Source organism: Eleginops maclovinus, chromosome 1 (assembly GCF_036324505.1).
Source record: "Eleginops maclovinus isolate JMC-PN-2008 ecotype Puerto Natales chromosome 1, JC_Emac_rtc_rv5, whole genome shotgun sequence".
Lineage (NCBI taxonomy): Eukaryota > Metazoa > Chordata > Actinopteri > Perciformes > Eleginopidae > Eleginops > Eleginops maclovinus.
The window spans coordinates 14,278,746-14,348,633 of NC_086349.1; the positions used below are offsets into that span (position 1 = coordinate 14,278,746).

The window sequence follows — 69,888 nt, forward strand, 5'->3', positions numbered from 1 at the left end:
GATCCACAGAGCTGATGTGTAGATTTCAACATCTGGAGTTAGTGTTTGGCTGCAAAAGGATTGAGTGTTTTCAGCAACTCGCTTTATCTCCCTTAGTTTGTCTGTCTATTAGCCTATCTAGTTTCTCAGGGCAGAAAGCAAACCACAGACACTAACACAACACAAAAAACCTTCTTAGAGAGACAGGTCTAGAGTAAATTGAACTTATTAGGGACTGCTTTGAACAACAACCAAACCATATCAAACCAAACACTCTCACACGACCCACAGCATTTTTGCTTAAACCTCCGTGTTCATACACTTCAGACTCGTCCTGACGTGTAGTGTGCATGCAAGAGCATGAGACGCTATAGAAAGGTTTTAGCACGTGTTTAGAAGTGAGCATGTGATTGGATAAATTCTTAACATGTTTTGTGAGAGTATTAAACAAATGTTTTGATATAGTCTTGTTGTTATTTGCTTCCCCATTTCCTTGTATTAATTTTATGATTTTTCATTGTTGAGGCATGTGAACATTTGAGAAATATATATTCAAATGGTCATTTACAGGGGGAAGTATTCCTTTAAAGTCTAAATTAAACTCACAGATCTCCATATGTCGAAAGACTGTGTCCATGCCTTCAGACTGCATGCCTACATGGCGCGGAAAGTTCAGGTTTCACAGTTCCCAGTGTGACATGTGCGTCTCCAGATTAGCAACATGCATGGACGTGACCAGAGATCCTCCGACACTCCAGGTTCACACCAGCAGTGTAGGTGACAGAGAAAGTCCAAAGAGAGTCAGGTCGATGTGTTTCAGCATTTTCCAGAGTTTGTTCGGCTTGCTTTCTCTGAAGTTCCTCTATGGTCAGAGGTCAGGATCATCAGCATAAAGAAAAGAGTTTCCCTAAAAAATGCTTTAAATGACAGAATCAAGAGACCTTAATTTGTGTTGGTGCTTTGGAGACACATTGCTTTAGCTTGAAAGACAAAACTCAATAGAATTTTATCAAAAACCTCAAGCTGTTAGCAGCTGACTAACACAGCTATATGCTTTTTCAAACAGTCACCCACGTCTGAAGTGTGAAGCTTTTCATCGACCTGTGAAGTCTTTGAGTGTCTTATCACTTCAGAGCGGTAAATCTGATGTGTCTGTTAAGTTTTGTTTATGACCTCTGTGGTGTGTGTATGTGCTGCGTCAGTATCTGTGAGTGCTGTCAGTGTGTGGAGCCATGCCACAGGGTTTAACCCCTCTGCATTGATCCCCAGGTTGCTCAGGGCTGCCGCCTAATTCGCCAATTTTCAGCTGTTAGAGATAGAATTGGAATAATAAACAGCTGAACCTCCCACTAATAATCCCGCTGACCCCCCCTGTCCTTCTCTTTCTTACCCACACACTCACTCACACACACACACACACACACACACACACACACACACACACACACACACACACACACACACGCACTTTGTCCCTTCCTCCACTGGTCGACCAGCCTCTTCGGGGCAACTGGGGCCGGGGTAGAGTTTCTCATTCTGCCCCTAATCTCAGTTAAAGCCCCGGCACTCGCTACTCTGCACTAATGAAATGATATTGGCAAACCATGGGAGTCTGGAAGTGATTATCACAACTAACACACCACATTCGAGGATTGTTTATGGATACGTTAAGAGAATGCAAAATCCTGACCTGGTTTGTGTGCAAATCTCAAGTTTTTTTCATGCTTCATTGAGTTTTGAGAGTCTCAGGAGGGGGACACAGGAAATGACATGTAATATGTGTTTTGGAAAACATAAAGTACAACATTTGTCTGTGAACGTAATTTGCTTACAGGCCTTCGTGTTTTAAATGAGATGTTTTGTTTCCCTTAAGTAGTGCTTCATTCTGGGAAGTCCACACAGGCCTGGTAACAATTAGTGTTCTGAGGTCAGACATTAAGTCTCTAACCTGAGGACTCGTCCACTCAGTTAATATCGCTGCTCACAATATCAACATGCCTAAGGCTCTAACCCCAATGGTTAATGTCAATTAATAATGGTGTTTATGGGCATTTAAATAACACAGGTTGCATTTGTTTTAGTTTATGTTTGCTTGACAAATAATTTCCTTCCAGCGATCATTCATTTATAACCTTGTTACCATCATTTCCGATGGTTTTGACGGATGGTTTTTTGCAAATGAGTCACACAGAGAATACTTTAGGAGTGATAATGTCAATAAAAATACATTGTTCTGTTTAAATCAGGCCGCTTAACATCACTGTGGAAGATCCTTCCTTGTTTTTGGTAGTGAAAGTCTGACTTTGTAATTAACACATTTATGGAACTTCCTGGATAACATGAACATCAGCTGGCCAATATGTTGTGAGAAGGAATACCTTGATTTGATTAATTTGCACCAATCAGCCCGATATGATATTGGTTAAGCTACTTAGTTTCCAAAATAAAAAACATATTTTCATTTAAGATGCTACTAACATAAGCAGTATCACCTTTATTCACCTCTTACATAGATCCTGTAGGTTGTGTATATCATGTTTTTTGAGTGGTAACAGAAACAAATGATTGGCTGAAAATATATTAACCAACACATTCTTTATAATTATATTCATATTCTACTTTATCAGACCTCACTGCGTGCATAGGACAGCTGAAGTAATCCTTCACTGTCCTTACACATATGGCTTAGTACTTTTTAAAGCTAAGTGTGAATGTGTACTGGAGGAGGTTTTACTGTATTTTTACAAGGAGCTACACTACGTCTACCTCCTTTTCAGCAAAGGAAACTGTCTATACAGCCATGATATTTTGCTTAGCTAATCACCCTGTGGGGCTCTTCTGCATGCAGATGTTCCTTTAATCTAATTAAATATAAGCCTGATCATCATTTTGTCTTGATGAAACCAGCTGACCTGCTAACATAGTTCAACTTATGGCGAACAACCTGCTCAATGGAGGTGTTGAGTTGACGTGACCCGGAGTATGAGGTCAAACAATAGCGTGCTGACCTGTACCCTCTTTCCATTCAGGAGTCATTTTCAGCCTGCCTTGGCTCTTGGACTGCCTCTAATATCTCTGATTTAACCTCCAGGCATCAGGCACCTATACGCCACCTCCCATGCCTGACAGAAGCCCATGTCCAACATTATCCTCTGAAAGTTAAAGAGCCTGAGCTGTGAACAATGTGCTCAAATGTCTAAAGCAGAATGTACCAGCTATGGAAATGATAACTTTAGTTTGACCATATGGCATGTCGACTTATTGTGTTAAATTCCCCCAATAATATGGTTGTCATATCATTTTTTCAGGGCATAAAACCAACGTCTTGTTGGTCTTTGTTGGCCGTCAGAATTGAATCATAGATCTGGAGAATCGTGACACCCCTATTAGATATAGCATGGTTAGAAAATGGCTCTCTGTCAGAAACTTTTAGAAGCAAAGTCAACTATGTGGTATCTATGACCTCACAACAAGCAATGGAAAATATTGTTCCTATATAAAACATTTCAGAAACACAATGTTTGGGTGTTGTCTTTGCTAAACAGAACACATGTTATGGCCATACTAAAATATCTAAATGTTTATCAGAGTTTGGGGCGGGATCTCCAAGTGACACCTGTCAGATCACTCTGGAACTAATCTTTGCGTGCGTACATGCTCTGTCTCTTTCAAACTCTGTCTTATTTTTCTCTGTTTTTGGCCCGTCTCGTGTCCTGGGGCCCTGAAGTCTTTGTGCTTCAGTAGTGCTGGGCTCAGCAGGCTGCCTGTGTCTCCACACTGCTGCCTCAGCACTAATAAGGCAATAGAGTGATAGAGAGAGCACCAGAGTTGTCTGCTTTCAACATCCCTACTCAACCGTACCCTCACCTAACCCCCCACAGAGACACCATTAGCAAATCTATTCAGAGTCCCATATTAGGGAAAACATTAAGGAGTCTAATTGTGGTTCTGAACTAGGACTCACCGGGTGTGTTAAGTTTTGTAACTACTCTAATGAGTTGCAGCGTCTCCTCCAAAGGGTTTATTGCCCTACATTCCAATTTGAGCCATGTCACTGACCACTGGGGCATCTACTAAAATAGCTCAACCCACATGTCTTCACACTTTCAAAGGCCATGTGTTTAAAGGATAATTATGGTTTATTACAACCTGGATTTTATTTATTTGCTTTTCCCAATCAGTTATATGTTATTACTCACTCAAGTACCCAGGAAACCATGAGACTCTGAAAAGAAAAAGAAAGAGCTGTCAGACAGTCACAGGTTATTAACTGCCAAACATTGTACAGGAAGCTGCACAGTAGCGATGCGTAAACACTGCACCAAGGTAGGCCAAAGTAGAACCAGGAAGATGGCCGGCAAACTAATGGATGTTTATAATGTACCGTTTGGGTATTCAATTTACAGTTTGCTTTTTTAAAAATCTTTCATAGGTTAGTCAAGTTTGACTAACATAGGGTTCATTGAGCTGTCAGATAGCTGTCTATTCTGTTTATGGGCTGAAAAAACATTTGGTGTTCATACAGAGTCCTGGCTCTGCAAACGGGAAACAAACAAACAAAGCGGCTCAGACTGGCCAACACAATATTATCCCAGCCAGGACAGGCTGAAGACCAAGCATGTATAATTAGAAAAGCAGTGAATGAGAGAGAAGGTAAAAATGGGACATGCTAATGTTTGTAAATAACTTTGACCAGTGGGGTTTGCTATTTGGATTTTGACAATTCTGATTCTGCTCATTGAAAACAGCCTTTAGCTGTTAGTGTTGTTATTTAGCCACTCAGGATAGTGCTGCCAACAAGCTCATAAACACCCATGTTTACTACCTTCCGTCCCATGGGGTGTTTCCAACGAAATGTAAAAGCCTGAATATTCCCCACAAAAATATTCTCTGTGTATAGTAAGTGTTTGACCAAAATATGTGGTTTAGGAACCAATTAGAAATGACTAAAATCATTGAAATTACAATTCCTTTGTATTGTTACTTTTCCATCCGGTTATAATTTGGAACTGGCTCTCAATGCCCAACCCCACTGCAGGAGGGGTGTTTTTGTGAGATATCGAGTTCAAATATCAACAATCTTTCTCTAGAATCCCAGACTCTAGACTCTGCAAGTTACTTATTCTTAACAAATGACTAAACTAAGATGCATGTTGTAAGAAACCAGAATGTTAAAGTTAGCACGTCAGGACGTAGCATAGCTACAGTACAGGGGCATTCATTTCATGTCAGCAAGACTCCAGGCTTCTCTGAGAAGAAACACTCTCAATAGTACTGTCACATGATGAGGTGCATGAGATGCTCTGGACCCCAACACATGATCACAATGTCCCTCTCTATTTTCAGCTGGTCCACTTCCTCTATGTGCTCACTATAGGAATATTTGAGGTGGATGGGGTGTGTGTTTATGTGATGTCCTGTAGCTTGTGCGGCAGCGCACCATGGAAGCCTGACTGGAGCGCCGGCTCCGTGTAACAGGAGAAGATGACTTGGCCATATGGCCCTCAGTGTGGCGCTAAAAGCAGCCCGACAGCTGGGTGTGAAGAGTGAGTAAATGAAGCTAAAGCAGCACCTGACCATGACATGCAAGACATTTGGAAACTTCTGACTTTAACATTGGTTCATGAACTCACAACATTTTTAAAACACTATCACCCCAAAATATGAGTAATGCCAGCATTATCTCTGATAGAGTCTCTAGCCAGTGTTACACCTACATTTAGCAATCAATAGTTTTTGTGTCCGAGTTGGCTTTGAAGCCAATGGCTGTAGTGTGAGGACTAGCCCTAACTGCCATGTCTCGGGACATTTTCATTGTGAAAAGAATGTTTTGTAAAACTCATTACTTCGCAGGCAACCTTATAATAAGAATGCAAACAAATGACCAGAACCAAGACTTCCATGAGACTCATTCAAATTTAAAAAAGCTAAATGGTCTCCTTCCTCAGCTATGCTCTTAGTGCTGCCACAAGACCCCAATGTTAAAATGACTTACTTACTATTCATAATAATACATGAGATTAATGTTTATATTACTCATCTGTTTGTTGTATTAAGGCTTATGCAAAGATATGCAATCTGAGGACTTCTTTGAAGGACAAGTGGGTGCCATCTCGGGTTGCCTGCCGCTTGTGCTGCTCTGTCACCTGGGCTCCTCAATTTGACCCATTATGCCCATTTTTCACTGCCAAGATGAAGACCACTGGGGGCTCCCACTTTGAGCTTTACAACAGCTCCTCGGAAAACCTATAGCCGACGTCACAGTCCACGTAGTACATCCTTCTTGGTATGAATTTCATGATTCACTAAGGGACTCAAATATCAGGGTTCTGCTAGAAGACCACCTTGAAGCATGATATGATGTATAGCGGTCCTCAAATTAGGGCCTCCTAAGGACGGGACTTCTGTAGTGCTAGTGACTAAAGAGTAGTCACCAGGGGTTAATCAGTAAATGCCTCCAAACTGTAGGCTGGCTACTCGCTAAACCACATTGTCTTGTTTTTTGTTTGTAAATGTGTTGCATTCAGAAGATGTGGTGTGTGTGGCAGCTGTGGAGTTGTTGAGAGATTAGTTAAAACAAAATGTATCTATCAAGTAAGGTGACATTTTTTTCTCCCTCCGAGTAATTACTTTAGTTGTGTAGTCATTTTTAATTATAAGGTAGTGAATGATCACATTGTTTTAGTAACTTGAACCGTTTTAGCTGGTCAGAGAAAGGAATAGGAGATTGCTGCTTGTTGTGTTTTCACCACAAGCTCACCACTGTTCCTCCAGCTCGTTCTTAATCCTCCTGGGGCAAACCAAATTTACCGTGGTCATTTCCCTCCAACCAAAACTCTCTCTCTCTCTCTCTCTCTCTCTCTCTCTCTCTCTCTCTCTCTCTCTCTCTCTGTCCACTGTCCTCTGTATCCAGGCTTCAGTGTGGTCGCCCTCTCTCTCCTCCAGATCACCATTGGTCAGTCCCCCTCCCTCTCTGCCCTCCCTTCATTCTCTCTCTCTCCCTACTTAAATACTTTTAGCATAAAGAAAGAGAAGGAGGGGAGGGAGAGGGGGATGGGAGATCCATGGGGGAGGGGAGCTGAGTGCTCGCTCTGTTGTCACTGGCTAGAGAGAGAGAGAGAGAGAGAGAGAGAGCGAGAGAGAGAGAGGGAGGGAGGGAAAGCAGAGTTGTGTCTCATATGTGAAAAAAGCATAGCAGTGCACACACAAGTCCGGTCTGCTCCAGGGATTATAGTAGCGCTCTTAGATCTGATGGAGGACATGCAGGCATGAATAGGTAAGGCTGCCTGTCTTCTCAGCGTCTCTGTGTTGATCTGCTGTCATCTGCTCTCCTGCTGTTTCACTCGGCTCCACTCACTGGCTAAAGTTGGAGGAGCCCCAGAGCTCAGTGTGTTGTAGCAGCTCTCTTTTGGCCACTGACCATGAAGCAAACTAAACTTCCCAACTATGCCTTCTCCTTTCAGCCACACAGACAGAGTTTTGTTTGTTTTAAGTGGAAGCTTTGGTTTGCTGCTGTAGTGCAGTTAGTTATTCTGGGCAAAGTGTTAAAAGTTGGCTGTCAGTTATAGCAGGAGGGGTTGTGGTCGGTGGCAACGTTGAACGTGAAGCCTGTTAGTGTCCAGGGACAGCCGTGTGGGCATTGTGTCATTTCTCTTCCATGTGAAATGGTATACGAGTGAATTTAAATGAGTTATTAACTTGTTTGTTTTTATGCATACTAAGAGAGATTCTCTGTGACAAATGTAATAATGTGTAAAAGCAGCAAATGTCACTAATGTTGTATTATACAATTTCCATAAATACATATTTACTTTATATTTGTTATACATTGATTGCATATTTAGAAAAATATTTACACAAATGTTTAGCTTTCAGATGGTAGACAAATTCAAACTCCTATTGTTTTTACACTAGATTATTAAGCAACATAGCAGTAATGTGGGTCAAATATATCCTGTGGTTTCAACACAATTGAGAAAGAGCCAAAATATTGTTGATGTGAAAAAAAAACCATTTTCAGAGTTTTAATCTCATGGGTTTTCTAAGAAAGGAGCGTCATATCAGAATAAAACGATGAAACGGGGGATTAAATGTGCAATCTGTGCATGATTAAAACATGACATTTCAAACGAAACCCAAATAGAGATAGAATTTTATTTTGATGAATTTTTGAAATCAGACAAACGCAGTTAGTTGATTAAAGTTATCAGCATGAATTCCAAGTACAACTCAAACTGATGTAAAAAATGTACAACACTTTTCCTTGGCATTTTGCTTATGCAGTTTGAAAAGTGTTTGGTGTCCTAATAATGCAGTCTTTATTGCCCCAGTGCACAGAGCAATGGTTTGCATGAGTCTTTTTGTGAGGCAGATTTAGAAAGCTCTCTTTAGAGGCTGAAGGCAGCTTCACAATCAGCTTAATGCCTGCCTATAATGAATACCCTTGTGTGTGTCAATTTGGCTGTGTGTGTGTGTGTGTGTGTGTGTGTGTGTGTGTGTGTGTGTGTGTGTGTGTGTGTGTGTGTGTGTGTGTGTGTGTGTGTGTGTGTGTGTGTGTGTGTGTGTGTGTGTGTGTGTGTGTGTGTGTGTGTGTGTGTGTGGTGTGTGTGTGAGAGAACCATGTTTGTGTTACACTGATAGGGTTCTCAGGTTGGTCAGTAATTCTATCATTCTCTGGGTGAATTCTGCTCTGTGTGTTTGTGTGTGTGTTTAGGTTTATGTTGCTGTGCGAGCTTGTGTGAAAGGCTTGGTTGACATGTGAGTGTTTGTCCAGACATTGTGCAGCAGCCTGTAACTCCCTCACTCTCTCCCCCCTCTTTCTCAGGGCTGTTGTGTTGTCAGTGCGAGCTCATGCTAGTGATGGACTACAGCCGGACGGACGCTAACCTTAGCTGGCATTCACAAAACAGCATTCCTCCTAACTGAGACCAGCTCCACAGAATGCTGAGTCCTATTGTCCCCTATAGTGAGTACACTACCTTTTATTTCTCTCTACTTCTCTGCATGTCACAGCCCCAGTTGACTAAGTTGGACTTTGCCTGAATCAATGAGCTCCCGCTGCAAAAGTAAGCAGGACAGGACATTGTGTTCAGTCGTTTTGCAAACAGAAGGGATAAAGCACAGGCACCTGTTTAAAATGTGCAAGCCTCACAGCAGAAACCTGACTTTTTCCTTGGCGTGCACTGTGGAAATGCAAAACCCCGGGCATCGACCCTGCCTGAATGTTTCATCGCCGGGCGGAAGACACCAATGGGGGAAGGAAGAGAAACAGAGGGAGGTTGGAGGGCTGATGGTTAAAGCAGCAGAAACCCCTCGGTTCTGCCAGTGTCATTTTACCAATACAGCTCAGGACTGCACAAGCTGCCCCCTGCCTTCCCCCGTCTTCCCCTGCCCTCTCTTTTCTCCCTTCAATACTGACCTAATAACTGACGTGTCCAGTTTTTGGCCTCCCCCGCCTTTGCACCCACCCACCAGGTTTCATTTGAATCCAGTGATCTGGCTCTCCAAAACAGCATTGTTTCCTGGCCAGCATGGGGCTGCCTCTGTGGCCTCGGCATCAAGAGCCCCTTTTCCCCAGCTCTTTAACTCGCCTCAAAGGAGCATTATCAGCATTATCATCCTGACAGTTACAAGAAAAAGGGGTAGAAAATATCCAGGTAAATTTAGAAAGTATTACTTCATCAATAATGGTATAAACTTTCTTTTTCAAACATCCCAAAAATGGATTGCAAAGTCTGTGAATTGCAAGTGCGTGGGTGTGAGAAATCAAACTCGACAAAACATCCTAATTTAAAGCATCAGAGCCAGATGTTTAACAGTCACCATGACACTTAGTTTCCATTTTTTTTCACCCTCCAAATAACCAATTCAATCACTCATACGTGGAATTCCAAATTGTCGCCTGCCAAATAAGTAGTTGACCTTATGTGTTGTTATGAAACATTCCCTCTCACAAGTGGCTCTTGATGTTAACTTAATGCCTCTTCTCCCAGAACATTGCATTTTTTTCCTTTAGAAATAAGTTAAGGTTCCATCTCAATTAGGCATGACTTGCATAAAAAAACAAACTGATGGACCATTGATATGCAAAAACATGCAACAGCGCTTCCCATCCAGGCCTGTTTCAGCTGTTATTCCATCAGCTCCCTGCACCCTGCTAGTCCGCACTGAGCGAACAACACTCCCTGCTGCTAAAGTAGACCGCCCGTCCAAGAATTTCACAAACTGCTGGTAGAATAGTTAGCATGCCTTCAGAGCCGGCACACTGCTGGTCCTTCATGAAGAATCTTCCAGTACACTACATTCTTGCTTTTTTGTGAGAGTTACTTTTACGGTCGGGATGCACAATGCTGGTTTTCATCTGCTCTGTCCAGAAGCTTCATGGTCCTTCATGTACAGAGTAGCTCTGTTCTTCTGAGCTTCTGCAATCCGGAGATCATTTTAGAACAGCTTACAAGGGTGTGTGTGTGTGTGTGTGTGTGTGTGTGTGTGTGTGTGTGTGTGTGTGTGTGTGTGTGTGTGTGTGTGTGCAGAAAACGTATGAGTGCACACAGCAGTGTTAGGTAGTCACGTTGTTTACTCTCAGACCAGTGACACACAAACACACCCCTGTGCTTGCTGGTGACGCCGCAGTTCACTGTCTTTTACTTACAGACTGTAGTCATGATTCTGCTGAGCCAAAATCTGACAATGAGGCACTTTGCATATGTGCAGGACATGCGAAGACTCTCACCTTCATGTTGGAATCCCCTTTGTAGGAATGCGGAGCATTCCTGCTTCCCGATACTACCTCTGACTCCTGCTGTAGGCATAGTGAGATCCCAGTGTAAAGCTGCTCACTCTCAGGACAGGTACACCCACAAACACACTTAAGTCTTTGTTATCAAGCCTGCTCTTACAAATCCAGTCCAAAGATTTAGCCAGTGTGTGTGTGTGTCTCATTTTTCCCCGGCGTGTCCGGCCCCCGGCCCTTGTCTCCGGCCAGTCCCTAGGACTTCAAGCTGGGACGAGAAGCCACGGCAAGACCTGAGGAGAAACCTGAGAGAGATTCCAGGGGCCATGGATACTCCTGGAGGGATTTGGTGCAAAGAATCTGTAATCTGCACTTCAAACACACTCTTAAATCAGTCCCAGGCCGCCAACCCAGGAGTGCCCTAACTCTTGTTGCTGGGGCCCCTGCTGGTGTAGCGATACCTTTTCTTTTAAAGTAGCGGGCACACACACACACGCGCATACACACACACTGAGCAACTACACACAGGAGTCCAGATCTGGCAGTTTTTATAGCTCTCCTCTGACTGACCCCTCTCCTTTCTCTCCCTGGCTCTGTTTTTACGTTTTGTGCAAGTGTCTTTGTGAATGACCCGCCTAAGACATGGAATAGTTTGTATAGAAAAAAAAGAGTAGCTCTCATCCTGGCCTCTCAGGAGCAGGTTGGAGGGCCGCGCCGGCGTCTAGCTCTATTGTAGGCAGAGTGGTACAAGTGCGGCAGTGGAGGGGCCTGTGACGCCCTTTGGTAAACACACAGCCTGCTAAAGTGTGTGTGAATAAGAGCTGGGATCATTAGTGTGGGGTGTGAATGGGCCTTAATTAGCCCCCAGTGTGTGTGTGTGTGTGTGTGTGTGTGTGTGCGTGTGTGTGTGTGTGTGTGTGTGTGTGTGTGTGTGTGTGTGTGTGTGTGTGTTTGTATTTGCATGCTTTTGTGTCCACAAGAAAAGAAGGTTAGGGACCCAGGGTCCTGTGAGTCCACTGGCCGCCTGCTCTGTCTCTCTGAGGGATCATCAGCTCATTAAGGAGGCCTCCGCTCTCGTTAAGGGCCCAATTAAGGTGCAAGGCGTCGAGGCTCATTTGGATGGCCACACTTCACTGAATTCCTGAGGCAGCACAATTCAGAGCTCGACAATCACACACAACTTCTTTCACACCAGCACAGCTAATTAGTAAATGACCACACTAGAGAAATACTCTCTTCCTTATGCCGTGATGTGCTTGTAGAGCAATGATCATAAAATCTGCTGGGTGGTTGTTGATATATTTGACTCTTTTTTTATTTGCAGGGTAGTGATTTGTCCAGAATTTCCAACTTCAGTGTTTGAGCATCTGCTTGTTCACGTGTGCTAGAGCAGAGAAAAATCAAAACTAAGCAGCTAGGTTATTTAAGATATTATTCGTATTAATATAATAATATTTGTACTAACTGCTGAATCCTTATTTAAATTTATCTTCTCTTTTGCTTTACAGAATAGAATTATCACACATGGCCAGAATAATTGTTCCACTTTATTCAGTTTTGTCTTAAATCTTTTTTGGCGTTGACACACAGTAATATAACACAGAGATGCAAGTTCCATCTCTAACAAAAAGCTATATACATGTATGTATATATGAGGGTGGAATATGATCAAGGCATGATAGTGCTTTGTGCAAAGCGTGGGAGGATGTGGACGCTCCTTACATTTTTCTTCCTTTGGACGTTCGCCTGAATTTGTGAGTGTACTAACAGAATACAACAAATCCCAGAGCTTGTGCTCCATGTGCTGAGAGTTTAAGCTGGGAGCACAGAGGGGCCAGGGGATTTGGACAGAAAGGAGGGAATGAAACATGCTCACTTGCAAAGGGGGGAATAAGGGAGGTGGAGAAGCAGAGAATCAGGGAAAGAAAGAGATTGCAAGGCAAAGATAGAGCTGAGGAGGGGGAGATAGAGCAGAGATTGGGTGAGTGAGACAGATGGAAGGGGTGATTGGTCATCACAGAGCCTTAGGACAGCTGTTCTTTGATATATTAGTGGACACAATGACCTAAAGCCAGCCTCCAGTCACAGAAAATAGGGACCCTGTTTTTCTTGAAGGGGAGGGGGGAGGATAGGGTCTTGCCATTTGTGGACATGCCGTGCGCAGTCACGGGGGGTGGGGGAGTTGTTTCTAAAATTACGAGCATGAAGTGACGCATCCAACAATTATTCTGGAAGCTTTTTACTTTTGGAGAGTGCTAAGGAAAGGGCTGTAAAATGAGCACGCGGTCGGATGGGGGTTCGCTTTTTGCTGCACTATCATTAGCAATTCTTAACACGTCTGTCAATTAATCAATATTTAACAAATACCTATCAAGCAGTTTGGCTACCGCTCCTTTCCATCCACTCTGCAAATACAACTACTTTTTATTTTTTGTCCACTGTTGACTTTTTGGAGATTTGCCACATTGAAGCTTTATTCAGATAAATCACATCTATAATTGTGTTTTATCACAACTATATATTTTCAATGAAGAGCAGTATTATTTTATTAATCTCTTCAAAATACTGAGTACAACATGGCCTTACTGTCCTTCTCTTTATAAAACCACTTTATCTGCACGCTGACAAAAACTGTTCTGACAGCTGGTATGAAACATTCCCAAAGGAGGAAGAAACAAAAAATAAAGTCGAAGTGTCACTCTGATACATGGAGAACAGATCGCTCTATCCACAGAGAGAGGGAGGTATAGAGATATACACAGAGGACATCCCTCAATGCCACTGCAGGAGAGGGGCTCCTTCCTCCTGGGATTGAACTGGCGAGGCGTGTTTTGAAAAGAGCTGCGTCTGCTCGTGTGCTGGGCAGCAGGTGTGAAGCTCCCCAGCAGAGCTCCCGCACTCTCCTGTTATTACATCTTTTTAGGGCCTTGAAAGAGGGAGCCAAAGGGAGATTTTCTGATTGATGGCAGCCCTGTGACACATAGATTACTAATAATAATCATTTCCCTTTAGCAATGCCCAATTATATATGTCCGATGAATTATGATCCCTGTTGTCCGGTCTGCGCATTATCTCTGTCTTAAGGCGTTGTGAGAGGGGCCTCTCGGACTGACCTCCAACTTTTTACAGCTTTTTGACAATAGCCCACACAACAAGCATCTGTAGAGTAATATTGTAAAAGGTAACTTGACATGACGTACAACTCACATAATCCACAATATATGCCAGGAATTCATCAATAGCATGTAGGTACAAACTATAAGAGCTGATAAAATGTGTTATATACCAAAGTGAGACAATTTTCCACTGTCTCCCCCTGCCACGCTGTGAAATGTGGCCGGCCTCTCAGATTGGAGTTTTTACGACAGACCAGGTAGTATGCAGCCTAGAGAGAATGTCCTGTTTGATATTACTGTCATAAATCACAGTGAACCTGAGAACAGAGGACTTAGGGGGCTTCAAGAGTGAGCGACAAATCAAAATAACAAACACTGATGAATAACAGATCTAAGTGTTTCTTTCTGCACAAACAAAACTCAGCTCTTGATTGTTTAAAGCTGTTTTTTTGGATATGTGTGTTTTAAAAGCACAAAAGAGTTTAAAGATTCCTGAAGAACGGCTTAATTTCCTTTACATATTTATGTCCAGCGAGCAGGAGTTTCATCCAATAAGTCATTGATCAGCCTGTGCTTGCTGAATACATAACCACTGATGCAGTCATCGGAGCGTCAAGTTTGTGATTAATCAGCACAAAGATAGTGTCTGCGTAACTCTGCCCTTCTCTCCACTATCTGCCTGTCATTAGCCTTTAGGGGAGGCTCTGTGCTTTGTTTTCTAACTGCATTCATTTGAAACATTTCTGAAGTGCCTGTTTCTCTGAGGTGATCTCAAAACAGCCACAACAGCATTCTCTCCTCAATTTTCAGTTTAGAAATATTGAAGGTATTTTGTTTTTCTGCATGAAGTGACTTTACATCCTAGAAATGTAACAGATTTAACCTCCTTGCGGAACCAACAGATAGACAATACGATTAATTAAGATCAGAAAGCTGAAAAATATCTTCATAGAGCTTATTACGACAACACTTAAACTCTGCAGGAAGTTTTTGACTTTCTCTTCTCTCTTGACATGTGTATTTTTTTTATTAGAAAAATGGTCAGCAAAAAATAAATTTCTGAATGTCGGCATAACTTTTATTAGGTATTAGGTTTTAAGGTTTAATAGGAAATTAAATGGAGGTGTACGATGAAGTGGAGATGTTGGTCGGTTTTTTCTGGTTGGGGGGGGTGGCTCAGCCCTTGAATAGAGCCCTGATTGGATTGATCCACGGCGCTGTTGTTTACAAGCGGCCTCTTCACAATCGGCACAGTTTAATAGCACACTGTCCCAGAAGGGTTGTTGCATCCGTGTCCTTTTTGTTCCTCAGGGCAGAAAAAACAAAATTGCCGGGAAGGGAGAAAGAGAAGGCAACCTCAGGGGAGCTGTGAAGCGGTACTGGAGCCCTACATCTCCAGGCTTCCTGCCAAGATAGCATTTCACCTCAACCAGTAATACTTCTTTTATAGAAACCCACAGAACAGTCCGGAGTACTACAAGCCTTTATAGGCCAACAACAACTACTCCATTCATCGACTTTGTAGATGGCAGATTGAAGCATTTGAGGACAGAAATCACAGATGAACCTAGCACACTCCCCCTGAGCCATAAGTGGTCTCATTCTAATTTTAGTGCCTCTTCAAAGTAAAGCTGATTTCTGCTGAAGAGAGCCGTGCCACTGTCTTCATCACGCACGCATACAATAGGATGCAGCGCACACAGGTCCCTCAATAAATCCCAGGCTAACACAAAAGCTGTCAGTGGACTGCTGCTGAATAGATTAATAAGATTTCCATAATTAGACAGGCCCCTGACAATAGGATCCTTCAGGCTTTGTCTCAGGGCCAACTGGATTGTCCGAGCAACGCACGTCTGCTGGACGGACGTTCACCACAATGGCCGCACAGACAGTAAGGCCGTCAGCAGAAGAACATCTGTCTCTCCTGGGGCCACGAACACACACCCACATAGTGGGAAGTTTCATGTGCATACACACAAGGTTCTTATCAACGTCCTTGCAGCCAAGTAAGGCCATAGGTCAACAGCAAAGCAGACTCCCCACATATTTATGTATCCTTAACTTAAACCCATTTCTGTTCTCCATAAATATAAACAGCACAAATGATAAAAATGTTAAGTTCTAACCCCTTTTTGAAGAGATTACAAAGCAGCTTTACCTAAATTAACAACAGCAAGAAAAGCCTGAAATGATTGAATCAGGACAGGGATCCCATTTGAAACATGCTGCAATCCTCTACTAATATGAGTAAGATAGAGTTGAAGAGAGTGGGGCAGTTGAGAGAAACATCACAACATTGGAGCTGAAAAGTAAGTACACATTAACCAAGTATTTTAACCGTTATTGTAAAGGATAATTCAAATCTAGCATCGTACTGAACAATATATTGTCGTTAATCTGATCGCTATTCTGCCACCCACAGTGCATCCACATTGTCCTGATTTCCAACTCTAATCTTAGCTGTCTTCTTGCCCCTCCAGTGAATTAATCTACATGCTTGCTCTGATTTAACCAGAAGTTTAGATTAGAGCTTGCTCAGTTCATTGTGGAGTGTTACTGCTCTAAAAACCACAATCCTGCCGAGGCCAAGATCTAATTACATGGAGAGGGCTAAACTGCTTCACAACCCTGCTGTGTTCATCAGGGAAGTGTATGGCGACCTATCACTCATCCAACTCTCTGTGCACATACAGAAAGAATTATCGAGTGTTATGCGATTTTTCTTTAGAAAGTAATTACTCTCAGATTTAACAGTGAATTGGATCTCCAGGTATGGGCAGCTGGTCCTTACGTTGGTCAAGGGGGCAGTATGAGAGAAGTCAATTCTGTGTTGGTGCTACTCCGATGATGGAGTGGACAGCAGTTAGCCCGCCTCACTGAGTCCTCTAATGTCCACTCCAGTCCGCTTAGAGAGGACGAAGCGCCTGCTGTCCACTCTTTCCCCTCCCTCCTCCATCCCTCCCTCCCTGCTGCAGGTTTTATGAGCTCCCCTGGGCTCTCATCCATCTCTGTCACACACAGGCCCCATTATTGGGGCTGCTCACTGGTCGGGCTGCAGATGGGAAGGGCCTGCAGGACATATATGGTTTCTGCAGCCGGACAAAGACAGGTCTGCGAGCAAGACCACAGAAATATGTGGTCAGCTGGGTGTGGACAATACAATGTCTTCAGCATGTTCGTAAAAAGTGTGAGAATGTCCCTGTGCATCACGCTACGGTGGGTGTGTGGGTTGACTGAAGCTTAGGAAAGTACTTGAACTGGTTTGGCCATTGGGAACTTAAGGCCGTGGATTTGAATATGAAGGGCATGATAATCCAACGGCCATCTGGTCTGCTGGTCTCATCTGACTGAATAAATAACATTGGACGTAATCTGAAAACACACATGGGGAGGTTTGGAAAGCGGTTAAAGAAAGAGGGCGAATTTAAGGAGTGAGATGGAGAGAGAGTGAGCAGCACAATCGCAGGCTGTGGATATTAAGATTTGATTTAAATGGCAATAAGAAGCCCTGGCTCCACACATGCAGACAGCCATGAATAATGAATCATCAGCATCCACTGAAGGAAAGGCAGAGAGGCCAGTAATGACGGCTTCTGCCAGATTCCTTTTTACCTCCTCGTTTCTGGCTCGTCCTCACCTCAGGGTAAATCGTGACAGTTCAATAATGCAAAGCTATGTGTGGAATGTCAAACTAATGCCTGAGCAAGAGGTAGCGCTAGTCTTCATGAAATACACAGTTCTATAACTATCCTATTGTTAAAAACACACACAAACATATAGATGACTCTTTAGATGTTCAGAAAGTAAACAGAAAAGCATGCAGTGAGAAAAAAATTGGGAAAATGTGATATGCATAACTTTGCAATCCACCACATTTCTTGGGATAAACAGACAGATGTTAAGTTTTCTCAGTTTTACAACAATACAACAATAATTAAATAACATTTTAGAATAGATTTATAAAAGTAAATTATTTCAGAAAAACATTAAACTGAACCCATAATAATAATAACAGCAATAAAATAAGTGCTGTTTTTAACTGATATATACCTTCAATAAACGGGAAAAAATGCTTTCACCATGTGTTTATCGCACAAGTTGACATTGCAATAACGATTAAAGAAAAAGGATATATTATACTTTTGACCAAAGCAGTTTTTAGACTTCCGAACATTGTAAATGCTCAACTTCAAGTCTTATGTTTTACTGAAAAACAAGATCTTTGCATGAAGGGACATGAAGGGAAACAATTCATGGAACAAAACCTCTCTTTGGACGGCCCTCTGTGCTGGGTGCAGAGCAGCTATGATCAATCAGAGCACGGCCGGTGCTGAAGTCAGCCAGAGGAACAGACATTCCACTTTCCCAATGTTCCATGGGAGACTGTGCTGATGAATAGCACACTATGCTGCAATCCCCAACCCAACCCCCCTCTTTCTTTCTTTCGTTCTTTCTCACTCTCTCCACACAACTGTCCACACACACACACACACACACACACACACACACACACACACACACACACACACACACACACACACACACACACACACACACACCCTCTTTCCCTCCCTCCCTCTGTCCAGCCGGCCATTGGGCATTTGGAGCTCTGGTGTACGGTGGGTGGGTGGATTGGTGGGTGGTAGGTGGGGGTGCAGGCATTCAGAGCAACATGCACAGGGAGATAACAATAGCTCCTCTGGGAGACTGCAGATGTTAGCAGTACAAGGAATAGTAGTGGGATCTTATCGCTACTCCAACATAAGCTGGGAAACTACAAAACAACACATCCGTCCCACCGATCCGCTTTCACGCTCTTTCTTTCTGCAGGTTTCGCTTTCCTACTTCACCTCCCCGTCACCTTCCTCTCCCTCTCTGGGAAATGTGAGCCCCTCCTGCTAACATGCATGATGGAAACACTGAAAAAGATTCCTTTCCAAACAGAAAGGCCATTTGTTGTTACTGGTTTCTTGGAAAGAAAGGGGGAAACAGTCATGGATGCGTGTAGTTGACAGCTGGATGTTGACTGTTTTTTTTATTTTGGGGTAATTTATTATTGACATTTGTGTGTGGTATGGTGGGGGAGTAAGGAAAAAGAAAGAACAGAAAGAAAAGGAAATAATTAAAGGACGCTGGATTATGTACTCTACTATACGTGTATTGTAAACTATAGTTTATCAGCATTATAATGTTCACCTATAACGGTTGTGGCAGCCACTATTTGCCAACACTGGAATCTCGGATGCTGTTCGCATTTGAAGTTTGACTTTGAGAGTTATTTAACCTAATCAATAAGAGCACATTCCTGGAAACAGTTTTCTGTTTTACACTAACGGGATGCAATCAATTGTCAATGATGCCACATGGACCCAAATTGATTCATATCATGACCACAAAGCTACACAGCTCAAATTTCTACTCCTGTTTGTTTTTTATTATTACTTCTACACGTCCCCATGATACTATTGATTACTGATATTGTAATAAAATGAACATTTCTAACCTGATGTCCCTGTGTTTCTTTTTCCAGGCCTATTAAAGATGCACTGGAATCCAGAGCATGCCCAGTCCCTCAGCCAGTGGCCTGAGCAGCACCTGGACGTATCCTCCACCACCTCCTCTCCGGCCCACAAGTCGGAGTTATATGCCGGTCGCAGCCGCGGTGGCTATAACCATGCCTGGGCCAATGACGACATATCTGCTCTCACGGCCTCCAACCTGTTGAAGCGCTATGCTGAAAAGTATTCTGGCGTGCTGGACTCACCATATGACCGGCCACCTAATGTTGGCTCATACCCAGAGCCAGTGGCCTTCGGGGGCCTAAACGTCCCAAAGACTGAGCTGGAGCCCTGGCCACTGACACACAGCACTGATGCCTCCTATTCCCTGGTGCCCCCAGGAGGCCATGACAGCCTCTCAGGTTCAAAGGCCCCATCCACAGGCCCTCCAGGGGTTAGTATAGTCTCTGTGAACAGTAACCTCTCAGACTCGGGCTACAGCGGCAGCAGCTCCTGCAGTGGCTCCGGCGAGTATCCCTCAGGCTACAATGGCACGTATCTTTCCTCAGGCTACTGTCCCCAACCCGGTGCAGCACTTCCCCCTGCCTCCCTCCACACTCTACAAACCACCACCACCCTAGTCCCCAGCTACAGCCCTTCCACACCTGTCTATAACTACCCCCCAAGCACGTACCCTCCCCAGACCAGCCTTGCCCAAAGCTACAGCCACCCCTCTGCAACTTACCTTCCCTCAGGCCTAACAGCCCCGACTCCCGTTCCTTCAAGGCCCACAGTGGTAGGAGGCAGCTATAGTTACCACAGCACTAACCATGGGACATCTGAGTCTGGAGGGACATTAAAAAGAAAAGCTTTTGAGATGAGTGTAGAAGAGGATGAGAGTGGGGACGGGTCTCGTTACAGGAAGTATGGCTATGACTCGTTGAAGGCCGGGGGAAACTCACCATACAGTGTGAATGATAAAACAGAGTGTCGTGGAAACGGCTTCAGCAGTTCAGGCAGCACAGACCCTCAAACCTTTAAGCCCAGTAAGCCCTCCTCACAGCCCCTGGTGTCTCCTCAATATGGGGCAGCAGGGGAGTACAGCCCACCAGCAGGCATGACGGGGGAGAACGGTGTGTCAGAGCAAGGCTTCATCCAACAGCAGCAGCACCGCTCCCAGGCCCACAAACGCCCTCCAATGTGTGCTCCTACTGCCGAGACTATAAGGAGTCCAGACCCCCGCATGTTGGACCTTGTCAATGGGGAGTTACTGGACTGCAGCCCGGCACTGGGCTGGGGCGAGCTGGCCGGGCTCACCCATGTCAAAGCTGCTCTTGAGGAGGACCTGCTGTGGCCCGTGTTGAGGCCAAGTCCAATGATGCAGCCACCAAGAACCGTCCTGCTGTTCGGCCCCCGGGGAGGGGGTAAGACGACGCTGACTCGTTCTCTGGCTTCCCAGTTAGGGGCATCGTTCTACCGGTTGAGTGGAGCCATGCTGGCGTCTAAAGGGAAGGCTGAGGCAGAGCACATTCTGGGCTCTCTTCTGCAGTTGGCGGCAGCACGGCAGCCCTCAGTGGTGCTGCTCAGCCAGGTGGAGGCCATGGAGGAGGAGGGGCTGAGGCAGACTCTGCTGAGCACCCTGGAGAAAGCCCAGCAGGGGACAGCAGGTCTGGTGATTCTTGTCTGTGCCACTGGAAGGCCAGACCTGCTGCAGGATGCAGTCCATCGGAGCTTTGCCAAGCGATATCACGTCGGCCTGCCAGATGTGGGTATGCGCAGGCAGGTGCTGCTTCAGGCCCTCGGGCCTCAGGGCTGCAGTCTGAGTGAGCGGGAGCTGAGTGCCGTGCTGCAGCGCACAGAGGGCTTCTCAGTGTGGGAGCTGCTGCAACTCACTCAGCAGGCACTCACCTCGGCATCCTCCCCCACCAGGGCCATGCACGGCCACCCCACATCCTCAAAACCCCCAGCCTTCACAGACTTTGAAAATGCCTTCTGCAAGGTGCGCCCACACACCGCCTCGAAAGAACTGGACACTTGTACAGAGTGGAGCAAGATGTATAACCACTGAGAAAAGCAGCTAGTCTCTGCACTCGGACTGCATTACGACCCTGTCTTGGCTTTGACATGGAAAGCCATGGGAATGTTTTGCTGTTGTTTTGTTTATACAGATTATGCAGCCAAAAGAGCAATGCTACGGGAGAGCCGACAAAGTTGTTTTGATGGCAGAAGCATGCCAGGGTGTGCTGTTTTCATTTCCATATGAATATCCGCAATATTTTAGTTTTCCCAAAGAAAGGAAAGATGAATAGGCCTTCTTGAGTTGAGTAGTGTATTAGTCTTTTGGCCAATGGTAAATTCAGATTATTAACTATTTGGATACTCTCAGAGATCCTGATTAGCCTTGGTCCGGGACAAAATCAATTATTTCTTGCTAGGTGACATGGTCCAAGATTATGGATAATCAGGGTTTGGAAATTCCCCTTTGACTGCTACTCTCAGGATCCTATTTATTGCCAGTCCACTTCCTTGTTATCCTAATGCTGATTTAGTCATTGGATTGTCTCTAACTATTCAGAACAAAGGGCTTAGGATCAGCAACAATTCAGCAAACCACAGTTTCTGACCAAAAATACGTCAAACCAAATGCATAATCAGCAGTTCTGCAATATGTCTCAAAATGGACTGATCTTTAAAATCACAATAGATTATTCCAAACATGCCGCTGTCGTTCCCGGGAGTCAAGTTGTCACTCGTCTTGTTTGGTTATAAAAATACTTCACACGCATCTTATTTAACTCACAAATCGTACTATTCTTACACTTATCAGAGTACAATTCATACATTTTTATTGATCTCACATTCCTCATTGTCTGCAGTTTTCCTGAGAATGTCACTTAACAAAACATGTACCTGTCTGTTTTCCCTTTCACTTACCCCTTTTGTTTTCTTAGTATGTAGTCTTGTTTGAAATGCTCAGGAAGAATTTCTTTACCTCAGAAATATGAAATAAAGAATGTATGTAATCTTAGGGTCTTAGTAGAGAGTGGAGGAGCGAGGAGAAGCCTGACAGTCTTGTAATCCCCACTACAGCTGGGCTTTTACCTCGGGAGAGAAACTTGAATATGCTACAAAGAGTAACATTGAATGTAATTCAGGTATTTCAAAGGATATTTGATGCCATAAATCCATGTATTATTATATATGAATATATAAATATGTTTTCTTTTCTGTTCTTCTTCCCTTTATTTTTATTGTAGTTTATGGTGGAGTGATGATTGTCTATAAGAAATGCTATGTAGAATACAGAAAATCTTTCTTTTTTGTTGTTGGACAAACTGTTTGCAAATCCCTGTGTTATTAAGTGATTACATATTCTGTATATGCATGTGTGCAGTTTATACTTTTACAGCTTTTTAAAATGTAAATACAATGCACACAATCATAAATGTGCACTAAAAGTGAACATCTGAGCACAAAATACCTTCCAAAAAGAAAAGAACCACATGCAAACAAAAGAGAAAACATTGAGCTTTCAGCAAATCCCAAAGTTTGAGAATACACTGTTTATGTGTAGATTTTGTGAACAAACCAAACAAGTAGACAAACCAGAGAAATCTCCTTTTCCACCAGTCCTTTTTTAACAAGCTGGAAAAAGCCCGTCAGTGGACTGCTGGTACAGAGGTCATACGTGTTAGACTGTTGCCATGGTCCTGAGGAGGTATACACAGAATGATGTAATATTTCCCACTGCCCTTTCCTTACACCCTCTCTCCCTCCCTCATCATTATTTTTCTTTTTCTCTCCCCAGTGCAATCTCATTAGATTGGATTGCCCCCTGGCCACGAGCCCCAGTGGCCATGTGGCGATGTATCCTTTCCCCACCCCCCCCTTCTCCCTCCCTTTTCCCTAATACCGATTCCTCTTGAGTCGAAGTGGTCTGATTGATGTCCAGCAACCCTATATCACAGTGCAGTCGTCCCTCTCCAGCTGGTGGCTTCAGTCATGCCTTACAGCCAGATCAATCAGAGTGACCCCCGCTGTGCATACTGATCACTGTCTCAGAAACCAAAAACACATCTACAACTTCCAGAAAACCCCTGCAATTTTTTTACATGTAATCAAAGAAACTAAATAATAAGGATGACTTAAATGTAGCTACAACATTTTGATTTGTTGTTCCCGCTACCCACAACAGTTTGTCCAACAAAACAGGCGTTTATTTTTTACATGTTTTGATCTGTTATGGCGGTAACTTTGTTCTTGGTTATTGTACATTTTCTGTAACCATTTCTACCTCATTTTTGCGGCATATTGTACATGAAAGTATTTATTTCATGTCTTTTTTGATGTCTGTTTTAAAAATGATAATAATGTTCTTGAACTGTAATGGTCTACCTCAGAAAAGACTGTATTTTAAGAGAAGAGTATCACACAATATTAAACAGAATTTGTCAATATTGCACTGCTGTTTTTTCTTTGTCTTTCCCCCCTCTGATTCAGCCTTTGAGGGATTCCCATTGACCAGAGTGCATACATAACATGATGATGCTTAACATCACTATCTGTACTATGTTGACCCCAATGTTGAGGTCAACAAATGTACTTAAACAGATTGCTGAATCGGTAATCTTTGAAACACACAACTCTATATCACAAGGTTTGAGTTTGACTTTACACAGTAGCGGGTAAAGTCAGTGTGCAAGAAAATAAATTGGTGGATTGTGGGTTCATGTAGAGGTGTGCTGTTTTAAAACATAAAAGACGTCTACGTTTTTAATGTTTCTATGTGCATATAAGTTTGCCAGCCTACAGCAACATCAACAGAAGCAGTGCTAGCACCCCCCCGAGGCTACAGGCCCAGTACCAGAGCACAGAGGTCCTTCATCCCTGTCACTGTCTGTAAACAACTGGCCGTCCCAGCGGCCCGCCCTGTGCTATTCCTGGCCTTTTCTGACATCTTTCAAAGACTCAAAACTAACTGAGAGAAGAAGTAAATCTGAGCAACACTGTGCAAGTAAGTGTAAGTATAGACAAGCTCGGAAACAAAAATCCCCAGTTATGAACAATGGTGCCATAGCTGAGTTTGAACATCTGCCACTGAGTCCCAGTAGAACAGCAATTCTGCCGGTGTTGATGACAGAGTAATTAATTGTCTAATAATGATGCATAGCTCTGTTATAAAAACAACCTTGTGCTGCGGCTGCCCTTCATCCTCTGATGAAGGATAATCGTTTGTGCAGCTGTTTCAAAATTATTTCCCATCTTTTTCTATCACAAACGCAATGACGTGATCCACACAACAACCTTGCAAAGGTAGAATGGACTATCTGGAAATGTGGTGTTGGTATATGATTGTATGGTATAGGATTTGCCCACCAATTTCAAACTACAGGAATGACACCTTTGACAAGTTAAAGAAGTAGTAAATGTTTTTTGTGTTTTTTTTGTACTTTTAAACAACAAAATGATGGTTCAGAATGCTCTGCCTCTATAGTGTAATGGTAATGCTGTAAGATGTTTAGTGATAATTGAACAAAGACAGTAGCTTCTGGCTTTTATAACCTTCCACAGTCTGAGTCACTTTCCATCCAGTAAGCTGAAAACCACTTTGTCCTTTTTGTCCTGAGTGATTCCTGTCCTCCAGGAAGTCAATCATTTTCCTTCTCCCTGCTGATTGGAGGTAATTAGGCGAGCCAAGTTTGTAATTGGATAATAAAAGATGTTAATGAGCCGCTGTCCTATTTACTCATTCTGTGGCAGTGAATAGCAGGACACAGCTTTGCTACACATCTCTCTGTGATACAACTCTAATAAAAAACGATACATTTCACAATAATTAAAAGATGTACATGTTAATCATATAGGAATAATCACCTCTATAAACTTGGGGTAATAGGATAGTTAAGGCCTTATAGCACATTTTAAATAATCTGTTGGCCTCAAATGTGTGTAACTGTAAGGAAACTAAAGATCTTGGTCAGTACATTGCACTCATGGATGCATTTGGGACTATTGTGATGTTTACTGTTTATATTTATTTTGGGTCGATTGTTATTGAAGAATACGTTTCCTGCATGAACTCGACTTGAATATTACCTCTTTTTTTAAGGTTTAATGTACATTTTCAGCTTCATCCAGAGGTGCCTTGACAAAAACGAAGAAATTAATTTATGGTAACAACCTTCATAGAAAAAGGTCATTCTCTGAATCTCATTTCACACGGACTCAGTCCTCCTCTCTACCTTTAGTGTGCTTCTGCTCTTCCATTGTCCGCATCTTGATACTGACAAGGTTGACATCAGAGGAGAGCTCTGACACCGGGTGAGTTAAGACTGCCAGCTGTTAGCAATCAAGTCTATTTTGAAGTCAGGGACACATGGACCCCCAGGGCCAAAGCAGCAACTAGCCCAACCCCTCGCCCCCCCCAACCCAGCCTGCAACCTCCGATCTCCCTGGTCCCACAGATAGCCAGCACAGCTGTATTGGTTCCAGATGTTGCAAAGCTGCAGTAAGGGCCGTTTACCTAAGAGGACCCCAAAAAGACGACGGACCTGCACAGAGCGTGGTAATGCCGCGAACACGGAGCTGTTCCAACAATAAGCAAGCACACAGCTTAAAATATTTGAAAACACATAATAAATATCTTTAATTGAAGGTTAAACATAATATTCTCATACTCCTGTCCTTGACAGAGGATGTACTGTATGCTGTGACTGAGAAGACATTACCTCTGCAAACTGCTTTTAGAGAAAGGCGTCAATGTCAGTTAACATTAAACATTGGCTTCTTCCTTGATGGACTTGCTGACGTCACTAATATTTGCCTGAATACTAAAGAGTCTAATCTTTATGGTAACTGGGCCTTGAAAAATGTTAATGTTTGGACATGGTTAATCAATCATCAGTATCTAGCTCTAGGCCAGGCGAAACAAATCTGAAGAGTAAGAATGGACTGGCACTGGAAATCTTTGCAGCTGCATTGTTTCTCTGTCGAACAGGTCGATCAAAACTCTCAGGAAATTGGTTTTGACAGGTGGAATGTCCCGTTAACATGTCTTGGCCTGCCCCCTCTCTCTGCAAAAATGTGATCAAAGAATAAAATAATAGTAAATATGTAAACAGGAGACTAATTGAAACCGTATCTGTTACCACATACATGTGAAAGAATGGCAATAGAATCGGACATTATTAGAAACAAATGAGCGGTTAACATGAAAGTCTTCATGATAAGTTTTCTTTCTGTTGCATGTAGTCTGCAGATGATCATGTGTGATCTTGCTTTGATGGCACCTAATTTGAACAGACCATTGAACACATCGGAAGGGAGGCAGACACGTTTACTGCAGGTCTGTACCGCCCTCATGTGGCCCATCGAAGAACATAGGACCAGAAGAATGAACCAGATGGTGACAGGAACAAATTCAGATTAGATACAATTTAGATGGCGACATATTTTAATCGTAAACTGTACACATACTGTTTATGTGTCATTTAGTCTATTGTGAAATCACAATGTATGGATTAAACAAGTACAAATAATTTATCAATATCAATCACTTACAAAGAGGGTACAGCATTACTCTAGTTGATTTTGACACGTTCCAAATATATAGGCGGAACACATTTTCACAGCCATAAAATATCAACAAATAGAACAATTACAGCTTCAAAATGTCAGACAGTTAAACAGTAGCTGAACTGAAACCAAACATAACGACCCCTGGTGGCTTTACTTGGGAAACCAGTTACAATACGGTAATGTGTGTACCAAATTTGTATACAGTATAAGGAATAAGCACTGACACCTGATACATTATTATCAGTAGGTTTACAAATGTCCTGTTACGTTGTTGTTGTTATTATTATACAATAAATTGTTATTGTTAGTACTATATAAAATAAACATAAATACTGATGTTGATATAAGAATTGACATGGTGAATAATGTTATGCAAATATCTGGAATACATGTGCTCTATATTATACAAGCAATACATATTGTTTTTTTGAAACATAATTGCATATTTTCCCATATATTACTATCCTAAATCTAATTCTTCTTTAATAACAATAAATCTGTAGGTCACTGAGAGGTAAAATCCTAATGACCTGTGTTGTGCTGTGGATTTCTCTACAATGGAAGTCGTTGGGAAGATGTCTGCCTCGAAAGCACTGCCTTCTGCAGATACCGTATCATGTGTCACAGCAGACAGTTACTTACTGGAAGTTACCACATCTGGTGAAATGACTCAACATTACTCCGCCTACGTCTCCTTCTGTGGAAGTTTACCCAGCCCATCATTCTAGTCTTTCGTTTCAATGGAAGGATATACATTTGTTTAATTAATATGCCCTGTTCTGTTTTTCCAGGCATGTGATTGCATGCTTTCAGGGCAGTGTCATCTTGGTAGTAATAACAAGACAAACACTGCACCTACTAATGTAAAACACACGATACGCACATTTAGACACAGCTCTCCTTTTACTTTGCATGAACACGCCTACATGCACACGTCATCATCATATTAAACAGCAGGCGTGATGTTTGAATGGCAGAGATACCTCCGTCATGTGTGAACTTGAACGTGAGGGCAGGAAATAGAGCTCGCCTCTGGTCGTGTGTAACAGGGAAGTAAAACTTATACTTTGTTCGTTGTTAGAAGTTGTTGGTGTGCTCAAATGTTCCGCACTCTAAGTTAATTTATCCTCGGTTAAAACGACAGCAAACTGTGCAGTTTTTAATGGACATACGTGAGCATTAAAGTGAGAGATGGAGGCAGGAAATGTTCAGTAGGGTATTTGATCCAGCGGAATACTTATGAGACGGAGGACGAAGAGGAAACGGACCAGAGCATTTTTCAATGTTTTGAAATAAACATTTAACTGACGGTAAGTTTCCTTGTTGTTTGTTTTATCGTAGGAATATGATTCTGGAAAATGTATGCGGCCTGCAGCTGAGAAGGCCTTGTCAATAGTGAGTGAATGTTGCGTTATAGAGGAGATAGTCTTTGTCATGTTTAGTTTAAAAAAACGTGCAGAATTTTTTTCCGCCTTTTTTCTTTTACAGTTATGCAATCCTTTAAATGGGACTGTCTCAGGATTTATTTAAACTTAAACCAGTTAAAGACAGTGCCTCCAATCGTTGTTTTTGCTTATGCAATGGTCGAAAGTACAACCCTCTTTATCAACCCCTTCACCCTGTGCTGAATATGATTGATTGTTTTCTGTTCAATCCTGTAGCCTACCTCTCATTTCTTTTAAACTGGCATTAACACTGGAACTGATTATATACTAACATTCGTTACAAATACAGTTCATATAATATTTTTAGAAATAACATTTAGTAAATACCATATCAGGCAACACTTTAGCAGCTGTGCTTTGTGATCCAGTACATGCTTATTTCATTATCTAAGATGTTGAATGATATAACTAACCTCATAATAACAACAATAAATAAGTACAGTCCAACAATACTAATAATGAAAATAATAAAAACACATTTTATTTGTATAGTACCTACCAAAACAAAATAACAGTGCTTCACAACAGAATGTTAAATAATCCAATAAAATTACGCTCAAATAAAATAATTATAAAAATAACATTAATGTTGGAATAAACAAAAAAAAGAGTATACAATAAGATTTTAAAATAACAACATTATAAACTTTATTATGAGCCCAGCAATGATTTCTTTTAAATTGCATTTTTGAGGACAATGATTCCCCCACTTTTTTTTTTAGAAGGGACCCATCAGAGGATTGTAGGCTCATAGAGGATAACATATTTATTCATATCTTTGTAGGACTGTGATGAATGTAAATATTATCCAACCTGCATAAACAATTGATGCATTTATAACACATGCGATGTAGGGTTAGTTAAATTCCTTGTGTGTCTCAGTTTTGAAAGGCATCCAGGTTCAGAAGTGTACACCAGGGGCCGGAACACTGTCCAGCTGATCCTAACAATCAGACTGGACATCTTGAAAAGCTTTCACCAACAAGGTGAGGAGAATCATGACCCAGCTAAGTTAAAACAGCTGCTACTTCCACAGCATGAGTGTTAAGTGTAAACAAACGTAAAAACCAGATGATCTTTATAAACAAGCCAATAGAGACACCCCTAGGAGATGGAGCTCATAATAAAGGCCCACATACTAGGGCCCAGACACCAAACAGATAGTATTTAGAATAAATGTATACTTAAACATTGTCTTGATTTGAAAATGTGTATGTATCATACAGTAATATTAAATACCTACAAAACTACTGTAAGGCTGACCCTAAACCCTAACTAGCTGCCCTAACCCCAAATACTAAATATCAAATTATCCTTATAAATGTTTTCCATCGTTTATATAGATGGCACGTTGAAATATCAGTGTATTTTATTTAAAGGAATAAAGTCACTAGTTTACATGTAGTGTATTCTAGCTTTATTATATTTTAGTAGCAACTGCTGCCTTACCCTCTTTTATTGAAAAATCTGCCGTACAAATGATCATATGACAAATAGGCTACTTCAATTACGCTAATGCTTCCTGTACACACAATAATAGCTCATACAGTATTCAGCATCTGGTGTCCTCAGTAACTCAACTATTGAAAGATCCGTTCTTAGGTCCTTACCACAATACAACCACTTTCTCTTTCACATCAAATTGAAAAGTTTAAATCGGTATGGATGTTGAAGCTGCAAATCACAGATTAATTCAGAAAAATCTACGTAACACGGGACGTGTTAACACAGGATGTTGTTATTTTACAGTTTGTAAATCCCTTTTGTGAACTCAAGCTGAAGTTGGTGTACACATTTTTATTTATTTAACAGTCAAGCGAGCACTTGTAGAGATATCACCCACAATTTATAGATATTCAACTTCACTTATTGGGTGAATGATATTTGGGCATATGACTTGTTATACGTGTCAGATCAGTAAACGTTGCATTTTTCTGTGAGGAAGTGCAGCAGTTTACAGTGTCAGTTGGCAACCAAATTTCAAAGACTCAGCGTTTTTTCATTTTCAGGGTTTTGAAGCGTAACACTTAGGTTTGTGTTTCTGAAAGATTATTGTTTGTATTTGACCTGGCATTGTGTTTCTGTTCCCCTGAGTCTGATATAAAGGAGTCTGCATTTGTAGGATTTATAACTTGTTGTTAACCTTTTGTTTGTTTATTGATATTACAAGACTTTTGTGAAGTTACAAATTCAAAATGATTCATACAATGATTATAAAATTTTCCCAAGTTTTAAGTTCTGAGAATGCTAGTTGCCCAGTATTGGTATGACTTCCCATTAAGCAGTGACATCAACAACACCAACATGACACCTGGTTTTTCATTCTCTAACAGATAGGATCATATATAGTCTGTCATCTTCAACAAGAAATGTAGCTAAAGTTGTAAATTTATCTTTATTTTGTGTATTAACAGCTTGCAGAAGGTGCTACTTCTCTCTTTATATTACTCAATTTAAGTCCTCAGAGGTAAGATTTGTGGTTTTGGGCTTTACTAATAAGATAGATTTGAGTCTATTCGATGAGAAAGTATATTCAACGCGTCTGTATAGAACATATGACTTTTTGACTCTCCCCTGTGTTACAGTCCTTTACCTGTCATTCCTGCATAGATATTTGTCACATCATGGACTTACTATTGGCAATGTGCCAATAATGTAGTCACTGTACAAAAACGAGAAAAACAACATATTAACATAAGTGTATTAGAAGGATCTTGTACCCCATTTTGGCTTAAATTGAAAACTCTCCTGATCTGCCACTGAATTCTATTGTGCCTATACAGTGGAGGAAACAAGTATTTGATGCCCTGCCAATTAAGTTAGTTTACCCACTTACAAAGAAATGAACAGTCTGTCATTTCTATGGTAGGTTTACTTTAACAGTGAGAGACAGAATATATATAAAAAAAACAGAAATGTACAGTAAAAAAAAAGATATAGTTTAATATGCATTTAATTGGGGGAAATAAGTATTTGATCCCCTTGCAAAACATGCCTTAGGGGAAAGAGGTTATCAGCCAATATTCTACGATACATGGCCCTGTCCATCATCCCCTCCCCTTAGCAGAGAAACCCCCCCAAAGCATAATGTTTTTTAGTTCTTGGCTGACCCCTCACCTTTCTCATGATCACTGATGCCCCAAGAAGCGAGATCTTAGATGATGGAGACCCAGATTGAGGGCAATTGATGGTCATTTTGTGCCTCTTCCATCTTCTAATAATCGAACCAGTTGTCTCTTTCTCACCAAGCTGGTCTTGAAGCCTATGCCAGTCTTGTGCAGGTCTACAATCTTTTTCCCTGATGTCCTTAGACATTAGTTCCACCATGACCACAAGACCTGTCTTTGGTCTTGCCCTCGGAGGAGAGGTTGTAATCTCATTTATTGACTGTGGACAGGTGTCTTTTATCCAGGTAACGAGTTGATATTAGGAGTACTTTCTTAAAGCGAGAGGACTTATTTAACTGGTCCGTGGGAGTCAGAATTCTTGTTGGTTGCAAGGGGATCAAATGTTTGTTTCCTCCAATGTATAAGACATTGCTTTATTTATAGGCACTGTTGGAAGAGCGAAAGGAAGGACGCAAAGGAATTTGTAGCAGTTATGTGTTTTATGTGGCCCCTGGGATGTTTCTGGCAGTACACAAAGTCACCCAAGGAATAATTGCAAATCAAGGCTATGTATTCTTGTCCCTGCCTATGAAAGAGGACTCAAGAAAATTGAGGAAATATTTGTACGCAACAGAAACTTGATAACATTGTGTTACTTGTGTAACTCGTCCAACATATCTCTATGAAAATATTGAAGAAAATCAGCCTTTTTAAAATTGTCAGCACTAAAAGTGCAACGTCTCAGTACATTAAATAGTGCAGCTTCATCTGGGCAGTATGTTGCTAATCCTTTTTCAAGTCAATTTTCTAATTTAGAACCAGCAATATCTCAAATCACAAATTTCACTCATGAGCTTTACGCTCTGCACAGCATACAACATCGCCTTTTATCCCTCACTTCGGATTAGAACATTGTTTCCCCAAAAACATTTTAACTGGGAAAAAATTGTCAAAACCGGAGGTAGAGCAACTGAGGAGGGATCCCGCTCGCTGGACAGATGGATAAGAATTGGATGTTATGTGTACAGAACAACCTACTCAATTAAATGTTTAAATCTTACATGTAGCATCTGACCGTGATTTGATCCAAGCTGTGGTCGTTTACCTCGCTCTCCTCCACTTTCCAGTCTGTTCTCGTTCTCTCTATGAAAAATAGGAAAGACCAAAAAAAATATCTGCAAGTAATTCATTATTTTAAGTACAACACAACTAAAGTTTGTGTTCTGTGTTAAATACGAGTTACAACAGTTGTCTTATTCATTTTTGAATACTTGTACTGTATATGAGTAGTTGTAACTCACAGTGTATAGACATTCATTTGAAGAAAGTATGTAAACATTGGCTTAAGAGACAGATTTATGTCCTGTACCTTGGCCGGGGTTTTCCTGTTGATTCCAGAGTTACAGTTATAAAGCAGCCTTACTGAGGTGTTGCTGCAACATGTGAACTCAACTTCTATTTCAAGAGACCAAGATGACTGCAGGATGGTGACAGGATCATTGTATGTTTATTCTTCTAAACCCCGGTCCAAGTATGATTATGTTCATTAGAAGCAACATATAGTTTGAGTTTGGCACCTCACTCCACATATTTACATAGAACATTGAGTGATGATGAGATAACTATCTCCCCCGAGCCTACAGGTGGAAGCTGGGTGGTGTTGGGGCAGCCGAGCATTGCCAACGTGAACGCAGCAGCAACGTGGAAGCAGCATTAGCGAGGCAGTGGCAGTTCTGGCAGTTTAAATAGAGCAGCAGATTTAGGAGATTGTGATGGTTGGTTCTAAGAGTGGCAAGGGGCGTTGTGTGTGAATGTATCATTGGTGCTCGAGTTAATTGCCTGAAGTAGCTTGCAGGCTTTGCCCCATTTATGTTCATGCCAAAACACATTAAACAGCCCTCTGTGAAACAAGTCTACTGTACATTCATTTGCTCTTACTGTGGTTGTTTGTTGTTTACTGTAGAAGCTTCTCTGCAGGACTGACGTGCTCGTTTACAAGTATAATACGTTGATATTTTTAACATACTATACTCTGACGTATTTCATGATTATTTCAACATACTTTACTTTGACTGTATTCGATATAGGATACTTTACCATTTCCCCTGATATTTAAAAAAAACTATACTATGACTTTTTTCAACTTAAAATACTTAAAGCTTTTTTCATATTTTCGACATACGCTGCTTTTCCATTTTTCTTGATATTTTAATTCACTATACTAGAGCTTTTTTCTTGATATGTTCGACATACTAAAATGATTATTAGTATCAGCCCTACACCATGCCACTTTTCATTATATATTTGAAAAACTATACTATAACTATTTTCATCATTACATTTTTTGCGATATTTTCAACCTACTATTTCTTCATGCTATACTATGCTGTTCATTATACTTTAGACAAACTTTACTTTGACATTTTGACAAAATGTTCAACAAGCTATACCATGACGATTTGAATCACGCTTTCGACATACTATGACTATTTTCAACATACAATACAATGACAATCTTTATGATATATTTGACATACTATGACTTCTTTGGAAAATGAAAACCTTAATATGCTATGACTTTTCAGATTTTCGAAATACTATACCATGATTATTTTGACAACTTTTGACAAACTATACAATGGCTTTTATGGTTCAAATTTTTCCACAATCTTTACTACGAATTAGTAATGATAACTCTTAACATACTGTAAATATTCTATATTCTAACTTGTTTTCCACATAATAAATTATAAGTTCTATACTATGACTTTTTGACATTCTTTAAAATGTTTACATTTGTATAAATTATTGATATACTATTATAGTTGTTTGATTACTCTTTTCATTCATTGTTTTTTTTTTGTGAGATACTGTATCAAAACTTATTTTAAAGCATTTAGGAGAAGTGCATTCAGGCTTATCCTGACACGAACCTGCTCAAAGCTGTAACAGTGTCTTTGAGACAACTTAAAGCACTTTTAAATACACAAGTCAGCATTTAACAATTCCCAAAAACAGTCATAGAGGCTGACATACAATTCTTCAGGAATTATAAACATTCATACACAGTTGCAAATAGGGGTTCAATATTTTCCCAAAAGACACTTACCGTTGATGGATGACCACTCTACCTCCTGAGCTACAGCCACCTCTTTGTGTGACCTCTGTGACCCCTTTATGACAAATCCAATTAGATGATAAACTTTGACATTTAATGTGACTTTTTTTTATGACATACTGAACAATGACTTTGTACACCCCTGGTCCTATTTGTTGTTCTCTTTCTGACTAAATTAAAGATACTTTATAACGTAAAATCCGTCAACACTGATCACCAAAGAAACAGAAAGTAATTTTCATCATACATATGACAAAAACTCAGAATGCAGACAGATATCAAGCTTTCAGACGGTTTGAGTTTTAACAGTATGGGGTTCTCCCCACATGTGGGAAGCTGATAAGGCTCAAAGGCCATAGGTGCTTGTTGCCAACAACATACTTAAGACTTCTATCTGTTTCTCCCCAAAGCTATGGTGTTTTACACATTTTTAAGAGCTGGAAAAAAAAGCTGTTTCCAGATTATAAGATATTGAATGATAGATATTTCTAATATTATCACAGATTAATATCCTCAATCATCTAAAATCAGACTTAAATACATTACTCTTTCTAGATTTTCTATGCACGGACAGAACTACAATTAAAGTACTGGATAGAATTGTAAGTTTTAGAAAACTACAAGTAATGTATGTATAATCATTTATATAACAATGACTCAGCATAATTGTTGCCTCCAATTAGAAAAAGATCATCTTAAAAAATGGATATTCCATATTCAACATTAGATAAACACAAACCCTTTCAAAGTACATTTTTGGCTAAATATTGCTAATAAAAAGTTATTGATTGAGTAAATTGGTACAGATCAGTTGCAGCATTTACAATGATACATGAATCTATGAATTTAAGTTTTAAGAATGCTTAATCCTTCCTTTCCAGGGTTTCCTTTTCTTTTTGAGATTGTTAAACATTTTGGGAATTCTTTAACTTTTCCTTTTCAGATTTTGAAATAACATTGATTTGATCATTTTTATTTCTTTGACTTTGACTAGAATGACACAACATTGATTTGATTTGATTTTGAGCTAAATAAACGTAATTGTATTTATAGGTGGAGTGGCACTTCAGTCTTACAATTTATGCATTGATTGATTTTAACTGTAGCCTGAATTAAGTAATGTTAATGATATACTGACTAGTGTTCAGCTTACAGCTATAGTTCAGTTTTGATTTATAGATTTATAGCTTTGAAGTAAAAAAATAAGTAAAACGATTAATGATAATCTGATAAAGATAAACGACAACAAATAATTAATGATAACATTTATTCAAACTTGAAATGCTCATGTTGTTATGTAACTGTGAATTTCATGTATGTTCATCAATGTGCTTTAGAAAAGATGCTCCAGAACACTGAAGATGAGTTTTATTATGACTGGTGCGTCAGCCATTGTGGTTGAATGTTTCAATCTGAAATATTGATTGTTTAATCTGATTGTTTGCGACAATTTGTAGAATGCCAACAACCTTTCTGAAGAGTCTCATTTTTACAAGTCCACACAAATTTATTATTAGATTACGGTTTATTAAATAATCAAAATTGATAAGAAGAGTGGAACTGTTAGGGAATATTTTGTGTAAGCTTGTAAATCTTGAGCTCATTCTCTTCTCTCTGTCCTCCTTCGACCTGGCTCTACGGCCTTGCAGGTGCTGTTATCTTCATTAAGGAGGGGCAGCCTGGGCTTTCGAAGCCTTGTTGTTCCCACAGTGGGTGCGAGCTCATGCTGACATAAGATTGGCTTTATTGTTTAGGGACAGCTAGCAGCAGTATATCTGGCCCACTATGCTCCAGTAAACAACTTATCTGTGACCTAGAAGACAGTTTAAGTTAAACGTATTGTCCGAGCTTGTTTAGTCTGACGTTTGAAGAATGTTGATTATCCATTCGGAACTAGTTAAAACCTCTTCCTATTGTCGAGATATTGAGAATTGGTTTGGCAACCGCTGTGGCAACTCGTGTCTACAGTAAATGTCTTGTCAATTCTCCGGCCGTAACTCTGAATAAACCCAACAGTGTTTTGCCATCAAGTTCCTGCTCTCCAGTGTCTGTCTGAGTTTCGTCTCCATTGCTTCAGAAGTTTCCACCACAGTTAGCAGTCTTTGAAGATTCACATCTTCAGGAGGAATACATTTACTTGAGAGTTGGGACTAAGGGTTGCAAATAGGGTAGGAAAGTAGGAATGTATACAGACTTTTGATTTGTTGATAATAAGAAAAACATGGAATCATGCCTTCCTTATTTGTTGACGCCAGTGGGGTGAGTTTTATCAAAAGACATCCTGTTTGTTTCCACTGACAAGTTGTACATAATGTCCTTTACTCCGAACTGTGTAGCCCTGCTTGATCATGGCCCAGTGGATACACATGTCCCAGATGATCCAACGCCTGTCTGATGACACAGTCAACAACCTCTATCCCCCAACCGCCTTTCCCATTGAAGTCAGACATTTTTTAGCTGAATGGATTGAGAGCCAAAGATGGTATGACACAAACACATGTGCACACACTTTACAAAGTAACATGAACATGCTTCCAGAATATTAATGCATATGCTTAATGTATTTTCTTGATCTGTGGCCTTGTGTATGTGTGGATCTATATGTGCATTGGTGTGTGTGTGTGTGTGTGTGTGTGTGTGTGTGTGTGTGTGTGTGTGTGTGTGTGTGTGTGTGTGTGTGTGTGTGTGTGTTTGTCACAGGGACGACTTTGCGCTGGATAAGATGGAACTGGAGAGCCAGGCTCAGGCTCTGTTGGACCAGACCATCAGCATGCTGCAATCCCTTTCGCAGCAGAATGCCAACGTGGTGGACAGAATGAAGTTGATGCAGATTAGCAGGAACATGGTAGGGGAACTGAGACACATTGAATGCAGTTTCGGTTTACATTCTACACATGTATGACTGTGTAGCTGCCAGTGGTTTCAGCAGGTTTGTTTCGCTCATATGGCTGGAAACAAATACAGGAAAATGGTGTCATATGTATGAGAATATTGTGCTTGTTGGGCTTTAGAGATCGTTAAAGATGCCCACAACATTCTATAAGAAATAAAAGCCCACACTATACTGACTACTATACTGATACTATCAAAAGGAAAAGAAGGTCTCATCAGTGACATTACCTGAATATATTAATGAATACTAGTAGCCACACAGTGGTTTTTTGGATGGTTTTTAAGGATGTGTAATATGCTTGCTTTACAGACCATGATTAATCAGCAGCCTGTACGATTTGCAGTTATGGTCAAGGAAATCCTTGCGAAGGAGAGGGCTCTTCTCGGCACGGTAATATCTTTCAAATAATAAATACTGTCTGTGTTTAGTTTAACTACAGACTTCTTCTTAGTGTGTGAAAGGCATACTACTACCAACTATTTCACTGCTTTTTTCAAGGGAAATGTTGCATGCATTTATTTTAGTATGCAAGTAACAGTCACCAGTTTGAAATCTCTCTTTGATGTTTATTGTTCTGTTCTGACATCCGTGAAGATAAAGATTCATCTGTTTTCGAGATCATTTCCACCATCTATTTAATATAAAGTATTAGCATTGTTTATTACAGTTCTGACCCACACATAATATTGTAAGTGTACTGAGTGCACTTTTATGTTTCCAGCGTCCTCAGAAGCCCAGCCCTCCACAGTACCAACAATACCCGAATAGAGAGACCTCGTTCCCCAGCATGCAGGATGTAGACCACCTGGTTTTAAAGGTGCTGGAGGTCCAGGACGCCCGGCAGAAGATGCACGCGCTACAAGAAGAGCTCAACTGGGAAAGGCAGAACTGTGAGGGTTTACAAGGTGAGAGACACAAACACTAGGAAACACAAGGTAAACTGAACACAGAGATTATCTTTAGTAGAACCCTTCATGTGAAACATAATGCATGGTTTCATTTATTTGTTTGTCTGCTTTTGAATTTCTGTTGGTTTGGACTCATCATATGATGTTATTGATTGTTTGCACAGGACAGATTCAACAGAACGGACTGGGTCCCACGAATCCAGAAATCCAGAAACTCCAGAATCACATCCAACAGCTGGAGTACAACGTGAAAGCACTGGCCACGGTGAGCTTTGTAATGGCTTCAGAGTTCCATGATTACTTCTTCTTAGAGGGATACTGCTTTTGTTTTGTAATATAGATTTCTGTAATTAAAGATCCTAATTTTCTAAACAAAATAGACAAACAGCTGCTGATTTAACTAATTAGAGAGAGCTTCATGCTATTTAATCATTCTTTCGGCCTGATGTTACTTATCTTACTAAAACAGATTGATGTCGGTTGGCTATTTTATGAAAGAAGACTGATTATTATAAAACCATCCCAAACCAGTGCTAAAACAATTGGTCAGGTAATCAATAAGTCGATTGACAGAAACAGTTTAACTAGTTGATTCATAGTTTTCAATAAATAATTAAATGAAGGTTTAAAATGTGTGTATATTCTGACCATTAGTACAACATCTGCAGATTGTATTTGTGTTTGAGATTTCAGAATGTTCAGTTTCACAAGTTTATTAGAGTAGAAATTAAAAAGTTTATGGATAAATGTGGTCTTAGGTATGTATAGATGTATTTACTATGTCTGTGTTTGTATGCATGATATGTATTGAGGACAAAGACATGAATCGATGTGTTGGCCCACGTGAGAAAGTGTAATGTGTTTGGATGTTGCTTGTTGTAGAAGCGTTTCCAGCTGCTGAAGGAGTGTGTGGATTGTTTGGATCAGTGTCAGACCCGACTGATTAGCAGGCTGAAGGCGTGGAGGTGGGAACAGCACAAGGCAACCATCGGACATCCCTTTGACGAGAACCTCAACCCTCTGCAGACCTGGTGAGGTGCTACCCACAAGGAAAATAACAACCAGTCTGATGATTCTTGGTTTTAAGCTTTTAAATATCATATTATTTGGTAAACACATCATACTGTAGGATGTGACAATCATATCAGTTTAAGTTTCTGTGTTTGCTCTTTCTCTTTTGCTCCCTGACTATCTTTTAATTGTTTCTCTGTTAGGTGTGAGCAGCTGCTTGGCGTGAACGGGAAGCTGAGACAGGAGTTAGTGTTGATAGGGGAACCAATCCCAGAGCTCCAGGAGAGGCTGGGCAAACTCCTGCAGATACTGATTCAAAGGTAGCACATAGTAGTGACATGGCTTTTTTTATAGATTTGTATTGCCTTTCACAGTGGAGAACTAACTCAACTTAACTCAAACCTTTCCCTCCTTTTCTCCTGTACAGTTTCAAAACAGGAAGTTTTTTTCCTCACTCATTGAACTGATGTCTCTTTCAGCTCTCTCATGGTGGAAAAGCAGCCGCCTCAGGTCATTAAGACCCAGTCAAAGTTTTGTACAACAGTGCGATATTTGCTTGGGGAAAAAGTTGCTTCTGGGAAGCCTGTTGTACTGAAGGCGCAAATCATTAATGAAATGCAGGCCAGGAATCTGGGCAGTGTACCCGGGTAAGTCATATTTTCACAACATGGAAGACTGCACCTTGCAAGCAGATATTCTATACCTCTGTTATCCTTAACAAATATTTAATTTATAATGATATAATATCATTTCACAAAGTGTTCTATTAATGAACTGACATTGAAACTCTTTGTTTTGTTACCTGCAGCGATAATGTTGGGGAGCTGATCAACAATACAGCCATCCTGGAACACAACGCAGTCAGCAAGAGCACATGTGCCACCTTCAGGAACATGGTATTCTTCAACCCCCAATTCTCAGCGTAGATTATTCATTTGTTAGGAAATGTAAAGTCTCATTTTGCTTTAACAGTCAATCAAGAAGATCAAGAGGGCCGATAGAAGGGGATCAGAGTCTGTGACCGAGGAGAAATTTGCTCTCCTGTTCTCGACAGAGATTACCATCACAGGCTGTGATACTCCCTATAGGATACAGGTTTGACCCTTTCGATTTTTCGTGCTGTTTTAAATTGTTCTATTCATCCTGTTGTTCTTTAAAAGTCAGTGATATGGGCTTCTAGATAAATGTGTTTTTCCTGTTTGAAATTCCATTTAACACCACATCCAATTTTTTGGCACATCATTTGTCAGCAGACACACATTAACAGCAGTGATACAATGATCTGTAAACAGTAAGGTAACAAAACTTGTCATTGATTTTAGATGATCTCACTGCCTGTGGTAGTCATTGTCCACGGTAGTCAAGACAACAACGCTCTGGCCACCATCATATGGGACTGTGCTTTCTCCGAATCAGTAAGTGAAAAATCTTCAATTTATTTTGTATTGCTTTTATGTCCGTTCACTTTAGTCTCTGTTATTTAGTCCCTGACATCAATATAAATGAATATGAGTGTTCTCGCCTCGTAAGCCTCTTTGTTATTGTAATCAGGACAGAGTGCCGTTCATGGTGCCGGAGCGCGTGCCCTGGAGGATGATGTACAGCACTCTCAACAGTAAATTCACCTCTGAAGTCCAGACCAACCACAATCTGGACCATTACAACCAGCACTTCTTGGCTCAGAAGATATTTGACAAGCCTGATTTTGCTGACGACTTCAGCAACATTTTGGTTTCCTGGGGCCAGTTTAATAAGGTACGCGCAGGTGTTTGTCCTCTTACAGAGACATACAGGCTCACACACACTGAATCTCATGGTGCAATTTCAATCTTCAAGGAGGTTCTCCCGGGTCGAACATTCACCTTCTGGCAGTGGTTTGAGGGAGTGATGGAACTGAGCAAGAAGCACCTAAAGACCTACTGGAGCGAAGGGTGATAAGACTTCCTTGCTGTTTTAACATTATATGTTATCAACCTGCTACAGTGAGTTAATATTTACAAGTGCTTCTTCCACTAGGCTCATATTTGGCTTCATTGGGAAGCAGCATCTTCACCTGATTCTCAAAGACAGGCCCAATGGGACGTTCTTGCTTCGCTTTAGTGACTCTGAGATCGGGGGCATCACTATTGCATATGTGTCTGCCACTGAGAGTAAGTCTCTGTTTGGACTGTGATGATGCTAAGGTGTACACTTTAAATAAAGTGTTGAAATACATTCAGTATATCCTTTATATATTTTATTTTATTACTTATTTCTTAGATTCTTTCCTTATTTTGTGGTTGGTCCTCCTAAACTATCCTGAATCCTGAATCAAAACAGATCGGACATTGTTCTTATACCCTTACAATAAATGTGGACGTCATTCCTCCTAGATGGGGGACAGAAAATCCAGAACATCCAGCCCTTCACCAAGAGAGATCTTGATATCCGTAACCTTGGTGACCGCATCCGTGACATCAACGACATAACATACTTGTATCCTGCATTTCCTAAAGATGAAGTGTTCAAAAGATTCTACTCAGGTAATGGTCTTCATGCACAAATCAGATGTTGGTTTTTTAGCTTAAGTGAGAAGATACGACTGATTGTGTTTTTCTGCTAACAGAGCCTCGAGCCTCACCCCCCGGGGGCTATATCCCTGTGTCTCTCCAGACTAGGGTTGGCACGTAAGGGAATATTTTACAAGTCAACCATGTCAACCATGTCATTCGATGGCATTAAAGTAAAATTGTTGTAAGGTGACATGTCTGTGTGTGCAGAGAGGGCAGCTCAGCCAACTCCCTGACCCCGTGTATGACACCCATCGCTGGAAGCCCAAGTAATATCTACCCTGTGTAAGTGTCACTTCTCTCTTCTTTCTCTCTTTCAATTTATTTTCATGTAAGCAACTAACTTCCTCTCATTCATATTCCCTGGTTTTAAATGATTGTCATGTCAAGGAGTTTATGTCTTCCATTTAAATATTTTAGTAATTGTGTCATGTCTGTGAATATTATGTTGCAAGAGTAAGTGGTCAACAAAACAAAATAGACAAACAGCTGCTGATTTAACTAATTAGAGAGAGCTTCATGCTTTTGAATCATTCTTTCGGCCTGATGTTATGTATCTTACTAAAACAGATTGATGTCTGTTGGCTATTTTATGAAAGAAGACTGATTATTAAAAAACCATCCCAAACTAGTGCTAAAACAATTGGTCAGGTAATCAATACGTCGATTGAAAGAAACTGTTTAACTAGTTGATTGCTTCTTTATTCAATTTGTATCTAATTGGCTTGGGTTTTGGTAATTTGTCTCATTATGTGCTTATCTTACATATTATTTATGCAACACCATCTACCATCAAGTCGCATAGAAAAGACAATACCTTTGCAAATTTCCCTCCTTTGATGAAGCAACTGAATTAAATTTCTCCAATTTGCAATAGTTAGCTAACTGTTTATAATAACAGTTATTATTGATTGTTGTTGTTTTTTTTGTTTCTTTCAGGCCTCAGTTCCAACAGCCATTAGGCCAGCCGGAGCAAGAAATGGAGGGTGTAACTAGTGTGGAGTTCACTGACTTCAATGAACTGTAGATTTTTATTTTTACATCTGCATACATCTATTTCTATGTGGATTTGACAGTGTTTAAAGCTCATAATGTGTGTATTTCTCTCTTCTAGTCCGGCTTCTAGCCATATGGAACTAGAATTGGACAGGCTTTTACAGAATCTGCAGGAATGAGGATATCCCTTCGAAGTTGTTTTTGAAGTGCAAAGCAGACGTAAGGAAGAGACCAGATCCAGACCAGTCGTCTGTTTCACCTTCAAATCCAAAAAGTGCATTCTCACTTTCTTACTCCACTATCATCCTCCAGATAAATCCAAATTTTGAGTAAAAATAAATGAGATTTTTCGGCGGCACAACATGTTGAGCTGGTGTTAGCAAGAAATCCTTTTACGGACAAAGTCAAACTGAGAACAAAGGAACAGAAATAATTGTGCTATCGTCGCTGTCCGCTGGCTTTTCTTGTTGTGCACCTTTGAAATACCTTTTTTTTTTTTCTCAGTGGTGGTTTTGGGAATTTTTTGATTGAATCATTGGACACCAGTATGTGATTTTAAGCCATGATGAGGGAAGTATTTCTCTCTTGTATATAAACTTCATAAGCCTCAGCTAAAGAATGCTGTAATGTTATACTCCCCCCTACAGTATGAGTGGTAAATACTTCCTTACTAAGACATTGTTATAAACAATAAACCTAACATGGTTTATGGTATAGTAAAGACAAGTTACATCAAATGGACAATAAGCTTTTCCATAACCATTCACTGCGAAACTCCACATTGATGGACACTTAGACAAAAAGCAGAAGTGGTGATGATGATGATGATGATGATGACGATGATAATGATGATGGTGGGTGATGGTGGTACTATATCTGCCTTCTTAAATACTCAATTGTGTGTATTTCTTTTTTATATGTGTGGTTTGTCACTCTCAGCCAATAATGCATGACCTTATACAAACAAGTGATTGGCATCCGTCTTCAGTCTTTGGAGTGATAGAAAACCTAAATAAATGACCTGTGTATGTCCAGACCTTTATTCCTATGCAAATTCTTGACTTAGAAGTAATTTTATGTAGGTTTCGAAGTCTTACATAACATTTGAATGTTTCTTGGTGTTGGAGGGTAAAAACAAGTTTGCTCATGGGATATAGATAAAGGGATTAGCATTGCAGTTAATATGATGCATTGCAGGGTAACGATCAATATTATTCTGAAAGGGGAAGCAGTTTCTTTACTTTGTGGGAGCTTTGAATCCAATTTTGTTCTCATATTGGCAACCTTTATCCACAGCTGAATATACGTCAAACCCATCTTCCTCATTACCAAACTTTTGGATTTCAAAGTCAAAGTTGTGCACGTGATACTTTAATAATGTGTTGGAAGTACAATGTTGCATGTTTGTTTCCTGGAGGATAACCTTTTATCTTTGGATTTACTTTTAGATAAATAGTTTTGGGGCTACAACTATAATCTATATAATCTTTCAATTGTGGTGACCAATAAAATCTCAGTGTCTCTCAATAATAAATAAAGAAACTTGTGAAATGTATTTGCAAGAATTTAGTTATCTCCCTTAAGCCAAACTTTACCGATATCACTGCTGTGTTGCACTTAACTTTTACTGCCACATACTCACAAACATGACCTTATCTGATTGGCAAATGTTTGAGTAAATAAAACATGTCACTTTGTTTAATTCTCAGAAGTATCATGAATATGTATACATCTAAGATGTAGTTTGGTCTTATGTAGAACCATCTATTTAAAGCCCATACTTTTCATGGTCAGTCTTAAATAAAAACAGACAAAGAAATGATTGGAAACATAAGAATCTTCTGATATTTTTTCACATATAAAAATGATAAATCAATGGCATTATGATCGGGAAGGTATGCCTGGTACCAGAAAGCCTGTCCATTGAGTGAAAGCATATCGGTGTATGACATAAACTGCATCACTTCCATAAACCATAAGCCAAAGAGAGACATTGCATTACTAGCATTGTATATTTCCTATCCATCCAGTTTCAACAATCATGAAATGATTTTAAAAAAGAAAGAAAACTTTACACTGTACATCACAAAGCTTTTCCATTACAACAATAAATCTAATTTTAACATGTCACTAAAATGTAAATTCTAATCAACCACTGCCAGGGAAATCACACTGAAAAAAAAGATTATGTAGAGGAAGCAGAAAGCGAATCAGCTGACATGTCTGGTTCAAACACTGCTCTGGGGAAATTTGTCAAAATGCTAACATATCTCAGTGACCCGTATCCTTCCCTCCATCCCAGCAGCTTTGGATGTCCCCTCATTAGAGCAGAACAAGATGGCTGCCTTTTAAATAAAGGGAGGAGGTAGGGTGAATGAAAAAGGGATGGAAGAGAGAGGGGATGCCAGGCCAATGTAGAGCTTCAACTTCAGAGTCAATTCTCTTCAGTGGGTTGTATGAAAATAAAGGTGTACAGTAATCACACTGTACAAAACACACTAATGATTTCATCATCTTTCGGTGACCTTCTCTCTTCACCCAAATATCAGAGAGGAGTTTGTCCAATAAAACGATCTCACTCCGTAAGAGCCACCAAACTCAGTGTAGAAAAGAGAAGGCACCAGGTGTTTGCCAACACTATCAACAAGCCACCACACCTCATGCAATCTTTCATTTCTAACCTCAAGTTAATGTAACAAAGAACCTTCGGTTGTGTCAAACAACACAATTCAATTAGAAAAAGCGTGTTCCTCATGACAGCTTGTAAGGTTTGCTTGTATTGTTTTTCCATGGCAGGCACGCAAAAGTAAAAGCAAACCAACTATCACACAGCTGTACAGGAATCTGTGATAAGCCCTGCTCTAAAAGCAGAAAAAATCATTTAAAATATAATCCAAAACAAATATTGTTAAAGTTGTCTAGAGTGGTACAAACCTGCAGATTTCCAAATATAAGGCAATAGGTAACACAGTTGATGTCAATTATACCATTTAAAGTGTTTGTTATTCTACCTAGTTGAAGACTGAGCTCAGGAACGACCAGATAGCTTTGTTTAGGGGTTATTTTAATATGAATGTGTGTGTGCTTCACTATATGAAACACAATCTCCAAACTGAATAAATTTGGCTTTCAGAATTGACTCCAAGGATTTATTTTTATCTGATATAAAAAGAGGATATTTCTAAACATGGTGAAATGATGCCGTATCAGTATGTAAAAAGGCTGCATTTCCCCCTAAGTTATGTTTTCATGCTTAAAAGAAAAATTCATGATACAGACAAAGGATTTCGGCAATGAAAAGTGAAAAATAAAAATGATCAATTAAAACAAGCACACACACATACTCATGCACAGAGATATGCATGCACACCCACCTTCTGTCTCAAACAATCACACACGTAAAACTAAAAAAAAAGCCAAATAAATACTGGTAAAGTACAATACGTACATGTAATTTACCCAAAGTTCATTAAACAAAATGTAACGAAGGGCGAGATCACACCGGATCAAAATGGGAAAGCATGCAGAAGTCCACTGCTCTACTGTAGCTTCACTCCTAGCAGACTACAAAATAGGGAAAAAACAAAAAGAGAAAGAAAGGGAAATAGCGAGAGAGGCCCCTGTCCTGAGCAGTTATAGCCACCTGGTCAGCCAGGAGTGACTGACTCCCCACACCACGCGGCACAGGATGCTTCCTTCCGTGGCAAGTGTTCTTCTAACCCTCCATCTTTGTCCTGCAGTCCAAAGGGGAGGAGGAGGAGGAAGGGTGGGTGGAGGGGAAATCAGGCGAGATTGTCAGGGCTTTGGGTTCCGCTTCACTGTAATTCAGTAGGTCCAGTTCTGGATGCAGAACAAGGATAACAAAGGTGTTTGGGATGCTATTAGCATTTGTGGAGGCGGGGAGGAGGTAAGTGCGCCAAAACGCTGAATGGGCTAAGGATGGACCGGGAGCTGAGGGTGCAGATATAGGGGCAAGGGGTGAGGGAGGGGGTGGTCAGAAAGCCAATCTTCCTACCCAGGCTTATAGGGCCTGTGTCTTGAGCTCGATGGGCTCCCCCCTGGTCTCCTGCTGGCCCTCAGCCTCTGGGGGCCGGATGCCCTTCAGTGTAGCGAGCCTTTCAGAGAGGTTGCGCACACGGGGGAAGAGCATGAAGTCGTACACCAGAGCACCCAAGGCAGCTCCAATCATGGGTCCAACCCAGTACACCTGCAATAAACAGCAAAGACAACACACAGAATGTATCAGTGAGTTTGTAGATATCACATAAGTCTAAGTGTATGTCCAGGATTTACAGATCATCTTACCCAGTGGTTGACAAAGTTCTTGACCATGACAGCAGGGGCGAAGGACCTTGCTGGGTTCATTCCCGCTCCAGTGTAGTACATCTAAGTGAAAGACAGAAAGAATAGTTTAGAGTTAGGACTGCATGTGTGACGGGATACAACAGTCACATTCTTGGATGAATTCCAAGTGAGTCCCTTGTTGGTGCTTACCCCTAGAAGATGCCCCATGAGTACAGAGAAGCCGATGGCCAGGGCAGCAGAACCCAGGCGTCCATTGCGTCTCTCATCAGTCACAGCAAATACGCAGACAACAAGCTGCAGGGTGAGGAAGACTTCCATAGTGGTGGCCATGCCCAGGCTGATGCCTGGCTGCAGCTGAAAGACGAGGCATAAAAGGTGAAATTAATGTGTGCATGCATTAAAAATGCTCATGTTCTTCATTCAATCAGATACAATTACATTATTTTGTACACATTGTGTTTGGTTGACCTTGTGTGAAAATTCAGATCTATGTTACATTTTCAGGCAGAATGTTAGGCATATGTTCTGTGTACAAACAATATTTATATTGTAGTACATAATTCACTATCTTAATATTTAACAGTGTGTTTGTGAAAAAATGTTTTCTAAGATTTGTAATACAGTACTCAGGACAAATAATCAATGTGGTATTGCAGTGGCAGGTGGTCTTACCGTGTTGAGTGCCAGGTTTCCCCTCATGTTGTTTGGTGTGACTCCGTAGAGCACAGCAGCACCGGCCAGTGCTCCGAGACACTGGGCCACGATGTAGAAGAAAGCGCGGAACAGCGACATCTGGGAGCCAATCAGGTAGGCAAAGGTAACAGCTGGGTTGATGTGTCCCCCACTGATGTGGCCAATGGACTGGATGAGGGTGGCAGCCGCCAGCCCAAAGCAAAAGGCAACATGAAGAACATTAAGTGGCCCAGTGGTCCAGCGGAGGGCTGCCCCCAGCCCAAAGAATACAAAGAACATGGTGCCGTAGAACTCGGCAAACACAGCCCGCCAGAAAGACATGGACCTGAACTCCCACATGGTGGCAAAAGTTCAAAAAGCGACCTCTAAGCAATGGAGGGATGAAAAGTTAGGAGAAAAACTACCTCGTCAACTTAAAGGAGAGGATCTTTCTCCACAACAGTGAAAACCTATGAAACCTATAAAAAACAGAACTGAAGCTGACTTCCTAAAGCTAAATGCAACCACTAGTTAACTGCTCAACATGCAACGGTGAACAATCTGCAGCTCTGAATTCTGATATCTGTCATAAAAAGCTCCTGAGTGGAGCAATTTGCCAGTCTCTGTGCATCTATGGGCCAACCCCGCTGGTTTTTAGTAGAAGAACATAGATAGACAAACGTTAAGCATGTCCTGCAGACATTCAGCCTCTTTACCAGAGCAGGGGGAGCTCAGAGGCCTTTTTATAACAGCCCAGGGGCCACAGCAGCCCCATCAGGGCCAGGGGAGGGGCATGCACACAATACTACAAATCAAAACAAAATAATTTAACCCTTCGTCTGCCTCAACGGGTTACAAGTTTAAAAGGCCCAGAAATAGTCAAAGCAGTACTTCATACTAGACAATGACTCTATAAAGATAAAGCTAGAAACACACTGCAGATTAAGGGGTCCTCTGAAATTGCGATGACACGTTAAAGTTATATGTGGAGGACAGAGAAGAAAACATATACTTTGAATTATTTCATTTTTACTGTCAGGGCCTTTCAATTTCAATAGAGTACCATCAATGGTAATTTTTGAATTGATTGATTTCTACTACTTATGTAAAGCAAGTAATGTCAGTGGTAGAAAATCGTATTCATAACACCACTTGCCAATAGCCACGGACTGACCTTGAAACATGAAAATATAAAAGCAGTGGGCATGTGGTAGGCGGAACCTGTGAGCTGGTAGAAATTGAGTGCAGAAGGAGTTTTGCTTGATTTCCACTTATTTTTTATATTTTTACAAGCACAGGATTGATATCTTTACAGGCCCAACTTATGATTTTCTTGTTATTATTTTCTCTGCAATGAACAGTTCACATTTACTCCAATAAAAACGTTGATCACCAAAGTACAAACAAGTGTTGTGCTCTCGATTGGTACAAATGAGGTTGGTGGCAGCAGAACTGATTAGGCACAGTTTTACTTTGTGTGTATGTGTTGAACAGGTTTGGAAGCTCATGTCGGATAAAGCGCTGTAAAATCCACGTTTGGAGAGGAAGAAGGGAGAGCTGGCCTGGCATTGAGCTTCTGCACTGGAGCATCATGCTGACCAGGGCAGCTGGAGGGCCGGCCACAGCCCTCTGAAAGGATTATGCTGAGCTCACACTGCTTTTCTCCTTTCACAGATAGAGACAAAACGCTGGCAGCAACAGTTTCTGCTGGTTTCTATGTTCTGTTTGTCTTGCAATCGCTATTGAATCTGTGTAGTGATTGAATGGCATCAGAAGACTATACAAATACATATACGTATATACCAACAAAGATGTAGGTCAATTTGGAAGTTGTAATATATTGTACTTTTTCATTTAACTCTCAAAACAACATGGAAAACAAAGATGAACAAAATGTACCACCATCATATTATGAAGAATTGCATTTGATAATATTCTGTTGTCCTGATTCTCACAGTTTATCAGTTTGTCAGTTGGTGCACCTCTATTGTGATGAGTATTGGGCCCTTCTCATGACTCCCACAGTCAGTGGTAAGCCCACTTTTGTGGGTATAATCCCAGAGTTTAGTTTTACAGGGGAGGATGTTAAAAAGGTGCTTGCATTGTATTTTCCTGTTCCCTAGGTCCAGACTGCTGACATACACAATAACATAAAGCCTCTAAACATCTCACACTGAAGTAGAAGCTCTGGCCCAATCTCGCCTCACAGTGGGGAAAACTTGTATTGCAGAACACATAGTATTCAGCAGACTTCAGAGGGACCGATTTAAAAAGCCTCAGCAGGTGATAGTTATGTTCAACTCTCTAAAGGTGATGACAATAATCCACAAATGAAGCGTCTTTTCAAAAATCTACAGTTCTCATGCTCATGAATAATCTATGACCTTAACGGATGGATTATCAATTAATAGCAGATCAAAAAAGCATCCCCAAATTATGATGTGTCCTCTTTGCTTTTGAAGAAATTATCTACTACAGTTGCTAGGTTTTGAGACATCACAAAACAAAATGAAAATACACGGAAAATCCTAACCATAAGGGATAGTACCATTTCCCCTTTGCACATTAAAAGTACAAAGGAAATACCCTGTGTTATACTAAACAGAAGTGAGAGTGCTTTCAAACATTGCCACTCGCGTTTACAAACTGTTTCATGGAAATGTGTGAAGACCATTTATTTATTCACATTGTCTTACGTGCATTGAAAAACAAATGTGTATCGTAGGTCATTTTTCCCTTTTTTTTTAATACTGGCTCCATCCAGTTACTCCAATGTAAGAATGAGAGGCACAGTTCATTATTTCATTCAAAGTGAGTACAAGGCTTCAGCAGACCAAACAGTTAGACACATGAAGTAGAAATATTAAGGCTGTCTGTTCAACGATCTGAAACAGTTTATTAGAAATGTATACCAAAACTCCCAATAATAAAAGCAATACAAACACAGGTGTTTAACATGTTTTCAATCAAACACACAAACCTCCAAAGCAAAGATCTAGTGTATGATAAACATTCAGAACCTGTATTGTTTAAACTAATTGGGAAAATCTTGGTAGACTATATAGAACTACTGCCCTCACCTCAGTATGCATATGGAAGAAAGTTACTATTGTATCAGCTACAATGTGCAATGTTATTACACTGGCATAGTTAACTCTTAGCAAAGAATGTACCACTATTATAATCTCAACACAAGCTTTTAGTTGCACCAACATATCAGTTTTTTCCATTTGCTGAATTATGTTTTACAGTTAAATTGTTAAATCTTTGCAGATATTGGCATACATTTGTAAACCCATTTGAAGCGGAACTCCTGCTTCTTAAATTAACAAATAAAATAAGTGCATTTTACAATACAAACATGAAAAGGGGGATTTCTATCATTAAAAAAATCTAGGTTTTGGAAAATAGGTACTTTTTCTTCTTCTTAATTACAAATCACAAATCACAGCCACATGTGGCAAAAACAGAGAGACAGAGAGTGTAAGACATCAGCACATCCCATTACAGTCATTTAAGAACAATAACAATGTCATTTGAACAGAAGTGCCCATGCAGAACACAACAGCAAAGCACAGCACTGTATGTCTCTATGGACTCCTGTGCATGTCAGCATCCAACCATCTCAACCTGGAGGGGTTTCACTTTGGAAACTGCATTATGAGATGAGGTCCCTTCTCCACCATGGCTGCCAATGTAGGTCTCTCTCTTCAACAGACTTTAAACTTGCTTTGATTACTACTGAGGTGGCGTCCATATTCATCTACTCAAGGTCAGGCATTTCTGGAAAAGAGACACAAATGTGATCAGATTTGAATCTTAAACTCAACTTTTTATGATTATGATACAACAAATGCAGAACAAAATAAAGTTATAACAGGTAGTACATAAGAAATGTAATTAAAATGATGACAACATTACAAGTCAGGTCTCAAGAAGAAAATAACATTTTTGGATGAAGTTAAGTGAACTCACACCTAAACATACCCATCTGGGATTTCATTGCAAAAGTGAACCACCTCTTACACAAGCCATTTTGATTGATTAAAATGCATACTCCAGTAAGAACCATACCATAATACCATCATATATTGGATATCATATCATTTTCCCGCCAACTATTTTATAGCTTGCTTAACAGATCCTTGTCAGTAATATTTGAATGCACTTGACACTGCCTAGCTACTGGATACAGTGACTACCGATTACCATTGAACAGATGACTCTTTCAGAATAGGACTTACTTTCATCATCGCTGTCTGCAGATTCATGCTGCAAAACAAAAACAATAAAGACAATTTTTCATACACTCCAGAAGGTAAATTTCGCTTTGTTAAAATGACTTTAAACAAAACATCTGTCGCTGTAATAGATATAAAGCATATAAAAAAGTACTGCATGTAATAACCTCCATACCTCTTCTTCTGGACCATCTAAATCAGGTATATCATCCCCTCCCATTGTGTTCATCATCTAGAGAATTGAACAGGAGACAGAAATCATTATGTCACCACCACAGTAAATCTGGACATACTCCCACTTCATTCACCATGCTTACCTCTGAGAATTTGTCAAAACTTGACAAGTCCTCATCTGAGTCATCCTCCCAGTCTTTCCAATTATTGAAGTCCACACTCAGCCAGTTGCACTAAGAGAAGATATATTCCTCAACATTCATAAAAGGTAATCATTTTGGGACTACCCAAAGGTACCATGGTAACCGTTATTATGTTGATATTAACCAAGCTGTTAAACCTTCTTAAACATCAAATTCAAATAGTCTTAAAGGACATTTCAGGAGTACGGAGAGTGAAAGCTTGCATCATAGTAGGATTATAACCCAGGCCCAAGTGCTTTTTTTTTTAATCGATGTTTTTCTAAAGGGTTAAAGTTACCTTTGACTTTTCTTTCGTAAGACGTGGCCATGATTTCCCAGCCTCGACTTTGCGTAAACAACACAACACAGACCTGTCAGTGCGTCTGTATTTAGACTCCTGTGTGGAAAAGAGAGAGTTTGATTAAGGCTTTGAAATAATCAAATATGTGGGAAACTGCAACCTTGTCTACAGTTCACAAACTTACTTTGGGGTCAATCTCCCCGAAAAGGTCCACGGAATTCTGTTGTTTGATATTATTTGTTCCACTTACGCAGCTGTAAGGTGAAAAAAGGTCATGAGATTTCCTATAAAAACACAAACAATTCGCATTGCTTCTTCTTTTTTTAAACATACCTGAATTCAAATTTGGACTTGTCAAAATGTATTTTCACATCTTTACTGTCCTCCACGCAGAAGTCTACAAAAACAGAGTCACGTCTGTCATACCACTTGGCTGCTGCAGGCTGCCTAAAGACAATGAGAAAACATGCGGAATAGTTGTCAATGATATAACCTATTATCATCCATGCTTCTTCTAATCTAAGATGCTAATGAAGTAAACAGTTCAAGCGTGTAGTTTATTGAAAGAGTAGGTCGGTGTCATATCTCACAGCCAGAGGGTGGCCCACATGTACATTTAAGGTCACGTTGACGATAGCGACACTCATTCAATTCAGATAAGCATACGAGTCTCTGCAATCTCATGCACATGTTCACTTTAAAGTAGTGACAGCTTCCTATAAAACAAATTACATGACATGCCCTTCAAAAAAAGGAGCTCCTGCTAGGATTTTATTTTAAAATAGTGCATATATGTCATCACATCACAGATTATCATTTAGGGAGGCAAGCATTAAGTTTCAACGTTATTGTTTGTACAGTGAGGAGGACAACATGACAACATTTGAAGAGTGCAGGCTGTGTTAATCGTGTTGCTGACAAGTGTTTTTAAAGTGACGTTAGCTTATATTAGCTTAAGTAAAGTCTTTTGAGCTAATCATGACACCACGTATTTCTATGGCTAACATTCACCTTTCCTTGGTTGGCATTAGCCTGCTAGTTTACGGTTTGGCGTTAAACTGATAAAGAAAAACTTAACTAGAGACTAATATCGTATGGAACATGATGGAGCCACGTTATACAAGGCTGGTGAGATAAAGTTAGCTGTCATTGGATTTAACGAGGATTTGACAGTCGTCTAAGTAGCCCGGCTGAGGCTAACTCGTGTTATTAGCTGTTAGCTTTAATGTTAGCTGGTTACCAAGACTAGTAAGCTACTTAGCAACGCAGTTGACGACTAAATAGTAAACACAAGACTTACATCTCCACTGTTTATAGCAATTAACCTCCCTCGCCGGACCACGGTATAGATTATAATATAACCTAGCTGTGGAGCAACGTAAAATGATAACTGAAACCGAAACAGTTAACTCTAACGTTCACCGCTGCTTGAGTCTCGCGTGATTTCCTAATGGTGCGTACACACCGACCGGACACTGTTGACACACGGATATGTCAAGCCTACGCGGACAGTCCACAGTACGGGCGCGTGCACGGGGCTTCATAACCGAAGCCGTTAGAGACGGTTCCAGAACGGGAGAGAAGGTGACTACTACCTGACAGATACACAAATAATGTCCTCATAGCTGTGTGACGGCTACAAGCTTATCATTTCAGGCCAACGTGAAACCTTCTACCTTGGTTGTCTAAGGGTGAATATTAAGATCCCTCAAATAAGCCAAGTCCCTGTATTGAATAGTGTACTACAAAATGTATGTATCAAGTAAAAACAAGGCCTTAGGTAGAGAAGGGAGAAGTACCTAAATAAAAGTAGAAGTACCAGAGTGTAAGAAGAATACTCTGTTACAAGTAAAGTAAAGAAGTATTAGCATTAAAAATATACTAAAATTACCCAAAGTAAGAGTACTCCTTACCCAAATGTGCCCATTTCAGAATAATATATTTAATGTTGATTATAATTATTGATGCAATAGAGCATTATTAAAGCTGGTAATGGTGCTGCTAGTTTCAATTACTTTTTTATAGTGCGTTATATTGCAATACATTGGAGTGAATACTTTGCTTGCTTTATCATTTTTAAAGTAGTAACTAGCTGTCAAAAATGTTGTTGAGTAAACGTATCAATATTTACCTAATTTAGAGGGGTATAAAAATAATGTGGCATGGATCAAGTTATCAAGTAAAATAAAACTTCCTCACGTTGAATGGATATTGATTTCAAACCGTAGGCAGATAGAATTGCATTGTGAAAGTGAAGTTTATTAAAACATAGATGGTGTCTTAACCATTATACTGTTTTTTTTGCATTCAATCTTTACTTCATGATGCATCATTGCATCCCTTGCAAGATCCTCCAAAGCAAATAATAGTAAGTACATAATATTAAAGGTTAATTTCATATCATGAGTCCAAGATGTCACAGACCCCATCCCCCAAAAACATACTGCTGATCATACGCGCAGAACCGAGAGTTAGTGGATTTCTGCATTAGGAGATAATAAAAAAAAAAAAGGACTTGGCTTGTGGTTAATGTCTGAACAGAGACAGGCACACATGCAGTATTAAGAGCCAAAGCATTTCACTTCACAGCTTGCCTCTCAGTCGGCTTATTAACAGATGCCTCTTTCTTTAGCACAGCACTCCGTGATGTCAGAGTGAAGCTTTGCTTTATCAGTTTAGGTGCCCCATAGGAGTGGAGGCTGTCAGATGCACCTGCTTAGTGGTGTTTGACTTGTAGTGGTTGTCTTAGTAGGGCCAAAGCACTCAAGCAGCAGAAAAAGACATGTAAACTGACAGATGACTTTAAAGGCAAACATGGTCACTTTGGGAGCAGCTTCAAGCAGTTGGACTCGGACAACAGGCAGGATAGTCTGAGAGGCAGTTTCACTGAGGCTTGGCAGCAATCAATAAAACAAGTGAAAAATAGCGTGGAGGAAGTGAATGAGAGAGCAGCTGGGATAGAATACCCTTGCCAGGGAGCTGCTGTATGTGTGTGACATTGGAGATGAAAATATTTGACATAATAGGTGTTTTACACAAACTTCACTGGCATACTATAGTGAAGGATTTGGTGGATGGATATGGTGACAAACAATACGTTTTTCTTTACAGCTCTCCACCTAGAGCCAGACGTGCATTTCAACGGCGCCAAAACGGTGTCAGGCCTTATGCGGGATAGGGAACACTGGGGGAGTAGACATTTTCGAGATGAGAGGCTGGAGGTAGTTGACAGATGGGAGTTTTTATTGGCCACAGAAAAGGCTGTTAAGAGTACACAGTATAACTGTTCAATCCTAATTTCATCCCATTTAGTGGAGGAGAAATTAAGCCCAGATGAGAGTAACTGATACACTTTTGAAAGACATTGTCAGCAATTGATTTTAGGCCTATAAACCTCTTTGAAGCTTATCTATCTACATCAATCTGTAAACCTAATACGTTTTAGGAATGCAACATTTTCAAAGTTCTATATCAACATTATCTCCTTGTAATGTTCTACCAAATAGGTAAATATTATGTAATTGGGTTATTTCGATTAAAAGATTTACCCTTTATCTCAAAGCCATTCTAGATTTTAGCCTTACAATAAAACATTCTAATTAATTAATCATAATTTAAGAAGAGACATCAGTGTAACCAGAATTTTTCCAAGAGTTTAATGTAGCTAGCATGTTACTTAAACAGGGAATGATAGTTTGCTGTGCTGCTGTCTTTTTTTTTTACCAGTCACTCATTTGAATGCATTTTTGTGATCTGAAAACACAACATCATACATTAGTGGGGTCCAGTTGAGAAACATTTCACCTACAACATTATTTTAATGATGCCATTTGTATAATTTGTAGAGATGCTGATCTCCGGGTGTGGTAAAAATGTTTGTGTAGCTCTAGATATCATCACAAAGAAAACTGTAAAGAAAAGTTTTGATATAACAGATTTTACATAACACTGTATGGTGATGATAAATGTACATAATTCTTGCAGTTAATCAAAAAGGGATTGGTTAACTACTTGTATTAGTTGGAAATTAAAATGTTATCTAAATTATTGACATTTCTTTGTTACAACAGGAAAGTGTCACAAACTAAAAACAAGAAACTACAATCTTACTAATTTCAAGTTACACTTAATAAAATAGCAGACAGAACAAGGGGTAACCCTCTATTTCCTCAGCCTTTTTTTCTCTTTCTGTCTTTAAAAAAACGACTTTTAATACGACTTTTCTACTCTTGATAACAAGGTTTAGTTTATGACACGTTTCCTTTAAATAGCAAAAGTCAAGACAGTGATGACGTCAGCTAGATGTAAATGCTAGAGCTGTTCCATATGCAATGAATAATGCAACAACTCCTGGTAGGCTACACTATGATGCAGCCATGTAGGGCTTTACTGACGTATGATTATATTTTGTGATTCACAGCTGGAAGACCTACATTCATGTAAAACTCATTTGACAAAACATCTACACACCTAAAAAAATCTATTTTAAATAAGTGACTACAAGATTGTTATGAGGACATATGCTGGACTCCGAGGAGGGTATTTGTGTGTGTGAATATTGTGACCTTCTCCTCCAATATTAATAGAATATGCAATTTTCCCTCTGTTTGTGGCTATAGTTTCAATATTAAAAATGTTCAGTGGTGGTACATAGTGTAATTAAGTAAATGTACTCAGATACTGTATTTAAGTAAACATTTAAGTTACTTGTACTAAGTTTAAGTATTTCCATTTTACAGTAAGTTACTTTATACTTTTACTCCACTTCATTTTAAAATTATTGACGGCTTTAGATTCAGACGAAAACCATGAGTCTATGTTTTGGTGAGCTAAAAAAACTTTTAAAAAACTTGCTTGGATCAGCTGGACAATGAATTTTCACAAATCTGAATAGAGGGATGTTACTTGAGCTTGCAAAAAGTAGACTTTTTACTGATGTTTACAGTGTTGCTTCAAGCATTTTATAATTTAATACAATATCAGCATCATTAAGTTAGTTAAGATAGTTAAGTTTTTTTTTTATCAGATTTTGTTATTTGAATTTCCCTTTTTGCCTTTGCTATCACTCTCATGGTGCTAATAACCTGCTTCTAAGTTTTAATCAGACCGGAGTACTTTTTAGGTGTTGATAGATAGATGGATAGATAGATGTAGCCATATACCTTTATTTATTCAATGGACACTTGTGGAGATGGTTTACAAAAAGGAAAAGAAAATATGTACATTCTGAAAACATAAATTAAAACTGGGAGCAGCTCAATGTGTAGGCTATTGTGTGCTCACATAGAAAGCTATGTCCAAACAATACATTCTGTCAAAAGTATCAAAAATAACATAATGACTGTCAATACGTCAGTGTACCGTGAGAGACAGCTTAATTTGCATTATAACTGAATGAGTGGGTATTCCCTCGATGGAGCGTAGGCTGACTCTTGTGTGAACTAAGCGTGTATTGTGCGTTATGATTAAAGCTTTTAATCACGACAAAAGAAATGATTCAGTCACAGCATGAGGGAGGAAAAACACAAACCACTATTGCCAGCCAATCATGTCAGCACAGTGACGAACTTCCTGGTCACACTTTCTCGTAAGTCTCAGTCCCCTTATTAATGGGTATGTTTGCTCCTGCACAGTCAACAGAGAAGAGGACGCGGAGTGAAAGCACAGGCACACACTCAACATGAGAACAAGGGGCAAAGTATCTGCCGGGAGAAAGCTGATACACAGCTAGAATGGTTAAAGCCAGATAAGAAGAGTAACTACAAATGCTATTTACTCTGTGATTCGCCTAGCCCAAGGACGTACGAGGATAGCAAACACAGGCGAGACTGGGGTGCAGGGTTTGGATGGCATTTGCCAGAGCCAGGAAAAGGATCTAAAGAGATTTGAAGTGGATATACGTCGGGATATCATGTCTTGACTGCAAAAGGAATTATTTGCGGATTAACTGCAGCAGTACGTCAGAAATAAAGGCCTCATCTGATGGAGCACTGTGCTGTTTAATCCACTAAACCTCCCTGACTGACCGCGACGAGCTACGGCAAAGGGTGAGGTACGGACGAAATCGAGGGGGAAAACCACTTAGCTAACTGTTGACGATAAATGTATCAAAGGCTAAAGCTAACGTAGCGAAATCGCTGAATTTCCCTTTGCTCCTGCGGAGAATGGCTCAGTCAAAATATCGCCGAGCAGCTGTGATAACGCTTGTTCCAGCCCTTCAGTTTTTCTTCCTCTCTTTTTCTGTTCAACAGGACGCTTTATTCACAATTGAAGGGATTTATGGGATCACAAGGTAACCTCTCAACCTAAAGAAGTGTCAATCTTGTTTTTGCATGTGGTTGTCGGTTGGCTTTCATGTTTTCCGCGTACAGTATGACGGGTTTAGTTTCCTTTGTTTACAGTCTGAATCTCTGAACAGCTGATGCGTCCTCAGCAATGCCGCGATACTGCCTGTTGTATATTTCGTGCTACATCCACTGTCAACAGCTGTCCATGTAGAGATACTAGATTCACTTGCACTGTCACGCACATATAGCCTACACTACAAATAAAAACAAAATTGATGTTGCTTTACATTTGCACACACTTAAAGGCCACGTAGACAAAAAAGTAAAGCCCCAGTCAGGAGAAACCAAAACACTAATATAGCCATATCTGAGCAAAATATACCACATTTCCCTGCATTTGAAAATAGCATCATGTGGTAGCACATAAACTGAGGGAGCAACTTCTGTAACTTGATGGATGCTTGATGAAACACGTGAATTGTGTTTCTTTTCATATCTTTGTTCATATAATAATGTGCTGATGACTTTTATTGTGGCTCTCCTTGCAGTTTCCTCTGATGAGATGAGTGTGCGCGCTGGCCAGGGCAGTGATGAGGTGCTGGTTTCACAGGCAGTGTGGGATTACCTGGCTGCAGCTGGGCGGCCCTGGCTCATTGACTTCCAGCACAAGCAGGGGATGAGTGCTGGTATCGTCAGGCGAGGGGAGAGGGGGGGATGCTGCGCTGTGAGGCTACAGCCCGTGGAAGGCTCCAGGAACGGTGGAGCTGGTGTGATGGATGGACCCATCTCCAGCGAGACACGAAAAGCTTTCATTGACTTATGCCGCTGTGCCCGCAAAGAAATGAGCAAACAGGATGGGGGACCCAAGAGGAAAAGGGCTTTGCTGCCTTGTGTGGGACTCCTGGAGCCTAACGGAGAGGGGAGCCTGCTTCAGCCTCCACCTCCCCAGCCTCGGCGTTCCCAGAGACAGCAGCAGAAGTTCAGGAAGCCTGCAGATGAAGAGGCCTGTGCCATGCTCCATGAGGCAGCCCAGAGGAAGGACATTGACTCCAGCTTGGCATCTCGTAGTGAGGCAGAGGACAATAGTACTTGTTCAATCTGCATGGGGGACATAGTGGAGAAGACTACCTTGGAGAGGTGTGGCCATTCATTCTGTCGCTCTTGCCTGGATCAAGCATTTAAGGTGAAGAAAGCGTGTCCTGTTTGTAGGCTTGTGTATGGCCAGTTGATTGGGAATCAGCCTGCTAACGGTACAATGATCGTAGAGAGAGATCCTCATCTAGAGCTTCCTGGCCATGACGGCTACGGGTGTATCTGCATCATCTACAGCTTCCCTCCTGGCCTACAGGTGGTGAGTAGACCATGTGAAGATGAAAACATAAAGTCTCATAGCAAAATATGCAACGTTCTTAAGCACAAGTTGCCTTGGTGATTTAGTCAGATTAAAATACAACCAAATTTGTAACACAAAAAATGTGCATCTTTTGGATCTTCGATAATTTTATCCATTTTATTGGTCGAACTTGTCCATTGGCTCAATCCTCAATTTCATAAAGTTATAAAAAAATATTTCTTCTTCAGCTCCTGACTCTTTATTGCCAACGTCATTCAAACTCTATTGTGCCAGTTTTGTTTGACGTCAAGGCCAACAAAACCCCTGATGACATCAGCATTATTTTCTTGGACTTTACCCTGCATGCCCAAGAAGAAATTAAACTGCATTACAAGCTGCTCAGTAATTCCCCTGAGAAGTTCTGCAAACAGACCATTTGTGTATAATAGGTGGAGTTCCCCTTTCTCTCGAAATAGATTCAGATAAATGATTTTGGATTAAAGGAAATGCTGCATTCAAAAAAGGCATGTCACAAATGATTCTTAAAAAGAACACAATTGCAAACATACTCCTTACAAAAACATGTAGCAAATGCAGTTAAAATACTGTACAAGACATGACCTTGGAAAAACAATCACTGTAGAAACAAACAGCCCCAGATCCCAGTAGATGGACAATTTTTTTTGAAGCTATTGATTTTAAATGATCTTGTTTTCAACCCCGTCAACAGCCCGAACACCCCAACCCAGGTGTTCGGTACCCAGGAACTGACCGTGTGGCCTACCTCCCTGACAGCCCTGAAGGGAACCGTGTGCTGGGCATGCTGCGCCGGGCCTTCGAACAGCGCCTTATCTTCACCATCGGTACCTCCATGACTACGGGCATGCAAAATGTCATCACCTGGAATGACATTCACCACAAGACCTCATTATGGGGTGGGCCCCGATGGTATGTATGGGCTTTTAGCTGGAGGCAAATGGCCACTGAGGTTAGATTTGGTAGTATTCTTAACAAACTCCCCAACAGGTAGCAGGGAAAGAGGCTCGGATGTGACCGACAGATGTAATTCAAGTTCCTGACAAGGAAATGCTTTCAGTTGATGTCCTTGGCTAGATAGCACTATTGCTGCCTGAGCTCATTCAGATGAAGTGATGGCTTTTTTATTTCTCCTGACAGTTTTGGCTACCCAGACCCCACTTACCTGGTGCGAGTGACAGAGGAGCTCAGAGAGAAAGGCATCACGGCTGACTGACAGCATGAAAATGAGTCTTCCAGGACTATGAAAGACTTTCCGAGTGTCCTTGCGGTGGACATGACTCAGCTCCAGGTTGTGCTCTGAGACTGCCCGTTCCTCAAAGGATCGCTGAAGACGAGGCCCTCAGCAAACAGGCGTCTAATGCTGCTGCAGAGCCCGCTACCCTCCACTGTTTGTTCCTCTGTTGGTTCATCTTTCCTCCATAATTCAGCTTAACCTAGTGCTACAGTTGGAGGAAAGTAGTTTGAGTGCAGTGCATTCTTGTATTACACAATCCTCCACCTGTCACTGTTCGCAACAGGGCCCCTATCTGATGCACTTATTTAAGAGCATTGTGGCGTGTTGCAATTCATGGTAGTTATATATTATTTAGGACATCTAAATTTAATGTTATAAAGACAGGTGATGTTATATTTATGTTCATTTTTACTCTGGGGATAACCATTTTTTTCTCCAACAAGCACACATTGTTCGTTTTATCTCAGAAATGTTTAAGTTGGTTTTTACTAATTATCTGTTGTAATGATAGTACTTGTGTTATAAGGCAGAATAGCACTGCTTCAATAGAGAGAATTTATTTTCAAGGGTTATTGCAATCTAAAGCACTCACAGGCACTTTTGTAAGGGAGTCCTTTTCTCAGTGAAGTCAGTCATAGTTTTTTCTTCCTCTATGTGGAAGAGTGCTCAGAGCAAACAGGTCTGTGCGGCTATCAGCTCTTAGCTCGGTGGCTACAAGTTGATGTCAATTGCTTGGAACTCTTCATTTGCATTCGATTTACTTCTCCACTTCCACTTTAGTTAAATAGGAAAAATGTACAATTGTCTCACTGCAGCACCTTTTTTCTCAACCTGCATTTGGACCTTCCCGTGGGTTTTTGCCATTTGTCACTCCAGTTTTTTCAAGATGTCTCCCAGGTGTTGAACACATTACCTCTATTGTGGGTAATGAGCTCATCCAATTACCAGATTTATGACGATGTCAAATATCAAGGGCATACAGACCAGTTAACCAAATCAAAGGCACAAAAGCTCTTTAATTATGTATGCCTCTTTCCCTGTCAAACTGGGAGATTTGCCAGGTAATCTTCTCATTTAACATGAAAGAACTGACGTAAATTCTGAAACGATAATCTATGATACAAAAAAAGGAAAAATTAATCTGATTTAGGGTGGGGTATTGATCTCATTTTGTTGTGCCTTTCCTACATTCACTTTTGATAAAAATCTAGCATGATGTTACTTCTGAATAGTAAGCAGTTTGGGCATATCTCAGTGTTAATTGATAGGTAAACAGCATTATGTTTGTGAATATACTATCTGGCTTTAAGTACAAATACAAGACGGTTCATGAAAATATGTATACTAATGTGTATTTTCAATGAGTTTCTCTATAATAAACATCCTTAAAGTCATAATGCTGAAAAACCATCAGACTGGAACAGCTGTATGTGTGAAAGTGCTTTGCTAAGTGCAGTAACCTGCTTGGCTAGTGGTACATCATTAATTTGCCTGGTTAGATCTATACATATAAGACCATTTTCTTCTGCTTTCAGCCCCTTTGTATTTAAGTTATGGGACCAACTGAAATATTTTTGGGACACAGGATTGTAGTTCACTAAAGCTACTGTGCAAACATTTCTATGCATTGCGTGACTGAGGAGGAGCCAGCAGAATGGATCGTTGGAGAGATTACACATATTACAAGTTGATTGTTAAGGAGAAGTTGGAGTTTTGCTTTTTCTAATTGTGTTGATTCGTACTTTGTTGATATTCAGAAAAATGTGCTTTACATTTTAATACTTGAATAAAAAGTTATGTTTGGGTTTGTGTTGGATATTCAATGAAGGACCTAAATAAACCAGGAGCATCACGAGCAAACTTGTGTCCATTTGGAAAGAGTTTGGGTTGTCCCCAAGTCGAGAATTGATCTGAACTCCCAAGTACAGTTTTGATTTAAATTATTTTTGCATATTTTCATATTATATTACATTATACTTCTGCTTGCACTACAATTCACTTACACTTCTAATTATCATTATAGGATATATAATTAACAAATAAAACATGATGTATTCATAGTAAATTCAATTACCCAGCAGTATAAACAGTAATTAAAATAATTGCCACCTTTAGCAGCTGAAACAGTACCGTGATAGACATATACATTCAGAAATACAATTTAAATAGTCTTAAATGGGCCATTGTGCTTTAATTTAGAGTAAATGAAAGAAGCCCATAAATCGAATACAAAGAGGTGTGTTTTATTTGTCTAGGGTAGTAATAATATCTGGTATGAATTTGGAGTCATTGGGTCACATGACATGGAAGGGATATCTTAGTGTTTTTCTAGAAATCGATTTATGACACATCAGTAACAAAACGATACTTACCTAACCAGCATCTATTTTAATATTTTAACATCATGTCCTTGGTCTTTTTGATCTATCATGGTTGAAAAGAATTGTTATGGAGGAGTGATGCTGATACAGATGGGTTTTTGTACAATGGTTGATGTGTACATCTACCTAAAAAAGCTTGCCTTGTGTGTGTGAAATGTACCAACTACCTCTCTGAGATTACTCAAATCAAAGGATTACTATTACATTAAAATGGAGTGACAATGTCTTTAGCACCAACCAGTGGAAAAGCGTTGGTACTTTCCTTAGCTTGACGTCACACACTTCAAACACATCCTACAAGGAAAAGGAAAGACAACACCTCTCGTCACACCGGAAAATAATGGAAACCACACCAAACAACCACTCCGGTGAAGTCCCTAAAAGTATGGAGGACTGTGCGATTTGCTTGGACACAGTTAATGAGAGGAAAACGTTAGAGTGCTCTCACTCTTTTTGCTCTGCTTGTATCGACTCAGTTTTTAAGTTGAAGCCTGCTTGTCCGATATGCAATACCTACTACGGAGAGTACACTGGGACCCAGCCGGAGGGCACGATGACGGAGATGCGAAGCCGGCTGTGCCTGCCCGGCTTTGAGCACTGCGGATCTATCGTCATACAGTACAGTTTCCCAGCAGGGATACAAGGGGTAAGGCTGCCAATGTAAGCTACAAGCTACCAGAGTAGGCTACATATCAACAGAGCTTGTTAGTTTCACTTCATCGTCAGCTGTTTGTGATTTAAACTATGTCCACTAGAGGGTGCCGTTGTTTGTTATGGTCACCGCTACACAGCATGCCCGTTTTTTGTTTTGTTTTTATCAGTTAATTGTTTAAAAAACAATTTTGTAATTATAACAAAATAAGAAGAAAATGTATTACAGTAGACAAAGGTAAACTTATGAAAAAATAAATGTAATTCAGTTCCATGAAGATAAAGTCAAAGAAAAATGTAAATAAAAAGAACACACATGTAAGTATTTAAGAGACTTCTAAAATGTTATTGTGTATTGTTTGCTTCGATCTTTAAATGTAATATAACATTTTAATTTATTCAATAACTTTATTTTAACAATGTTTTAATTGGATAAAGTAAAACAAATTGATTTTGGAGCTGCAAGTTGATAAAAATAAAATACCAGATGACCTTGCATTGATGCTACAGTAGCAGACAGGGATATTTTCTCTATAGATTGTACATTTTACAAGCACATTTTTGCCACATTTGAGCCATTTTACTAGCACATTTTAAAATCAGCTATATCAGTTTGTTGTCACCCGAACATTATTCACCAAAGAAGATCTCTTCCCAAAGATCCATTCTGTTGTTTTAAAGCAACACCCATTGTACAAACGTTTATGTATAAAAATGTTAAATATAAAATATGTAAGATGAGTCAATCATCTCTAGTATATATATGCTGTTGTTTACCAAATTACAGCCCGAACACCCAAACCCTGGGACAAGGTACAGCAGCACGTCTCGTACGGCCTTCCTGCCAGACAGCGAGGAGGGTCAGAAAATCCTGAAGCTGCTAAGGAAAGCGTTTGACAGGAGACTCGTCTTCACCGTTGGTCGGTCCGTCACCACAGGCCTCAACAACGTCATCACCTGGAATGACATTCATCATAAGACAAACATAAAAGGGGGTCCACAGTGGTATGTACTGTAAAGTAATCAGTTTTTTCAACCGTAAGCGTAAAGAAATCTGTCTTGTTGGCACATGGCGAAAAAAAATACTCAAGTAGTGATTAAATTAAATTACAGGTGCTTGTACACAAGTATTAACATGTTATTCTACTTTAAACTTCTACTCTATTACATTTAAGAGGGAAACAGTTTACCTTTTACTACCAATTGTTTGACGGCTTAGGGTTAGTTTTCAGAGTTGTTCTGTCCAAAGATAACATTGTATCTCCAAATGTATTGATTTTGAACGTTTGCGTTTAAGTGAAGGAAGGTGTAACTTTTTTATGTGTTGAGACCAGTGTCCTTCTCCTTAAAGCTAGATAAACTATTCAAAAATGCTCTTGGATGCATCATTACAAAGCTAAAAACCAGGGCAGTTTTTCTGAGCTCGTCAACAGTTGATCCTTTAAACAGTCCTCAAACCCAATGAAGCTAAAACATTTGATGAGCTTAGAGACTTTATATGAAGTATTGCTGTAAATTGAACCACCCAACAGTATGTAAAGGAGTTTAAATGAACACAACCTTAAACATGTACAGCACTGAAGAAGCCACAATATTAATGCAGCAGTAATGCTTATCCAAAATCCTTCTATATAATAATAGACACTGGCAGGATGTTTTAAATTGAACAATATATATATTTTGTATTTATATTTGTATTTATTGTATTGTATTTAGCTTAGCCTGCTGGGAAATTCGAATTGGTTATAGACAAAAGTATTTCATATATTCAAATGCTGATCTGATGATGGCTCTAGATTAAAGTTGAGGGATCAACAAAGTAAAACATCATAACTATCTAACAAATGTTAATGGTGGGGTGATTAGACAACCCTAACATATGTTGCAAAGCCTTTTAAAGATACATTGCATTGGATACATAAAAACACAGGTTCAGTGAGCTTAAGGTAAAGTTTTTCACCCTGAGATGTACTTACTGCAGCTTGTCTTTGTCCCTTCCAGTTTTGGATATCCAGATCCAGATTATTTGTTGAGAGTTCAAGAGGAGCTTCGTCTTAAAGGAGTCACACTGGATGACTGATGGATAAAGACAATGAGAAGACATCAGTTAACTAAATTTGACTTTTTGTATTATTACAAAGGCTCTGATTTCCAGTCGGAAGCTTTTGCAGAACTCCACGAGGGATCGAGATTAATGCTGCTTACGTTTTTACTGAATGAAGTCGATACATGAAACTATAATCTTGAGACATGAAGGTTAGTGGCTTTTCCAGAGAGTTATCGACTGTCTATGCAAAGAAACTCTTTAAAACACAACCTGGACAGAATGTGATCCAACAAAACAAAGATTACAGTTAAGTGAAAGGGGGTTATACCAATCATCAGTTTTTGTTAATCCAAATATTTTGAGAAACCTGGATCCCATATCTGGACAATGGACATAGGACACAGATTATGGGGTAAAAGCACTCGGAAATGAATAGGTAAAGCTTGCAAGAGAAATAAGATGTATGTGATATTGTCATAGTTTATTATGTTAAAAGGATGATGTGATATTCACTGATGCCGTGGCTGAACATAGTCCCCAAGAAATGCACTATTTACTAGCTGTTTGAGGACATAATTTAGCAGACCAAAACACATTTCCCCTATTTTTGGCACGGTTTAAAAAATGTCTTGCCAGGAAAGTCAGAAAGTATTAATGGATAGACTTACGGCTTGTTGCTTTTGGCGGGGTATTTTGGCCTTATTTAAATATGCTTTTAGATTATCACCAGTCTTATCCTATAGCACCTCTAATACCATAATAACTAATTTGTGCCTTCATACTACATTAGTCAATGTACTAGTGTCAAACCAGAGTAAATGGAGTCCAATCATGTCTTAAGTTTAAAAACATGTCATTTTTACTCCGTGAATTCCTGCCTTTTGCCAGTCGATACACTAGAGGGCGATGCTCTCCTTTAGAAAGAAAGTCTTTGAAGCGTCTGCTTGGTATGCAGCTGTATCATCATCACAAACCCTCAGCCCTGCAGCACCTCCCAAACCTCATCGCCCCAAGTCAGTGATATAGCAGAGCATCTGCTATAGATGATGAGTCATGTGTTTCTACGGTGCCCAGGGCAGTTTTAGCAGCAGTGTATTCAGAGTGTTTGTATGACGGAGCGAACAGCTATCACCTTGTTTGACCACATTGAACTGATCTTCTCCTCATTTTTGTTGGGATGTAAATATGGTTAAGGCTGAGTTGTGTTAGTTACTTTGACAGACAAACACACATTCAATTGAGGAAGTCATGGTGATGACAAAAATAATAACGCTCTTCTATTGTTGATTGAAGTGTTAAATGTGTAGCAAGTGCCCTACCTATCACTAGCATAACACACCTGAAAACATTTATTAAATTATTCATGCAGAAAAACTGGATGCACAAGCCCTGCCTTTGCTCGGCTCAGCATGCATTAAACCAAGTTACAACTGAATCTGAAACATTTCCAGCTGATCATCTTAGTGGCATGGGCATGGAGTTATGGGATGAGGAAATAGCTTTAACCCATATTTCAATATCAGAAAGAGTGCACATGTGACAGGCTTACAGTAAGTGGGCTCTGGTGTATAGCGGCTGGGGGCGTTTCTGTGGCCTCGGATCTAAGGGCATCTGCTGCCCTAACAAAGCAGACCAGAACCCATCTGGTCAAATGTACAACCCCCCCTCGCCTTTTCTCCCACAATTCATCAGTCATCCATTTATAGCCAGCATCACTTTTCATCTCTTGTCCTCTGATCAGTTTTTTATTAACTTTATGGGTTTTTTTATCTGCCAATTATTTTTCCTTTTTGTTGTATGCCTGTTACAACTGGATACTGTTGTTTTCTGTTGTGTTTTATAATTTATATATTCTATGACTATGTTTGATATCCTTTTAACTTGAGAATGACTTACAGTGACAATTTGAGCTTCCTAAATAGTGGAGCAGATCGTGACATCTAAAGTAAAATGGAGCATTGAACGTACGGAACCAAATATACAGGGAAGCACTGTAGGAAATGTAACCTACATTTGAATACAAGATATTCCATGGAAGTAAAGCTTAAGATGCAGCAGAAGACATCATACCATCCGACTGTATTTCTTTAGGTATTATTGTTCATAGGCAAATTATATGACTTAAACTGAAATAAAATGGCATGGTATCAATATTTTGTTTACTTTTTTTGCCAAAAGTGTATACTCAAATTACTCTTTGCCCTTCTCTGCAGGTATCTCCCTTTCCTGTCATTGTCCTTCTGGACATTGTGTATTAGGGGCAAGGAATTACAGAAATGTTACCAGAGATATAAATATGTATCAATGATTATGCAGAGCAATTATGTGGGCGGATAATACTTGCATCAATGTAAATGGCCAGTGACAAGCCTCCACTACGAAATGCATTGATGACGGAGTGTAAAGAAGCTCTCAGGGTATGGATTAAGATGATACATCTGTAGCTGCTTACATTCATCTACATCAAACGTGGCTCTGCTCTGTTTTGGCAGGATAACTTGAATATTCCCCCTCTCAGGCGCTGAAATTAGCACCATGGCTTTGGTGATCTTTGGTTTCTGGGTGTTACTAGACGGCTCATGAAAAGGCTCCCAAGAAACACATAGACGTGCATACCCATCAGAGCAGAGATGTGCGGTGTTTGCTGTACTAGAGATGATAAGAAAATCATTATGTGACAATGCAGAGCTGTTGTTCTCGCCCCCTCTCCCCACTGTGCTCCTTAATTAGAGTGTCTCTGGCTGTGGGGAGAACCCTGGCACTGCGCCTGCCTCCTCTTCCTCTGGTGCTTATAACACTCAATCACAGACATACCTGTCTATCTGGGTGCAGATTGCATTTCTGTCCCTTTAGAAGTAACTCACACACCCTACATATTCATACCTTTGATGTTTTTTTTCCTCTTTCAATTCCAACCTTGACAGAGATAAAGATTTCCTGTCTTTCCTGAATTTTGAAGTATCTATATCCAAATCACGAAGGACAAATGAGGACGTATCAAGCAGTGTTTGTATGTTAGGTAAATGGACAGGAGGAGGCTGAGGAGGCATCTGTCTACATACACAGTCTATGTGTGACAGTATGTCAGCCCACACTGCTGCCATGCTCATT

The 69,888-nt window shown here is 40.3% G+C and overlaps 6 protein-coding genes and 1 long non-coding RNA gene across 12 annotated transcripts in view; 4 read left to right on the forward strand and 3 right to left on the reverse strand.

Moving 5' to 3' along the window:
- Positions 1-7,171: 7,171 nt before the first annotated feature.
- fignl2 (fidgetin like 2) lies at positions 7,172-23,785 on the forward strand. Its single transcript, XM_063901203.1, has 3 exons — positions 7,172-7,255; positions 8,804-8,944; positions 19,358-23,785. The coding sequence occupies exons 2-3, from the start codon at positions 8,920-8,922 to the stop codon at positions 21,391-21,393; spliced, it is 2,061 nt and encodes a 686-aa protein (XP_063757273.1). The 5' UTR covers positions 7,172-7,255; positions 8,804-8,919; the 3' UTR covers positions 21,394-23,785.
- A 4,088-nt stretch (positions 23,786-27,873) lies between these two features.
- Positions 27,874-43,972, forward strand: stat6 (signal transducer and activator of transcription 6, interleukin-4 induced). Of its 2 annotated transcripts, XM_063893551.1 has the most exons (21): positions 27,874-28,213; positions 29,231-29,334; positions 36,910-37,055; positions 37,274-37,418; positions 37,776-37,856; positions 38,188-38,371; positions 38,539-38,639; positions 39,257-39,405; positions 39,589-39,705; positions 39,865-40,032; positions 40,194-40,281; positions 40,358-40,480; positions 40,708-40,800; positions 40,937-41,140; positions 41,222-41,316; positions 41,402-41,535; positions 41,758-41,907; positions 41,991-42,051; positions 42,145-42,219; positions 42,874-42,957; positions 43,049-43,972. In XM_063893551.1, the coding sequence occupies exons 3-21, from the start codon at positions 36,922-36,924 to the stop codon at positions 43,107-43,109; spliced, it is 2,247 nt and encodes a 748-aa protein (XP_063749621.1). In that variant the 5' UTR covers positions 27,874-28,213; positions 29,231-29,334; positions 36,910-36,921; the 3' UTR covers positions 43,110-43,972. The 2 variants fall into 2 exon arrangements, with proteins under 2 accessions (XP_063749621.1, XP_063749611.1); XM_063893541.1 differs by lacking the exon at positions 29,231-29,334.
- Positions 43,973-44,749: 777 nt separating this feature from the next.
- On the reverse strand, positions 44,750-48,633 carry mipa (major intrinsic protein of lens fiber a). The gene is made up of 4 exons (XM_063893562.1): positions 47,908-48,633; positions 47,425-47,589; positions 47,236-47,316; positions 44,750-47,137 (listed from the first exon to the last, which is right to left on the reverse strand). Exons 1-4 carry the CDS (start codon positions 48,265-48,267, stop codon positions 46,952-46,954), a joined length of 792 nt encoding a protein of 263 aa, XP_063749632.1. The 5' UTR covers positions 48,268-48,633; the 3' UTR covers positions 44,750-46,951.
- Positions 48,634-50,783: 2,150 nt separating this feature from the next.
- ptges3a (prostaglandin E synthase 3a (cytosolic)) lies at positions 50,784-54,310 on the reverse strand. Its single transcript, XM_063891722.1, has 8 exons — positions 54,106-54,310; positions 53,139-53,252; positions 52,990-53,059; positions 52,803-52,901; positions 52,466-52,555; positions 52,324-52,380; positions 52,152-52,179; positions 50,784-51,690 (listed from the first exon to the last, which is right to left on the reverse strand). Coding segments are annotated over exons 1-8 (480 nt in total). The 5' UTR covers positions 54,108-54,310; the 3' UTR covers positions 50,784-51,670.
- A 4,080-nt stretch (positions 54,311-58,390) lies between these two features.
- dtx3 (deltex E3 ubiquitin ligase 3) lies at positions 58,391-63,501 on the forward strand. Of its 5 annotated transcripts, none has more exons than XM_063881175.1 (5): positions 58,391-58,857; positions 59,057-59,097; positions 59,641-60,443; positions 61,156-61,373; positions 61,602-63,501. In XM_063881175.1, the coding sequence occupies exons 2-5, from the start codon at positions 59,085-59,087 to the stop codon at positions 61,675-61,677; spliced, it is 1,110 nt and encodes a 369-aa protein (XP_063737245.1). In that variant the 5' UTR covers positions 58,391-58,857; positions 59,057-59,084; the 3' UTR covers positions 61,678-63,501. The 5 variants fall into 5 exon arrangements, with proteins under 5 accessions (XP_063737245.1, XP_063737253.1, XP_063737263.1 ...); XM_063881183.1 differs by having other exon boundaries at positions 58,391-58,852; XM_063881193.1 differs by lacking the exon at positions 59,057-59,097.
- A 664-nt stretch (positions 63,502-64,165) lies between these two features.
- On the forward strand, positions 64,166-68,930 carry LOC134862998 (probable E3 ubiquitin-protein ligase DTX3). The gene is made up of 3 exons (XM_063881215.1): positions 64,166-64,725; positions 65,518-65,735; positions 66,732-68,930. The coding sequence occupies exons 1-3, from the start codon at positions 64,420-64,422 to the stop codon at positions 66,808-66,810; spliced, it is 603 nt and encodes a 200-aa protein (XP_063737285.1). The 5' UTR covers positions 64,166-64,419; the 3' UTR covers positions 66,811-68,930.
- The window catches only part of LOC134863008 (uncharacterized), a 6,100-nt gene continuing 1,286 nt past the window's right edge, over positions 65,075-69,888 (reverse strand). The window contains exons 3-4 of the long non-coding RNA XR_010165608.1: positions 66,707-66,806; positions 65,075-65,687 (exon numbers count right to left, since the gene is read on the reverse strand). This is a non-coding gene — a long non-coding RNA (uncharacterized LOC134863008). The remainder of the gene's footprint in view (positions 65,688-66,706; positions 66,807-69,888) is intronic.

What these genes read in the sequence shown, in the direction of transcription:
- LOC134862998 (XM_063881215.1), top strand. Translation starts at nt 64,420, where the DNA reads ATGGAAACCACACCAAACAACCACTCCGGTGAAGTCCCTAAAAGTATG. An exon ending in TCCCAGCAGGGATACAAGGG is followed by an intron (nt 64,726 to 65,517) that starts GTAAGGCTGCCA and finishes ACCAAATTACAG; the next exon opens with CCCGAACACCCAAACCCTGG. An exon ending in ATAAAAGGGGGTCCACAGTG is followed by an intron (nt 65,736 to 66,731) that starts GTATGTACTGTA and finishes TGTCCCTTCCAG; the next exon opens with TTTTGGATATCCAGATCCAG.
- mipa (XM_063893562.1), bottom strand. Translation starts at nt 48,267, where the DNA reads ATGTGGGAGTTCAGGTCCATGTCTTTCTGGCGGGCTGTGTTTGCCGAG. An exon ending in GAAACCTGGCACTCAACACG is followed by an intron (nt 47,590 to 47,907) that starts GTAAGACCACCT and finishes CTCGTCTTTCAG; the next exon opens with CTGCAGCCAGGCATCAGCCT. An exon ending in AGAACTTTGTCAACCACTGG is followed by an intron (nt 47,138 to 47,235) that starts GTAAGATGATCT and finishes TGTTTATTGCAG; the next exon opens with GTGTACTGGGTTGGACCCAT.
- dtx3 (XM_063881175.1), top strand. An exon ending in TCCCTCCTGGCCTACAGGTG is followed by an intron (nt 60,444 to 61,155) that starts GTGAGTAGACCA and finishes CCCCGTCAACAG; the next exon opens with CCCGAACACCCCAACCCAGG. An exon ending in TTATGGGGTGGGCCCCGATG is followed by an intron (nt 61,374 to 61,601) that starts GTATGTATGGGC and finishes TTCTCCTGACAG; the next exon opens with TTTTGGCTACCCAGACCCCA.
- ptges3a (XM_063891722.1), bottom strand. An exon ending in TTACGAAAGAAAAGTCAAAG is followed by an intron (nt 52,556 to 52,802) that starts GTAACTTTAACC and finishes ATCTTCTCTTAG; the next exon opens with TGCAACTGGCTGAGTGTGGA. An exon ending in TAGATGGTCCAGAAGAAGAG is followed by an intron (nt 52,180 to 52,323) that starts GTATGGAGGTTA and finishes TTTGTTTTGCAG; the next exon opens with CATGAATCTGCAGACAGCGA.
- stat6 (XM_063893551.1), top strand. Translation starts at nt 36,922, where the DNA reads ATGGCCCAGTGGATACACATGTCCCAGATGATCCAACGCCTGTCTGAT. An exon ending in GAACTGTGAGGGTTTACAAG is followed by an intron (nt 38,372 to 38,538) that starts GTGAGAGACACA and finishes TTGTTTGCACAG; the next exon opens with GACAGATTCAACAGAACGGA. An exon ending in ACGTGAAAGCACTGGCCACG is followed by an intron (nt 38,640 to 39,256) that starts GTGAGCTTTGTA and finishes TGCTTGTTGTAG; the next exon opens with AAGCGTTTCCAGCTGCTGAA.
- fignl2 (XM_063901203.1), top strand. Translation starts at nt 8,920, where the DNA reads ATGCTGAGTCCTATTGTCCCCTATA. An exon ending in GAGTCCTATTGTCCCCTATA is followed by an intron (nt 8,945 to 19,357) that starts GTGAGTACACTA and finishes TTCTTTTTCCAG; the next exon opens with GCCTATTAAAGATGCACTGG.